We start from the raw sequence: 72089 nt of genomic DNA on the forward strand, positions 1-72089 counted from the left end.
CACTGGTAGAAGCGTTGTGCACAAGTGTGAGCGTTGTGCGAGCGAACCCAAACTTGTAATAAAAGTATTTGCAACCCATCTCTGATTCAGATTGAGGATCCTAATAAATGCTTTCACTGCTTGTCAAAATTAACCCCGGCATTTCATGTTAGTTCCTACATGAAATGGCTATCACAAGTACACTTAGCCTTTTTTCCTGGGCATAGAATTCCAGCAAATTAGTTTTGCAAAACAACAATGATGTGACGCTTCAGATTATGCAGAAATTTAATCACGGGTGAACACACACTTGGCAGGTTTTAGGTAGTTTTGGCAACAGGGTGCTAAACGCATCAAACTAATTTCTTTTTCTCTTCATGTACAATGTCTTTACTGCCGTGCTCCCTGTGAAGAAAGTATACTAGATCAGCAAGATTATACAGGTAGTTCTTGACTAGCAACAATTCATTTAGTGACGGTTCGGAGTTAGAGGTTTTAGGAAAAGATTGGACAATTATTTGTCTGAAATGGTATAGGGCACTGATAGCAATAGCAATAGCAGTTAGACTTATATACCGCTTCATAGGGCTTTCAGCCCTCTCTAAGTGGTTTACAGAGTCAGCATATTGCCCCCAACAACAATCCGGGTCCTCATTTTACCCACCTCGGAAGGATGGGAGGCTGAGTCAACCCTGAGCCGGTGAGATTTGAACAGCCGAACTGCAGAACTGCAGTCAGCTGAAGTAGCCTGCAGTGCTGCATTTAACCACTGCGCCACCTCGGCTCTTCTGGGCTAACCTTTTTGTCGTTGTGTGCTGAAAGCACACGCATGTGCATGTGACACCTGCCTGCGCCCCTCCCCCCTCTGCATGTAACCCCATGTGCTCCCCCGCGCATGTGTGCATGACCACCCCCGTGCCCCATTTTGGGCCTAGCAGGGCTCCCTGCAGCCTTCTGGGACCAAAAACGGAGTGCAGGGGGGCGTGACTCCCACACACCCCACACATGCACACATGACCACCTCCATGCACGCATGCGCATCTCCTGCATGTGCTCTGCCCCCCACGCAAAGACCATCTGGCTAGCGGGAGGTGCGCGGTGGAGCTGAACTGGGGTGACGGCTTGCGTGCCCACAGAGAGGGCACTGTGTGCCATCACTGGCACGCTTGCCATAGGTTCGCTCTCATGGGTATAGGGATTCCTGCTTGAGCAGGGGGTTGGACTAGAAGACCTCCAAGTCCCTTCCAACTCTGCTGTTCTTTCTCTTATACAACAGCACTGAAAAGAGTGATTTATGACCGCTTTTCACACTTATGACCATTGATGCATCCTCATGGTTACCTGATCAACATGCAGACGCTTGGCAACTGACTCATATTTATGATGGTTTCAGTGCCCAGGGGGAATTACACTATATTGCCAAAAGTATTCACTCACCCATCCCAATAATCAGAATCAGGTGTTCCAATCACTTCCATGGCCACAGGTGTATAAAATCAAGTACCTAGGCACGCAGGCTGTTTTTACAAACATTTGTGAAAGAATGGGTCGCTCTCAGGAGCTCAGTGAATTCCAGTGTGGAACTGTGCTAGGATGCCACTTGTGCAACAAAGTGAAGTCGTGAAATTTCCTCGCTCCTAAATATTCCACAGTCAACTGTCAGCTGTATTATACGAAGGTGGAAGCGTTTGGGAATGACAGCAACTCAGCCACGAAGGGGTAGGCCACGTAAACTCGTCCAACATCAGTGTGTGACCTCACAAATGCGCTTCTGGAAGAATGGTCAAAAATGCCCATTAAACATACTCCTAAACCTTGTGGACAGCCTTCCCAGAAGAGTTGAAGCTGTTATAGCTGCAAAGGGTGGACCGACGTCATATTGAACCCTATGGATTAGGAATGGGACGTCACTTACAGTAAGTTCATAGGCGAGTAAAGGCAGGGAGCGAATACTTTTGGCAATATAGTGTATTTTAACCTTTTTTGTGACCTTCTGACAACCGAAGTCACTTGGGAAACCAGACTCACTTATCAAACTTATTACCAACTTAACTGCAGTGATTCCCTTCAACAACTGTGGCAAGAAAGGCTGTGAAAGGGGGCAAAAAACCCACTTAACAAAGGTCAGCAACAAAAAAATGTTTGGGCTCAATTCTGGTCTACCTGAACTCTTATTACCAGTATAATCAGAGAAGTGATTCTTAATTTTTTTCTACGTGCCTGGTCTATCTGTGATGTCCTACTTCTCACAATTCCAGTTGCAATACCTGACAATTGCATCTGTAAATCTGTGTAACGTGGAAGGCCGTTTAACCTTAGCAACTAAAATGCCAAGAATTGTTTTTTGGGTCTGTTCTGTTGCAGGATTCCTGATCAAAGCCAGGAAAGTTTAACTGTAACTTAGGCTCCAAGCAGGTCCAAGTGAGAAGGTTTTTAAGCTTATGTCTCCACGTGTTCCTCGTGTCTGAAAGGAGGGCTGTGGTTGGGCATTTCCTTCGTGTCTTTTGGGCCGGGCAGGATGTGGGGGGCTGTATCACTCTCTCCTCCTGGAGCTGATTTCTTGTAGGCTGTGAAGAAGAAGAAAAAAACAGAATGAATGGAGCATTAGACAGAGTGCATTCTGGGAAATTACTTATCTACATAATCGGATTCCTCTACTTAAGGGCCATAATTGGGATCAGAAATCCAGTCATAGCAATAGCACTTGGATTTATATACCGCTTCATAGTGCTTTTTACAGCTCTCTCTTAGCGGTTGACAGAGTCAGCCCCCACAATTTGGGTCCACATTTTACCCATTTTGGAAGGATGGAAGGGTGAGTCAGGGAAGTCATTGGTGTTCCTGGAGGTTGGTTGTTTCCTTGCAGATGTTTCATTACCCAACTAGGTAACCTCATCAGTGCTAGAAGGGAGAGGAGTTTGCTCTGTTTATATACAGTGATTTGCCCTATCAAACGTTTGTGGGAAGTTGTCATCCAGCCCTCTCCCAGAAAAATGAAATATCCTAGGAAATATTGAAAAGGCAGAATATTTCTCTGGATGTGAGGAGAAAGAAACATGTTTTAAAAGACAGAGTAGTTGCCTGTAGCTTCCTGCCCATCCCCACTGTTAATGGGCCAGGCTAGCCCACTTTACATAATAAAGACTTCTCCACTGCAGCGCCGGGAGGGGGGGGGATTGGAGTAAAGGCATGATAATGTTGGAACTTTATTCAACTGACCACAAGGCATCTGAGAATTCAAAACACAGCCTAGAGAGTAGCCCCTGCATGGCCCCATGGGAGTCTGACAACCAATCAGAATACATTTCTTACACAGGAACAGGAAACAGAGAGGTGGGACTAAACAGGGTATAAAAAGCCTAGCAAGCCCCTCCCTCAGTCCTTCTCTCTTCTTCTCCACCAACATTGAAGCATGCGATCACCTTTTCTGTTCAGGGCTCAAGCCATGTGGTCCTGTCCACCATTAATACCATCTTTCCAAGCAGCCTCCTTGTCTCCAGTGTCTTCTTCCCCACTTGGAGCGGAACCCAGAAGGACATTTCTTTCAACACATTATTGGGAGTCTGCTTGTCTGCCAAGTTCCTTGTTTGGGTTATTATTTACTTTTTTCATCTAGTCGGCCTAGAATTAACTTAGAGCAAAACCCCACTCCCTTCTATCACTGATGAAGTTACCTAGTTGGGTAATGAAACATCTGCAAGAAAACACCCAAGCTCCGAGAACACCAATGACCCCGCAGTTGAACCCTGAGCAGCCAATATTCTCTTCTATATGTTCAGCAGGTCAGATGGCTTGCTCCACTTTCTTTCTTTTTTAAAATATATTTTTATTATTTACATATAAGAATATTGAACGCAGTGTGATTCCTAGCATTTCACTTGCCATTAAAAACCAAAGTGAAAACAGATAACATATATACTACTTAAACAGTGTTGTACAATTATTTTTGAGCATCATATTCATTCTAATGCCACGAGGCATATATAGCATCTCATTCCAGGTCCCCCTACCCCCCGTGAAGGTGAATCTATGGCACACAAGCCAGAGGTGGCATGCAGAGTCCCCTCTGTGGGTACGCGCGGCGTCGCCATCTGCTCTTCTGGTTGCTTGGCTGGTCTTCGCGGGTGCTGGAGTGCCAGAAAATGCTCAAAAAACAGCTCCAAAAATGCCCAAAAAACAGACAGATTTCCAGGCCATTTTCCAGGCCATTTTCTGGCCATTACTCGGCCAGGAAAACAGCCGAAAAATATCCAGAAACGGCCTCAAAAACAGCCAAAAAACAGGCATGCCTGCAATGGCCAGCTGGTCTTCAGGTATTTGGCGTGCGCGCACACACACACACGCATACGAGTTCCGGTTTGTGCATTCTGTGCCGAAAAGGTTCGCCATCACTGCCCAGGCCTAAATCTCATGCTTCTAACCACAGATAGAATCTGTTCCATGTGTCATAATATTCCGTCTCTCCTTTGTGTTTTATTTTTAATGTTAGTCTATCCCCATGATGGCGAATCTATGGCACACGTGCCACAAGTGGCACGTGGAGCCATTTGTCGGGACATGCAAGGCGTTGCCCTGTCAGCTGGCCAGTGCACATGCGTGTGCTGGTCAGCTGACTCCGGCCTTCTTTTGAGGCCATTTCATTCCTTGAAGCCTCCAGAGTGCGAACAACCGGCCCTACGGGCAAACCAGAAATTTAGCAACAAACTTCCAGTTTGTTCATAGGGCCGGTTTTAGCCATCCGGAGCCTTCAGGAGACTTCCCTGAAGGCTCCGGAGGGCAAAAAACGACCCTACAAGCAAACTGGAAGTACGTTCCTGAATGTCCGGTTTGCCCGTAGGGCCGGTTTTTCGCACTCCGGAGGCTTCAGGGAAGCTCCTGAAGCCTCCGGAGGGCTTCTGGGGGTGGGGAGGGGTGGGGGAGGCTGTTTTTGCCCTCCCCAGGCTCCTATAAAGCCTCTGGAGCCTAGGGAGGGTGAAAAAAACACCCCCCAAATGGGGGGGAGCACTGGACGTGCACGCATGCACGCTGGAGTCATGCGCCTTGCATTATAGGCGTGGCATGCCCGCGTATGACCCCCTTGCACTCTCCCCGCTTTTGGCACGTGAGCCACAAAAGGTTCGCCATCGTATCTTCCACTTGCTCCACTTTCTTCTTCTCCTCTGCTGCCTGTTTAAAATTTTCACGACCCCTGCTTTGCCAGGGCTAAACAAGAAAAAAGAACTATCAATATTTTCCATCTAGATACATCAGAGCTTGTCGGAAAGGCACGGTGGCAGCTTGTCAAACATGCCCCTTTTTTAAACCCTGGCGACCACCATATCTCTCTATTAGTGGGTCAACTCTGCTCTTTTCTATTTTTTTCAACTGGGCAAACAGAGCAAAGGGAAGCGTTTGGGACGCGAAGTGTTGAAATTGTTAGCAGGCCAGAGGGGTTTTGTGGCCAGCCTTATCAATGTTCTGCTCAGGTCACACCTGTAGGAAATACCTGTACAACATGGTCCATTGTCACTTCTGTAGGCCCTCGTTTGAAAAATAAACACCATTTGTGCGAAAATACTTTTTTTTTTTTTTTTTTTGCAAAGTCAATAATTCTTTCAGGAAACCTGGGTGCGTTTTGTCAATCAAGGTTTCTTAGAAAAGGCTAAACAAACAAGCTGGACTGTGTACATACCACACTTACTGAAGCTGAAGTTTTTCCTCTTTCTCTTTCTTTCTTTCTCCCAACTGGGGTTGGATCCCTATTTAGAGAAAATCCCACCCTGCTAAAACATTAGAGCAGTGTTTCTCAACCTTGGCAAAAAATTCTGGGATTCTGGGAGTTGAAGTCCACAGGACTTAAAGTCACCAAGGTTGAGAAACACTGCATTAGAGCCTCTTAACCGCATTTTATCGCAGGACAATTGTATTGTTGTTGTTGTTAGTCGTAAAGTCGTGTCCGACCCATTGCGACACCATGGACAATGTTCCACCAGGCCTTCCTGTCCTCTACCATCCTCTGGAGTCTATTTAAGCTCATGCCGAGTGCTTCAGTGACTCCATCCAGCCACCTCATTCTCTGTCGTCCCCTTCTTCTTTTGCCCTCAATCTTTCCCAGCATGAGGCTCTTCTCCAGTGAATCCTTCCTTCTCATTAGGTGGCCAAACTATTTGAGTTTCATCTTCAGGATCTAAAGAGCAGTCAGAGTTGATCTCCTCTAAGACTGACCGGTTTGATCGCCTTGCAGTCCAAGGGACTCAATGCAGGAGTCTTCTCCAGCACCAGAGTTCAAAGGCCTCCATTCTTTGGCGCTCAGCCTTCCTTATGGTCCAACTTTCACAGCCATGCATTGCAACTGGTAAAACCATAGCCTTGACTACACGCACTTTTATTGGCAGGGTGATGTCTCTGCTTCTTAGTATGCTTCCTAGATTTGCCATAGCTTGGTTAAATATTTATGCAGCATGGGATCCAGGATGGAAGGAACAACAGACTGCAACAGCGGTTTTCTTCTTGAACCAAAACTATCAGTAATTTCTCCGAATCCAGAGGACACAGTTAAAAAAGAGCCTCACAGGAACTAAACATAAAGGCATGGAAACCTGTACAGGTAGTCCTTGACTTAAGACATTTCTTTTATGCCAAAAGTGGGACTAGAATTCCCAGTCTCCTCTGATTGGCCCAAAGTCACCCAGCCAGTTTTCATGCCTAAGGCGGGACTAAAATTCCCAGTCTGCTGGTGATTGGCCAATGTCACCCAGCTGGTTTTCAGGCCTAAAGCAGGACTAGAATTCTTAATCTGCTGGTGATTGGCCCAAAGTCACTCAGCTGGTTTTCATGCCTAAGGCGGGACTAGAATTCCCAGTCAACTTGTGATTGGCCCAAATTCATCCAGCCAGCTTTCATGCCTGAGGCGGGACTAGAATTCCCAGTCTCCTCTGATTGGCCAAATGTCACCCAGTTAGTTTTCATGTCTAAGGCAGGACTAAAATTCACCGTCTATTTCCTAAACCAGCACCTTAATCTTTCATTATAATTATGGATTCTCTTATGTGCAAACCAGGGCAATGTGAGGAGCTGAGGTGGCGCAGTGGTTAAATGCAGCACTGCAGGCTACTTCAGCTGACTGCAGTTCTGCAGTTCGGCTGTTCAAATCTCACCGGCTCAGGGTTGACTCAGCCTTCCATCCTTCTGAGGTGGGTAAAATGAGGACCCGGATTGTTGTTGGGGGCAATATGCTGACTCTGTAAACCGCTTAGAGAGGGCTGAAAGCCCTATGAAGCGGTATATAAGTCTAGCTGCTATTGCTATTGCTAATGTATGACATTTTGGGGTGCAAAATCTGAACGAGTTGGAAAGGAAGCATTTCAAACCTTTTATTGACGAATCGTGTCCCCTTTTCCGTTTCTTCTGCAAATTCTGAATTTTCTTAGTTACATTGCAGTAGTCTTCTTTTATCGAACCTCCTGGGAAAACTTTCTCTTCATCAGCATCAACCATCTATATAAACGAAAGAAATTGATCCAGACAGGTTTAAGAGGCATGACGAAAAATGTCACGTAATTTAGGAGACCAGTCCTCTTTTCCATTTACACTGAAAATACTGCTCAACTTTTCACACTGTAAACTGGCCAAGACAGGCCTGGTTATATTCCCATGACCATAAGTAGATATGCTTTTTAGATGCAACCATAAGACAAGCGGTTCTTACTGTAGTTTAAATATGGGGCCACTTAGTGAAGACTTGTGGACTTCAATTCCCAGAAGTCCCCAGCCAACATGAGTTGAAGCCCACAAAATTTGCCAAATTTGGAGATCCCTGGTGTTATGGCCCGCCAGCAGAGCAGGCAACAAATTCGGACAGTGAGGAGGTTGGGGAGGAACACGGCCCAGCCCTGGAGTCTGGGGAAGGCTCTGATGAGGGCTCTGTGTCGGAGGAAGAGAGGGGGCCAGTGCCGTCTGACAATTATCAGCTGCCTTCGGAGTTGGACATCAGTGAGGCAGACAAACAGCTGGAGACTGTTCCCAGTGTGGGAACAGCTAAAGAACAGGGGTCGACTTGGGAGTAAGGCCAGATGATGAATGGCCCCTTCCAGAGGAAATAAAAGAGGAGCGAAAGGGAAGTGGAGTTTGCAGGAGACAATTAGTTCGCTTAATTGGTTTGTGACTCTCCGAGATTCCTTGCCAAATTTTGCAGATATCAGCCTGGCAGCTCTTCAAGCCAGATAAGGTCTGTGACTGTAAATCCTCCCTTGAAAGTCTTTGCTGGATGTGAATCAGCAGAATTCACAGTAACTTAATAAAAGGGGTTTTTGTTGAGACCCGAGTTTGCTTCATGCTCTTGGGAAGCCTCGGTCAGAACACCTGGCTTAAATAATAAACCTAATGAGACGGGTAGCAATTACAAAATTCTCAGACCCATTGTGAGGGAGTGGAAAATCTCTAGAAGATCTGGAACAACACAACTGGTAGTCCTTGACTTACAACCAAAATGTCCATTGCTAATTGACACGTTTGTTAAATGACTTTTGCCCCATTTTACGACCCTTCTTGCCACAGTTATTGAGCAAAAATACTGGAGATATTAAGTTAGCAACACGGTTGTTAAGTGAATCTTGCTTCCCCATTGATTTTGCTTGTCAGAAGGCCGCAAAAGGGGATCACAGAACTCTGGGGCAATGCAACTGTCATAAGTACATGCCAGTTGCCAAGCATCTGAATTTTGATGACATGAGCGTGGGGATTCTGCAGTGGTCGTGAGTATGAAACACAAACATAAGTTACTTTTTATAGTCCTATTGCAAATGTCTGTGGAGGCTCTCAGTCATCCAGGTCATGGTTGTCCCAAAGGTGCTTTTTTCAAGAGGCAACTGGACTTTCTGGTTTTTTCTTTGAAGACGTTTCGCTTCTCATCCAAGAAGCTTCTTCAGCTCTGACTGGATGGTGGGGAACGGAAGGATTTATACTCCTTGCAGACATCTGGTCACTTGCATCCTTTTTAGAGAGTCATTGAGGCCACCTGGAGGTTTATCTGTGTCCAAGTGGCCTTAATGACTCTCTAAAAGGATGTAAATGACTTCAAAGAAAAACCAGGAAGTCCAGTTGCCTCTTGAGAAAGCACCTTTGGGAGTGCTCTTGTACTTCAAGGGGTCACTAAGTGAATGATTGTAAGTCGAGGACCACCTGTCCTCTTCTCAGCCCCCCCCCTCCCAATGCCAGTAGGAAAGGTCGTTTGGAATTGTAAAATCCAGGAGAGCCAATTTCCCAATCTCGTTCGATGATTTCATACCCCATCATTAAAAAATGGTACACCGACAAATGTGCATACGGCAAAAGCGCGCCGAGAAAACCACGAGGTCAATATAACGCCCACAACAGCGCGCTGACAACAGCGCGCCGACAAAAGCGCGGCTTCAACAAACAACGCCAAAACAACGTAATAACCCTAACCCTAACCCTAAACCTAACCCTGAACCTAACCCTGAACCTAACCCTAACCCTAACCCTAAACCTAACCCTGAACCTAACCCTAACCCTAACCCTAACCCTAAACCTAACCCTGAACCTAACCCTGAACCTAACCCTAACCCTAACCCTAAACCTAACCCTGAACCTAACCCTAAACCTAACCCTGAACCTAACCCTAAACCTAACCCTGAACCTAACCCTAACCCTAACCCTAAACCTAACCCTGAACCTAACCCTGAACCTAACCCTAACCCTAACCCTAAACCTAACCCTGAACCTAACCCTGAACCTAACCCTAACCCTAACCCTAATCCTAACCCTAACCCTAACCCTGAACCTAACCCTAACCCTAACCCTAACCCTAACCCTAACCCTTACCTTAACCCTAATCGCACTTTTGTGGGCGCGGTTTTGTGGGCGCGCTGTTGTGGGAGCTATATTGACCTTGTGGTTTTGTCGGCGCGGTTTTGTCGTGCGTGCATTTGTCGTGTCACGTTAAAAAATAGGATTACTTCGACCCCTTCAAAACACGGAAACGGACCTCACTCTCGGATACAACTGTCTCATCAGAGTCATCGTTTAGGGAGTCAGAATCACCGTTACCTAAAAGAAACAAAGGCATATAGGAAATCAGCTTCTATCATAAGGTCTAGAAACACCATTTCCCGCTCTCTTTTTCTGAGTAGAGCAAAGTACGTAAGACAGGAAGAGTTTTTCCCCCTCAGAAAAGAGAGAAATGCATTCCTTTCTAATCACCAGGATCTGGGATAATTCATAGTATTCATAATATGGCACAAATGTTTGTGAGTCCATTGCTCAGTTGTGTGTTTGACTTCTGCTTTATTTGGAGAAGGCTCCATGTCCCAGTTTTAGAACATAGGTAAAGGTTCACCTCGCACATATGTACTAGTCGTTCCCGACTCTAGGGGGCAGTGCTGATCTCTGTTTTAAAGCCAAAGAACTAGCGCTGTCTGAATATGACTCCGTGGTCAAGTGGCCGGCATGACTAAACGCCGAAGGCGCACAGAATGCTGTTACCTTCTCACTAAAGGTGTTTCCTATTTTTCTACTTGCATTTTTTATGTGCTTTCAAACTGCTAGGTTGGCAGAAGCTGGGACAAGTAATGGGAGCTCACTCCATTATGTGGCGCTAGGGATTCGAACTACTGAACTGATGGCCTTTCTGATTGACAAACTCAGCGTCTTAGCCACTGAGCCACGGCATCCCTTTAGAACATAGAATAATAGAGTGGGAAGGAGCCTCGGAGGTCTTCTAGTCCAACCCCCGGCTCAAACAGGAGACCCTCTACCATTTCAGACAGTTGGTTGACCAGTCTCTTTTTTAAAAGCCTCTGCGATGGAGCACCCATAACTTCTGAAGGCAAGTTATTGCATTGGTTGATTTTGGAATTGAGGAAGGCAATGCTTGAGCTCTAGACTCTGGAGAGCTATTTCAAATCAAAATGTTGACCCTGGACTCAAAAATTGATAGGGTGGGGATCATTTAGGACCATATAAATTTGGACAAGTGCCAAAAATTTCTAGTCATTCTTGATGAAAGGCTCAAAGTTCCCCAGATTTCAGCAGAGCACAAAAGGCCAAGTGTCTAATAGACTCCACATTTACTTAAACTCCAAAGTGTTGTTTGTTCAACAAGATTTATGGTACACGTAATCCTGGAATGTAAGCCTTCCATTGTAAGAGAAATTGAAATCTCTGGTTGAGCAACTTTAAACATTTCCTGGGAATAGGACAAGGGGTCTTTTGGAAACTACACATGATTGCATGAAGGACCTCAAGTTTCATATTCTAGCGATTTGTCCATCATGAGAAATGTCTCTTGCTCAAGACTTGGTGTCGTGGCCCGCTAGGTGCCAGCAGAGCTGATGGTAGACTTGGACGATGAGGAGGTTGGGGGGAATTTGGGCCATCCTGGAGTCTGGGGAAGGCGCTGACGGATGCTCTGCATTGCAAACAGAGAGGAACCAGAGCCGTCTGGCATTATCCAGCTGCCTTCGGAGTCGGAGATAAATGGGGAAGAAGAACAGCTGGGGCCTGTTTCAGATGCGTGTATGCGCAGAGCTGTCAGGAGAGGAGAACAACTGAGGCACAGGGGCCGACTCAGGAAGAAAGGCCCACATGGACACTGAGTGGCCCCTCTCTGGCTGGGGAATAAATAGAAGCAAAAGGAGAGTGGTGGTTGCAGGAGACAACAGTTCGTATTTCTTTTGGAAGATTTGCTGCCTCAGAGTCTTCTTGCCAGGAATTAATTTATAGCTGTATGATTGGAAGCTCTCAGACTGGCAATTATCCAAGGACTGATAAGGTCTGTTATTGCAATTAACCCTTGGAAGGATTATTGCCTGGACTTTTCTGTGTGTGTGAATGCCATGAATTCACAGTAGTTAAATCAAGAGGGTTTTTTCGGTGACAAGGAGTTTCTTGGTTCTGCTAAGGCTGGGTCAGAACACTTGGTAATATATCTCACCCTTCTAGAACCTCAACATGCATTGAGATTATTGTTCTAGAACATGGTTGTCAAACTCGATTTATTTGATGACTGCATCAGGGTTGTGTTTGACCTTGGAGGGCTGGGGGGGGGGGCGATGGCCAGGGAGGGTGTGGCCATGACAGGCACAGCCAGCTCGACATCATTCATGTTGGGGGCAACTGTGATGGCCAAGTACTAAGGCAGGACTTCCTTGAGACCCTCCCTCACTCTCATTATAATCTCCTTCCTTCCTTCCTTCCTTCCTTCCTTCCTTCCTTCCTTCCTTCCTTCCTTCCTTCCTTCCCCCTTCCTTCCCTTCCCTTCTTTTTCCTTCCCTCTTCATTCTAATTTCTTCTTCCTTCCCCTCTTTCCTTCATGCTCCTTCCTTGCTCTCTTCCCATCTTCCCTTCTTTTTCTTTTTCTTTCCACTTTCCCCTTTCTCCTTTCCTGTCCCTTCTTGGATGCTCAAATGCAAAAGGGGAAACATTCCTCCTTTCGTTTTGTTTTGTTTTGACTTTGTTTTGCTAAACCCTCTGCTGGCACTTTGTGGGCTAAATGCAGCCCACGGGCCTCGAGTTTGACATCCCTGTTCTAGAACAAGTTGTTTGATCAGACTGTTTCAAATTTGGATAATTGATATCTAACGTATCTGGAAAGTAACCCTTGACTTATGACCACAGTTGAAACCAGCATTATTGTTGCTAAACAAGGCAGATATATACCGTATTTTTCGGAGTATATGACACGCCAGAATATAAGACGCACCAAGGTTTTGAAGAGGCAAATTTAAAACAAAACGTTTTCGCGAAAATGTAGCAGTTTTTTCAAAAAACCGAGCATGAATAGCTTTTAGGAGATTTGTAGAGTGCTCCTGGGGGTTGGGAGGGGTAATTGGGCAAAAAACGGCCCGTTTTTTCCTCATTTTTGCCCTCCTCAGCCTCCAAGAGCACTCTGGAAGCCTCCTAAAGGCTACACACAGCCATTTTTGGTGAAGGAAGTGGGGTTTCGGGAGGCAAAAAATGCTGTATTCAGTGTATAAGATGCACTCAGATTTTCACCCATTTTTTTGAGGGAAAAAGGTTTGTCTTACACTCCGAAAAATACGGTATATATTACAGAATAACAGAGTTGGAAGGGACCTTGGTGGTCTTCTACTGCAACCCCTGCTCAAGCAGGAGACCCTACACCGTTTCACTCAAATGGCTGTCTAGTTTCTCCCAGAAAAAAGTGCAAAATACGGTTCTCTTTTACCTGGCCTCTCCGGGTCTTGATTTTCCACTTGAAAAGGCATCTTGACTTCTGTGTCAGCAGTGGAATCCTGTGAAGATGTCTTGGTCGTGGCAGGTTCTCGCAGCAAAGATACCTGCAGAGGACCCGGAGTTTAGGAGAGACAAAAGTTACATCCTTAGAAAGTCCTGAAACATTCTTAATGACTACGTTAGAAGACAGAACATGGAATAATAGGTTTAGAAGGGACCTTGGGGGTCTGCTAGTCCAACCCCCTACTCAAGCAGGACACCCTATATCCGTGATGGCGAACCTGTGGCACGCGTGCCCGAAGTGGCACACAGAGCCATATCGCTCGGCATGCTATTAATAGGCAAGTATAATTGTAAGCAATTATAAGTGGCCTCAAAGTACAGGTACTCCTTGACTCATCAGCACAATTAAGGCCAAAGGTTCTGTCGCTAAATGAGTTGTGCCCTATTGTACAACCTTTTGCTACAGTTGTTAAGTGAATCACGTAGTTCGTAAGTGATTCTGGCTCTCCCCATTGGCTTTGCTTATCGGAAGCCCAGCTGGGAAGTTCACAAAAGAAGGTTACATGACCCCAGGACAGTACAACAGTCATAAATACATTAATTGTTAAGCACCCAAATTTTGATCATGGGACCATGGAGATACTGTAATCAGAGGTGGTATTCAGCTGATTTGGACCGGTTCTGGCGAACCAGTAGTGGCCCACCTGCCCGGGTGCAATCCCGTCCTATATCACTGTGTTTTTTGACATCGAATGCATCCTTGGACAGTATGCGCAAGCGAATTGCCATGTTTTGTGACACTGCACTCATATGCGGATGACACGTGCTCAAATTTCTGATGTTGGGTGAACCGATAGTAACAGGAAGTGAATCCCACCTCTGACTGCAATGGTTGTATGTGTGAAAATGATCAGAAGTCATTTTTTTCAATGCCATTTTTATTTTGAACGCTCATTAAACGAATGATTGCAAGTCAAGGACTACCAGTATGTGTGAAGTACCGTGTTTTTCGGAGTATAAGACGCACCAAGATTTTGAAGAGGTAAATTAAAAAAAAAAAAAAAGCTTTTGCAATCTGCAGGCTTCCCAAACCCTCTGCACGCCTCATTTTTTGTGAAAAACAGGGCATGCAGAGAGTTTGAGAGGCCTGCAAAGTGCTCCCGGGGGCTGGGGGGGGGGGCAAAAACAAGCAAAAATAGCCCATTTTTTGCAACAACATGCCCGTTTTTTGCAAAAAACAAGGCATGCATAGGCTTTGTGAGGCTTGTAGAGTGCTCCTGGGGGCTGGGGGGGGGGCAAAAATGAGCAAAAAGCGGCCCATTTTTTGTTCGCTTTTTCCCTCCCCAGCCCCCAGGAGCACTTCGCAGGCCTCCCAAAGCCTAGGCACATCCATTTTTGAGAAGAGTGGGGTTTCAGGAGGCCAAAAATGCTATATTCAGTGTATAAGACGCACCCTGATTTTCACCCTCTTTTTGTGTGTGTGTGTGTGGGGGGGGGGGGGAAATGTGCATTTTATATTCCGAAAAATGCAGTAGCTGAATATACAGAGGAAATTGATGGGACAGAAATAGCCAAAATTAGATAGATATATAGAAAACATATATTTCTTACCTGAGAAACTACTGTATTTTCTTTGGCTCCGGCCGTGAATTGTTCCCATTGTTGATTCCCGTAATGGTGTTTCTGGGTTCTACCGAGCCAACTGGACCAAGAGGTTTTCTGAGCAACGGAGTCCTCATTCTCATCTCCTCCTGGACTTCGCCTTTCGTGTTTCACTGAGGACCGATGGTGCCAGTTGGAGCCACTTTCTCTCCCCCTTCCGTAATCCGATAAATCCAGAGGTGCTTCCGTGGCATGGTCCTGCACAGATGTGGCTTCCTCTCCTCGGTCCGGGTTTTCTCTGTTGACCTGGAACCGCTGCTCTAGTGTATCATCCACCGAGTCTTCTGGACAGGGTCTTTCCTTCTTCCCGTCTTTGCCGACGCTCAGGGATAGGGAAAGGGTCTGACTCCAAGTCTGATCTGAACTCTCCTCGCTTCTTCCTTTCTCTTCCTGCTGCATCAAGAAACACCGGAGCTTCTCCGAGCTGTTCAGCAGCTGCAGCCTGTTCTCCAAATGATGGTCCTTCATGTACAAGACAGCCCCCGGAAGTTCCAAGATGGCTGCTTGGTTTTCCCACTCCTCTTGCGGCTTCATTCGACTGCCGACTTCCTTAGCCAGTAACAGGTGGTGAGGGAAATCACCACCTTCTTTGCTGGCAGGTTTATTCCGCAGGCCAAGATGGTGCAGGGCTAAGCTTTGGTTGAAGAGGTAGAGCTGTTCCTTTTTTGTGGCGAGCCTCAGGTTCTCGCAAGGTGATGGGGAGGCTCGGCAATCCGATTTGTTGGCTCTTAAAAATCTAAAAGAATCAACACCGTCACTTTGGGACACAAGCTACCAAGGTTTTATCGTTGTAAGCAACCTGTCAGATCTGGAAGCCATCTTTTACCTTGGGGCACTTCAGGCCTGTCATATTTTCCGTGACCCGACAAATGTGCGCCTGATGAAACTGCGGCGACAAAACCGCAATGTCGAGAGCGCGCCCACTAAAGCGCGCCAACAAAGCCGCGCCCACAAAAGCGCGATTAGGGTTTTTAGGTTAGGGTTAGGGTTAGGGTTAGGGTTAGAGTTGGGGTTAGGCTTATGGTTGTTAACATTGTTTTCGCGTTGTTTTCGCGTTGTTTCTGATGGCGCGCTTTTGTCAGCACGCATTTGTCGATGCGATTTAATTGGCGCGCTTTTGAAGTCGCGGTTTTGTCGTCATGGTTTTGTCGGCGTGCATTTGTCGGGTGCACATTTGTCGGTGAGCCACATTTTCTACTGTGGGAAAATGGGAGGGGGGATTTTACAGAGTGGGGGTGATATATAGTCAAAAGAACATTCCTTTCTCAGAAAGTCAAGGCCGTCTGGCCCAGCAGCTGTGATGGGGTGACAGGGAGGTACCTTAACTGGCTCTTACAGTTGAGATGTCTTGCCTACATCAAACACAATTCCCAAACAATTTGACCAAAAACTGCTGGCTGGGCCTGTGGGCTATCAGAGAATAATTCACAGGAGAACATTTTCAGGTTGATTTTAATCTAGTTTTAATCCTATTTATTCTACTTTTTTTTAAAACCATGCTATATTTCAATGTCCTGTTTTGTACCTACTTTATTTTCTCAATGTTGAATGTTATATGTCTATAATTTGTAGGTGCTTCTGACACGAATAAAGATCAACTTGGTAAAGATTGGCATAAGCAAAAGATCTAAGAACTCATACAGGTAGCCCTCGACTTACAACAGTTCATTTAGTGACCGTTCAATGTTACAACGGCACTGAAAAAAGAGACTTATGACCACTTTTCACACTTATGACCAGGGGTGGGCTTCAAAATTTTTAGAAACAGGTTCTCTGTCTGGTTGTTGGGTGGATGTAGCCATGGTAGATGTGGCCTAGTCAGCCTCCTGCACCATGGCGGGGGGGAGGCATTTTTGCCTTCCCCAGGCTCTGGAGGCTTCCCACAAGCCTCCGGGAGCGAAAACGGCTCCTCCAGGCTCAGCTGCCAAATTGCAGGCAGCTGGCAATCAGCAGAAGTAGTCTGCAGTACTGCATTCTAACCACTGCGCCACCAAGGTAGTGTTGGAGGGATAACCACTTACGCTTCAAGACTGAGACTTTGATCGCAATGAGGAGATGGTGGTGTTTTGCTTGTAAGGGGTGGGGAGCCACTGCCTGGGTAATCTCTTTCTTGTGAGGAGGTTCGGGATCCGGTTCTCATCAGCTCAATGGTTTCTTGAAATTGGTTGACCCTCTTCTGAGAGCTCTAAGAACAGAGACGGACGAGAGGAATAAGTGAGGACAAGAAAACTTCAAATTTTGGGACGTCAATGGACTGATAGAAGATAATATCTCTAGCTTAGGATTGAACTATGGGGTCCTTGGTGATAGATAGATAGATAGATAGATAGATAGATAGATAGATGGATGGATGGATGGATGGATGGATGGATGGATGGATGGACGGACAGACGGACACAGAGGGATGGGATATGGATGGATGGAAATAAATGGATGGATGATGATAGATAGACAGACAGACAGACAGACAGACACACAGACAGACACACAGACAGACACACACATAGAGAGAGATGGATAGGATATGGATGGATGGATAGATAGGTAGATAGACAGATAGACGGACACACACAGATGGATAAGATATGGATGGATGGAGATAGATGGATGGATAGAGATAGATAGATGGATAGATAGATAGATGGATAGATAGATATGGTAGATAGATATGGTAGATAGATATGGTAGATACGGCAGATAAATAAACAGATAGATAATAGGATGCTGACAAGCAGATAGACAGACAGATAGATAGACACATTATTAAAATAGATCTATAGAACTAAATAGATCAGAAAATAGATGATATAGATAAATGGATGGATGGATAAAGATATATAGATGATAGATGAGGTAGGTAAATGACAGCTAGATAACTAGAAAAAACTAGCTAGCTAAATAATCAATTCCTTCTTTCCAATTGGGCATAGACGCTGCAGCCAATCAGAATGCCGTGTTCTGTGGTACCAGTCCCTGGTGATGAGTTCTGGAATGGCAAGGGTTAATTTTTCATCCCCCCCTCCCCCCAGGTCTTCAAGAAAAAAAGGCTGAGAATGCAAAATGGGTCAGCTGGTTGGCAGGTCTCCCTTTTGGGGTGAGTGTAACCCTTGGGGTATGCCGGGGTCCACTATGGGTTAAAAATAACCCTCTGGGACTACAGTGGTTGACTGGGTCAGTTAATTAACCCAGTTTTGCTGTTCCTACAATACTTTCTCTCCCAAGTGACCCAATTAAGCAAGTCAGAACAGAGCCATTAAATTGGAAAGGTCCATGGAGATCTGCTCATGACAAACATAGATTATAAATAGATCACTTTGAAGGCTGCAGTTGAAAGAGTAATCCCGGAACACGTCAAGCCAGATTCTCCAGCTTGTATAAAATAGGAATATTAAACACAATTGCTTATTAAATATAGGATTAATAATTTGGGCAAAAAGTCAACATTTTTACAAGGAAGCTGTGACCTGATTATTTCTCTCACTTTATCTAGCCTTCAGGTTGTCCATCCTTGGTGACTTTAAATCCTGGGGAATTTGGGAGTTGAAGTCTTAAAGTTGCAAAGTTAGACAACTCTGATTCTATCATAATAGCAATAGTACTTAGACTTATATATTGCTTCAAGGTGCTCTTTAGCCGTCTCTGAGCGGTGTACAAAGTCAGCATCGTGCCCCCAACAATCTGGGCCCTCATTTTACTGATCTCAGAAGGATGGAAGGCTGAGTCAACCTTGAGCCGGTTAAAATTGAACTGTCGAATTGCTGGCAGACGGCAGTCAGCAGCCTGCAATATTGCATTCTAACCATGGCTATAATATAAGAATTGACATTTTCCAGCATCAGAAAGACTTGTTTCTGATACTATATAACTTAACCCCAACTTTCCTAATTTCAAGCCAATTGTGAAGTGCCCAATAGCAATAGCTGTAGCACTTAGACTTATATACTGCTTCACAGTGCTTTACAGTCCTCTCTAAGCGGTTTACAGAGTCAGCCTATTGCCCTCAATAATCTGGGTCCTCATTTTACTGACCTCGGAAGGATGGAAGGCTATATCAACCTTGAGCCGGTCAGGATGGAACTGCCAAACTGCTGGCAGTCAGCAGAATGAGCCCCAAGGTTGATACTGCATTCTAACCACTGCACCATCACAGCTCATAAATTGTTTCCAACTAACCATTTCTATTCTTATCTCCAGGGGATTTTTGATAGCCCAACGTCAAGAATCAAATGTGAGGAGGGAAGGCAAAAATCATTCATCATCATCATCATCATCATCATCATTCATTAAATTTCTATGCCGCCCAATCCCGGAGGACTCCATGCGGCTTAAAGAAATGAAAAAAGATTAAAAAGAATTATTAAAAACAATTGGACACAACAAGGTTAAAAAGGGAAACATAACAAACACCCAATCAGGAAGGGGCTGGACCTCAATCAAGGGGTCAACAGCCCCAAGCCTGCTGGAAAAGCCAGGTTTTAATGGCTTTGTGAAAGGCCATGAGAGTGGGTAGGGCCCAGATCTCAGGGGGCAGCTCATTCCACAGGGCCGGAGCGGCAACAGAGAAGGCCCTACTCCTAGGCGTCGCCAGTCGGCATTGTCCTGCTAACGGCACCCGGAGAAGGTCCATCCTGTGCGATCTTATTGGTCTGAGGGAGGTATATGGCAGAAGACGCTCTCGTAGGCTTGGAGAGTGGCCAGGCCGATATCTTTCAGACGCTGCAATACTTGGCCAGAATGCAGGAATGAATTGTCTCCTGCAAATTCCCTTCCCCTTTTGCTCCTCTTTTATTCCCTATGGGAGGGGCCATTCACCATCCACCTTACTCCCAAGTCGACCCTTGTTCCTTAGCTGTTCCTTTCATCTGGCATGCCCACATTGGGAACAGGCTCCAGCTGTTCTTCTGCCCCAATTGATGTTCGACTCCAAAGGCAGCTGATAACTGTCAGGCGGCCCTGGCCCCTTCTCTTCCTCCAGTGCAGAGCCCTCATCAGGACTAAACTCCAGGACTGGCCCATGTTCCTCCCCAACCTCCTCACTGTCTGAATCTGCTCTGCTGGCAGTCCACAACAAAAAAAGACTAAGCTTAGACAGGAAATAGTTTACCATATCCAGAGCATGGTCTCCGTGGAGGAGGATGTTAGGGGAGATTCTGCTTTCTGGAGAAAGCCTGTGTTCAGGAGACTCATCTGTAACAAGAAAAGAACATTTATTTCAGATGATGTAGTGCTTACAAGTGGAGACGTTTCTCTTCTTAAACTGCAGACTATCCTTTCCGACCTGGTTCTCTCTGGATCCACTGAGAATCCAGTCCCTAAAATTGCTAACCAACATGACCACCCGTAAGAAATGCTGGAAATGCTGGGAGTTTTAGTCCCCAATCCATTGGGAAGGCAATAGCAATAGCAATAGCAGTTCGACTTATATACCGCTTCATAGGGCTTTCAGCCCTCTCTAAACGGTTTAGAGTCAGCATATCGCCCCCAACAAGTCTGGGTCCTCATTTTACCCACCTCGGAAGGATGGAAGGCTGAGTCAACCTTGAGCCGGTGAGATTTGAACCGCCGAACTGCAGTTAGCAGTCAGCTGAAGTGGCCTGCAGTACTGCACTCTAACCACTGCGCCACCTCGGCTCATGTCACTAAGGCACTAAGTACAATGGAACCCTTTGGCTCAGGAGTGGTAGTCCTCGCCTTATGACCATCAGGATTCGAATTTCCATTGCAAAGCAGGATGGTCGTTGAGTGAGTCATGCCTGATTTTTATCTCTCTTTTTTTTGCCACGGTTGTTAAACGAATCGCTGCAGTTATTAAGCGAACCATGTGGTCGTTAAGAAAATCTGGCTTCTCCCTTTGACTTTGTCTGTGGGAAGTCAGCTGCAACCATCATAAATACCGGCCAGTTGCCAAACACCCAAATTTGGCATGTTGTAAGCTACCCAGAGTCACGGGACTGCCAGATGGGGGGGCATATACATTTAATTAGTAAAATAATAAAATAAAAATAAATGATAAATTTGAAGAAAATAAATACATTTTCATCACACGACCGTGGGAATTCTGCAATGGTTGTAAGTTTCGAAGGCCAACCATAAGTCACTTTTCCCAGTGCCCTATGTAACTTCAAATGGTCACTAAATGAATGGCTGTAAGTAGAGGACTACAAAGAGATGAGTTCCTACCAGTTCAGACCGGTTCGGCTAAGTAGGTAGTAACTTGGCTGGCCACGCACCCGAACCGGTTCTATCGGCGGCACCATAAACGCCGCCATCTTGGTTTTGTATTCTGCGCATGCGCAGAAGCAATTTTTTACTTCTGTGCATGTGTGCGTAGCGCGCATCAAGCGCTTGCAAATCAGGCATGTGCCCATAAGTCCATCCCTGTGCGATCCAGCAGTAAAAGAAGCCAGAACCCACCCTTGAGACTACATCTATCTCTCCAGTTGAGAACAACAGGGCATGGTTTCCCCCAGAATTTCCTGATGAAGAGACTTAAATCTGGGCTCCCTGACGTGCAAAACAGGGAACTAGATATCCTAAGGTAGCATCTCTCTGCTGCTGGAGGTTCTGCTAGGTTCCTGATCTAGAATGGATTGAAGAGCCAACTGGGCCCAGTTGCAGGAGAACGTGCCTCCTTCCAGCGGCTCTGGATACTCGTCTTCTGTTTCTGGGCTCACGTTTTTCCCGACACTTGGTTTCCTGCTTCGGCTGGAGAGGAGAGACAAAGACACGCCTGGGATGAAGTTTCCTTCTCTGGGCTGCCCTTTCAAAGTTTTCGGCCTGTCCCTGTTGCCACACAAAGGAAACAAACGAAAACAAAGATGAAACAAGAGAGGGTTTAAAGGCATCTGTCTGAATGGCTCGCATGGGCTTTTATAAAAAGCCCATGCGAGACATGGGGGGAAAAAAACAGAAGCCAGGCATCTTTGGCACTGGGCGATTTGAGAATAAAGAGGACGGGGTCAATGTATTTTCCAAAGCACCAGAAGGCAAGGCAACAATGGATGGGAACTAATCAAGGAGAGAAGCAATCTGGAATTAAGGAGAAACTTCCTAACAGTGAGGACCATGAACCAGTGGAAGAGTTTGTCATCCGAAGTTGTGGGTGCTCCATTGCTGGAGGTTTTAAGAAGAGGCTTTTATGAAATGGTATAGGGTCTCCTGCTTGAGCAGGAGAGGGTTGGACTAAAAGACCTCCCAGGCCCCTTCCAGCTCCATTCTGATTGATTGATTGATTGCATGCAGTAAAAAGTCAATGGGGAAAAGAGATTCACTTTAAAACAGTGTTACTGATTTCACAATTGCAGTGGTTCGCTTAACCATTGTGGCAAGACAAGTTGTAAAATAGGGCAAAAATCACTTAAAAACTGTCTTGCTCAGCAACATAAATTTTGGGTTCAACTACCTGTATGTACCTACAAATGCCTGTAATAGCTCAGGAGAACTCTAATATTAGTTCTATACTTGTGGGGTCCTTAATGCTCCCTGAATTTGGTTGTTTTCTTACAGACATTTCATTATCTAACTAGATAACATTGTAGTTCTCCTCCTCTTCCTCCTCCTCCTCGTCATCTATCAGCTGTATAAGTATTTATGAAGGAGCATAATAGGACATTTTTCAAGGTCTTGTCCAGTGATAAGGGATCTCTATTTTTCTGTGTTAAATGCTGAAGATCATGATATGGGATTGTTTTTAAAACAGGACAATCAGATACAGGTATGGGCACTCTTTATGCTCTAGAAAGGAGCCGGCATTTCCTCAAATTACAGATTTTTTTTTTTAAAAAAAACTAAACATTTAGCACGGTCCAAATAATGCATCGTCTTGTAAAGTTGCATTAAATTTTGGCCATGCATAATATCCCAAACCGGCAAATACCACCTCTGGTTGGCCACAGAGTGGGGTGGGAATGGAGATTTTGCAGTATCCTTCCCTCAGGAGTGTGGAGAGAATGTGGATTTTGCAATATCTTTCCCCTGGAGTGGGGAGGGAATGTGGATTTTGCAGTATCCTTCCCCTGGAGTAGGGAGGGGATGTGGATTTTGCAGTATCCTTCCCTCAGGAGTGTGGAGAGAATGTGGATTTTCCAATATCCTTCCCCTGGAGTGGGGAGGGAATGGAGATTTTGCAGTATCCTTCCCTCAGGAGTGTGGAGAGAATGTGGATTTTGCAATATCCTTCCCCTGGAGTGGGGAGGGAATGTGGATTTTGCAATATCCTTCCCCTGGAGTGGGGAGGGAATGTGGATTTTGACATATCCTTCCCCTGGAGTGGGGAGGGAATGGAGATTTTGCAGTATCCTTGCCCTGCCACGGCCACCAAGCGATGCCCATAGAACTGGTAGTAAAAAAAATTTTGAATTTCACCATTGTACGAAAGGCCTATGCAAGGTCCCTGCTTGAGTGATCCAATTTGTGCCCTTCCTCATTCATTCCAAAGGGATCAACTGCAACTCCCAATGAAGGAGGATCTTGTTTTGGTTTTATCCTTCAGAGGTCCTTGAAAAGTCAGCTGTTTTCTCACTAGCCTCACTTAGAGCGGAGGGGCCTGGGATCAAATTCAGTACAAAACAAGCTTGATAATCAGGAACACTTTATTTGGTCAGAGAGGAGGTGGCCAAGCTATTCTCCAAAGCACTTGAAGGCCAGACAAGGAACAATGGATGAAACCAACATAGAACTAAGGAAGAATTTCCTGACAGTGTTGGAACAGAAGTTGTGGGAGCTTCATCACTGGAGGTTTTCAAGAAGAGATTAGACTGCCATCTGTCAGAAATGGTGTAGGGTTTCCTGCTTGGGCAGGAGGGTTGGACTAGATGACCAATGGAGCTTCAGCCCCATTACAACTGAGTGCATGTTGTGTTTCTGTTTTTAAGTCGTTCTGTCTCGTGTTTTTAATCTTTTTAAATACTTTTTAAATTGCTTTTATGTAAGCCGCCCGGAGTCCTTTGGGATTGGGCTGCATACAAATCTATTAAAATTACAAATTAAATTACAAATTACTTGTAAAGTCCCTTCCAACTCTGTTAATCTGTTATCTGTTATTGGAACACTGCTATCCTGTCTCCCCTTGTCCATCTCGTCACTAGATTAGCCATGCCCAGTTTCTGCAACCCTTCTTCATATGTTTTAGCCTTCAGTCCCCTAATCATCTTTATTGCTCTTCTCTGCCCTTTTTCTAAAGTCTCAACATCTTTTTTTAATCAAGGAAAGAAGCAACCTGGAAATAAGGAGAAATTTTCTGATAGTGAGAGCAATCAACCAACGGAACAGAAATTGCCTTCAGAAGTTGTGGGAACTTCATCACTGCAAGCTTTCAAGAAGAGACTGGACTGCCATTTGTCAGAAATGGTGTAGGGTCTCCTGCTTGGGTGGGTTGGACTAGATGACCTACAAGGTCCCTCCCAACTCTTGTTAATCTGTGTAATCTGATAATCAGGAACACTTTCTTTAGTCCCAAATTTGCTTTTCAGACTTTCCGGTGCTATATGTAAATACAGCAATAGCGCCATCTGCTGATAGTCGAAGTTACTTTCTAGTACACAGAACATAGAATACAGGTAGCCCTTGACTTACGACCACAATCGAGCCCATCATTTCTGTTGTTAAGGGAGGGCATTTGTTAAGGGAGTTCTGCTCCATTTTATGACATTTCTTGCCCCAGCTGTTAAGCGAATCACTGCAGGCGATAAGTTAGTAACCCAGTTGTTAAGCGAATCTGGCTTTCCTGTTGACTTTGCTCGACGGAAGGTCACAAAAGGAGATCCCATGACCCCCCTGGGACACTGCAACCGTCATAAATCTGAACCAGTTGCCAAACATGCAAATTTTGATTATATGACCATGGGGATGCTGCAATGGCCATGAGTCCCTTTCTTCAGTGCCATTGTAACTTTGAACGGTCTTTGAACAGCTTCACTTGTAAGCCTCCAGAATCAGAAATACGGCCCAACACGCAAACCGGAAGTCGGAAAATGGGCCGATTCCAGCCTCTGGAGGGCGTGGGAGGCCGTTTTCGCTCTCCCCAGGCTCCTAGAAAGTCTCTGGAGCCTGGGGAGGTCGAGAAACGGGTCCACCATGCCATCGTGCGCCAAAAGCAAGGGGAGGGCGAGGTGAAGTCACGTGAGCATGCTGGCTGCGATGGGTGTTAGTGTGAGAACTGTCATTTTTTCAAGTCATTTGACTTGACATTTCAAGTCATTCTTCGAATGCTGTTGTAAATTCGAACAGTTGTTAATCAAGTGGTTGTAAGTAGAGAACCATCTATACTTAACCCATTTTCAAGACAGTTAAAGGAAAGCCAAATATGTGCTAAACGCTAATTCAAATACTTGCATTAGACAAACTTGCAACAGAGAATTAGAGATAGGTTGACCGACATCCACAATTAAGTCCCAAATTTCCGTCGCTAAGCAAGATAGGTGTTGAGTTTTGCCCCATTTTATGACTTTTCTTGACCAGTTGTTAGGTGAATCACGGCAGTTGTTAAGTTGGTAACTTGGTTGTTAAGTGAATCTGGCTTCCCCATTGACTTTGCTGATCAAACTATAGGACACTGCAACTGTGATACATGCGTGCCAGTTGCCGAGTGTCTGAATTTTGATTATGTGACCATGGGAATGTTGCAATGGTCATAAGTGTGAAAAAAAATCCCTTTTTTCAGTGCAGTTGTACCTTCTAGCGGTCACTAACCAAATGGTTGTAATTTGAGGACTATGTATACCAAGATGTAAAAACCTTTCTGATCTGCTAGATGTCTTTGTGGCTAAACTTTGATTTCTCTATTTTGGAAACTTTATGCAAGTTCTCACTTGCAGGCTAAAAATATATGGTCCTACCACAGGTTTTGCTACTTCTGTTAGGACTCAAACTCTTTTCAGAATAACCGGGACACATTCTTCTCCAGTAATGGAACACAACGCCTACCAAAAGCTCTTGAGATCTTTCAAATCCATCTCACTTTGAACTCCCTGTGTTCAGAGCTGAAACTGCACACCAATTTGTACCACTCAGGTGACCTGAGAACACAGATAAACCTCCAGGTGACCTTAACAACCCGCTAAAAGAATGCAACCAGCTGTCACAAGAAATGTAAATCCTTCCATTCCCCAGCTGGTCAGAGCTGAAGAAGCTTCTTGGAAGGAGAAGTGAAACGCCTTCAAAGAAAAACCAGAAAGTCCAGTTGCCTCTTGAAAAAAGCACTTTTGGGACAACCATGGCCCGAATGACTGAGAATCCCCATAGATAATTGGCCAAGTAGACCTAGAGGCTTCTCAGACCTTTCCCAAGATGTACCACCTTTCTAGGAGGAAGACATTTTGGAACAGCCCACCTTTGCAATGGAGAAGGCGGCCATATTGGTTTCACTTCCAAGTATCCCAAATACCAAACGATAAAGTTAGGAAAGCTTACTCTGGGCCATATAACCTCTTCAAATCTTCCTTCAGGCTCTTGTTTTCCTCTCTCAGCTTATTCAGTTCATTAGCTGGAATGGAAAGAAAGAGAAAAATGTTGGATTAGTTCAATTTTCCCCAGCCGTCCAGATCAAGGGTTACCAACCTTTCCATTAAATCACCATTCCACTAAATCCACCAACCAGGGACCACTAAATTCATAATTTTAAATCCTGTGGACCACTAATATGAATCAGTGACAGGATGGGGTCCTTCAGGCACTTAGCTTGACCTCCTGTTAGCGGAGAGAAGTGCCTGGGGTTAACCCTAGGTTTGCTGTTCATGGCCGCTAGGAATCTCAAATACAGCCAAGAATGAATCTTTCTCTTATAGCCAGTCCGGCCGCTAAATCTCCCCCCTGCAAACTCTGTCTTTTGAGGAGCCCGGCCGAAGTTTTGTGCACTGCTCACTAAAGCGCCTGGATTCGCAGGGAGGGGGGGAGGGGCTAGAGCTGCTAAACAGGCAGCCAAGCTAAGTGCCTGAAGGACCCCATCCCTTCAGCAAGCGGGAGTAATTGCTTCGGCGGGCTGTATTTGGCCCAGGGGCCATAGTTTGAGGGTCCCTGATTTAGTGCAATACAAAAAAATGGAAAGATTTTTCTGTGGCCCGCCAACATTTTCTCGCGGATCACCAGTGGTCCACGGACAACCAGTTCTTGACTGCCAGCCCAGATGTTCTGGGACTTAATGGCTGAGATGGGGGTCAAGATTATAGACAGAAAGAAGAGAACACGTATGTCACAGACCTAGGGTTACTAGGTATCTAAACAGCAAAAGGAGGACATGGACAATTAGAAAGGTGGGCACACCAACTACCTAACATTCTTTCATCCATCACAAAACTTACAATGAAAAACTACCAAACCACACCCCCAGGTCTCCATGTATAGCAATAGCAGTTAAGATTTATATACCGCTTTATAGTGCTTTACAGCCCTCTCTAAGCGGTTTACAGAGTCACCAACAATCTGGCTCCTCATTTTACCCACCTTGGAAGGATGGAAGGCCGAGTCAACCTTGAGCCGGTCAGAATCGAACTGCCGAATTGCTGGCAGATGGCAGTCAACAGAATGAGCCTGCAATACTGCATTCTAACCGCTGCGCCACCATGACTCCAATATAAGAAATGGCATTTTCCAGCATCAGAAAAAAAATTGGTTTCTGATACTAAATATATTGTATAAAGTTTGCAACTTTGAATTTTTTCAACCCGAGGATCTCCCATATTTTGACTCATTTGGCTTATTCTAGGAATCTCTTTCTTAGCGGAACTCACTTAGGATGAAGATGTGTTGAAGACCTTGAAAATGGGCCTTCATAAACTCATGTTGCTTCTTCTTTGCAACTTCTTGGGTCACTTGGCATCTGTCGCAGAGCCCAGCTCGCAACCTTCAAATAATTAAAAAAGCAGGGTGGTGTTTTTAGAGTAGCAAACCCAACTGGGAGGAGACGTACCGCACCAACACCAAGTGTCAGAACTTCAAGGTAGATCAGACTTGGAAACCAAAGTCATAATTTTTTTATTGTAAGCTTACCATAACAGAAATCTTGCAAATCTGAATGCCCTCCCTCCCTCCCTCCATTTGTCTTTGTGAAAACCAGGGAGACGCTTTTTCAAATTACATTTCTGCCTCAGACCCAAATTTCTGTTCTCTGACCATCTTGGCAGTGATTCTTCCTTCTTTTCCCCAAGGATATTTGAGGTAGTTGCTCTACCCGACTCCATTGTTACAGCATCAACCCACCCCCCCACACAGCTTCCATCTCAAACTGTCCACTGTGGACCTCCCCCCCACATTCTTAAGAGGTCCCTAAAGGGGGCAAGCATAAGCGCACCAACATGCCTACCGTCCCTGTCTTATTGTCTTACTTATCGTCCCTATCACCCATCTCCTCCCACTTATGACTGCAGGACTGTAACTTTGTCCCTTGTATCCTTACGATTCATATTGATATTGATTGTTTCCTGATTGCTTATTTGTACCCCATGACTATCATTAAGTGTTGTACTTTATGATTCTTGACGGATGTATCTTGTCTTTTTATGTATACTGAGAGCTTATGCACCAAAGACAAATTCCTTGTGTGTCCAATCACACTTGGCCAATAAAGAATTCCATTCCATTCCATTCCATTCCATTAATTTCTATTCTATTCTATTCTATTCTATTCTAGTCTAGTCTAGTCTAGTCTAGTCTAGTGTCCTCATTTATCTGTATTTACTTCCTTTGTTCATATTTATGTTAACACCTATACTTGTTATCTTGTACATGTTTGATAAATAAATAAATAGATAGATAGATAGATAGATAGATAGATAGATAGATAGATAGATGATAGATAGATAGATAGATAGATAGATAGATAGATAGATAGATAGATAGATAGATGATAGATATTTCATCAGCCCATTTTTAGACTCAGGATTTTCAGAATCATTATTTATTTGGCCCAAAGCTTCAAGATTGGTTACGGGGGCTGGGAGCTAAACTTTATGATGAATTAAATATATCTATTCTAATGAAGAGAAGGACTTCGGGTGACATGACAGCAGTCTTCCAATATTTGAGGGACTGTCACAGAGAAGAGGGGGGGGGGTGTTAACCTGTTCTCCAAAGCACCTGAGGGCAGGAGAAGAAGTAACAGATAGAAGCTTGTCAAAGAGAAATCTGATGTAGAATTAAAGAGAAATTTCCTGTCGCAATTAATCAGTGGAATCAGTGGACATTATCTATCTCCAGTGTACAACATAGTCATTTCAACAGTTCCAAAAAAGCTCCACATCCATTTACAGCACTCAGGTGATCCTGAAAATACAGATAAACCTCCAAGTGACCTCAATTACTCTATAAAAGAAGGTAAATGACCAGCTGTCTGCAAGGAGTATAAATCCTTCCATTCCACACCATCTGGTCAAAGCTAAAGAAGCTTCTTGGTTGAGAAGCAAAACGACTTCAAATAAAAAGCAAAGAAAGTGTGATTGTTTCTTGAAAAAGAACCTTTGGGATAACTACGACCTGGATTATTGAGAATCATAGTTAATCAGTGGAACGGCTTGCTTCCAGAAGTTGTGAGTGTTCCATCAATGGCGGTTTTTAAGAAGAGGTTTGTCAACCATTTGTCCAGAAGATGTAGGGTCTTCTGCTCGAGTAGCGGGTTGGTCTAGAAGACCTTCAAGGTCCCTTCCAACTCTGTCATTCTGTATTCCCCTTTTCTAACCCTGATGCACATTTTTCTCATCAGGATGGAGTGCTTGAAAACCAAGTTCCGCTAGAACAGAAATCATATCAAACAGGGACAGATCTCAATAACTAGCTCATGTCTCCAGTCAGCAGTGGAGATTTTTTTTTAAGTACATGTGTGCGTGCGTTATTATGTTCATTGTACAGTATGAATTGTGATGCTCTTATATTGATTATTACCCTGTTTCCCCCAAAATAAGACTTCCTTGGATAATAAGCCAAATTGGGCTTTTGAGCGCGTGCCCTAAAATAAGCCCTCCCAGAAAATATTGCAACACAGCAGCAGCCATGAGGTGACCACGCTCGCCGCCTCCTGCACCTCAAAAATAATAAGACCTCCCCGAAAATAAGGCCAAGTGCTTATTTTGCAAAAGGAAGGGTGTCAAAAGAAAAGTAAGCAAGCTAAACTTCCCAGTAATGGATCATGGACCTGGTCACAATTACATGAAGAAAGAAAGCATATCTAACTCTAGAGGAGGAAAAATTGTTGGAAAGTAGAGCAATAAACATTGTACAAGTACTGGGATTTTGCTACTACAACAACATGTTTTTCCAGTTGGGGAACCCAGAGCAGGATGGAGCCCATTAAATGGCTTGTGTGATCTGCTGTCGCCAGGAGTGGGAGGTTGGGGGGTGATTTTTGTTATATTGTACTATATTAATTTATTTGATTCTTTTTGTTAGTTTTTATTGTTTTAAATGTGGTCTTTTATTCTGTAAGCCGCCTTGAGTCACCATTGGTGAATAGGCGGCAATATAAATTCAATAAATAAATAAATAAATAAATAAATAAGGCCTTCTCTTATTTTCAGGGAAACATGGTATACATATACAGTACTGTGTTATGCGATGTGATTAACTGGGTTTACACAATTTGCCAAATCTGGATTACCGTATTTATTTAACCTTGCCCAATGTTTATGGGAGAAAAGTTTAGTTGTGCAGTTGTGGCCAATATCTTGACACTTTTCATTTTCCCCTCCTGTGCAGATGTCCCCTGTGACAGGATGAAGCCATTTACCTGTTTTCCAAGACTTTCACATTTTCTTTAAGTCCCTTTTGTTGTTCACGCAGTTGGTGGTTTTTGGTAAAGAGCTCTTCAATTCTTTGGTTGTCCCTAATCCAAGGGAGAAGAACAAGGAGGAAGAGAAGAAAAGTACAGGTTGTCCTCGACTTATGACAGTTCACTTAGTGACCGTTTGAAGTTACAACAGCACTGAAAAAAGGTGACCATTTTTCACACTTATGGCCATTGCAGCCACTGTAATGCTGCATTGCTGAGGCACGTGCAGGTTGCCAAGCAACCAAATTTTTAACATGTGTCTGTGAGGATAATGTGATGGTCACTAGTGTGAGGATCAGTAATAAATTATTTTTTCAGTGCCACTGTAACTTCAGTCACTAAACAAATGGTTGTAAATCAAGGACTGTATGTATTCAGGGAACAGAAATTGTTTGCCCATCATGCTAAACAAAATGTGGCTTGACATACACAGCCCCTGGCTTTGTGAGCAGTAATTTATGGCTTATTTATGGCTTACCAGGCAATTGTAGTTTATTTAACAAACTATTAGTCAAAAAGCAGTTGGTCCAGATTTATCCCTCTGAAGATACCAGACAAAATTTTAATTTTGATTATGTATGTATGTATGTATGTATGTATGTATGTATGCATGCATGCATGCATGCATGCATGCATATATATATATATGTATGTATGTATGTATGTATGTATGTATGTATGTATGTATGTATGTGTGTATGTGTGTGTATGTATGTATGTATATATGTATATATACATACATACATACATATATATATTGTGTCACAACCCCTGGTATGCCCAAATATGGGAGGGAGCATATTGCTTCCCTTTTCTGTCTATTGGCTCATCTGGGAGCCATCCAGGCAGAAAGGCATTTTTTTAATGTTGCCTTATTACATTTGTGTTGCATTTGTGCTGATAAATAAATAAAGGGACACTAGTATAGATAGTCTCTATATAGTTTCTATATATTTATTTATCAGCACAAATGCAACACACACACACATATGTGTGTGTGTCTGTGTGTGTGTATGGATGGATGGATAGATAGATAGATAATAGAAAGATAGATTATAGTTAGATAAATAAAGATAGATAGATGGATGGATAATAGATGATAGATAGATGATAGAAAGATAATAGATAGATAGATAGATAGATAGATAGATAGATAGATGATAGATGATAGATGATAGATAGATAGATAGATAATAGATATAGATGGATGGATGGATGGATAGATTACAGATAGATTAAATAAATAAATAAATAAAGATAGATAGATGATAGATAGATAGATAGATAGATAGATAGATAGATAGATAGATAGATAGATAGATAGATAGATAGGTGATAGATGATAGAGATAGATGGATGGATGGATAGATGGATGGATGGATGATCAGTAAGTAGGTAGGTAGGTAGATAGATAGATATGAATTTTAAAGTTTATTTTATATTTTAATCGATTCTGAATTATCCTAAAGAAATTAGGTCCAAGAACCCATGGCTAATAGATGGCATTTGTTTTACTCACCGACATTTCTCATTGGTTAGTTCATTCAGTTTGGTTTGCAGGCCTGGAAGAGTTCAGAAATAATCTGTGACCTTTTGAGTGAAGCCGCAGTCACAAAAGATCAAACTCTACAAAAATCAGCAGTCGTTCTGCTTCTCATCCACTTTTAAACATCTCTGCCTCAAATCTGTTCATCCAATCAATCATCAGGTGCGCGCACAAACACACACAAACACACATCCCTTTTCTTACCTTGGACTTCTTTCTCATGTGTTTCCTTGAGTCTGTTCAAGATTTCCGCAAAATTTTCAGTGGCCATGTTCCTTCTGTTGTCACATGGATGGGTCAAAGGTAGGTTTCAGATCACTTTTCTCCCTCTGCCAGCATTCAGATTCTGACCTAAGAGGGAAAAAAATAGAGATGAAAAAAGAAAAAAAACCCTTTCTGATGGGGGAAGACCCATCCCCCTTCTAGAAGAATGAAATATTTTGAGAAATATTAAAAAAGCAGAATATTACATTTCCCTAAAGCAGTGTTTCTCAACCTTGGCGACTTTAAGTCCTGTGGACTTCAACTCCCAGAATCCCCCAGCCAGCTGGCTGGGGGATTCTGGGAGTTGAAGTCCACAGGACTTAAAGTCGCCAAGGTTGAGAAACACTGCCCTAAAGGAAGAGTGAACATGCTCTTGGAGACAGAAAGAGATAGCCCCCACTTTTCTTAATAGCCCCCCACAGATATTTTTTGGCCCTTAAGAAAGTCTGGGCCAGCTACAAAACAAAAGGCCTTTAGTTCCAGGATGATAGGATTAAGACATGGCCCTCCAGGACATAGTAGGATTAACCCAATGCCATTTAGCAACAAAGCTCACTACATTGCACAATCTTCTAAGGACATTGCATCAGCCAAGCTTCAACCAAACCTGGGAACTCAGACAACCTCAGCTTTGACCCCTGGATAGCCCCACAGCAGCCAATAGAATACATGTTCTTGCACAGGAGCAGGAAGCTCACGTGCGAAGCCCAAGAGAAGGTATAAAAACCACGCACTCTCAACTTCATGTGGTCAGCTGCACCAGAACTACCCATCATGTACTCTGTTTCCCTGAAAATAAGACCTCCCTGCATAATAACCCCAATCGGGCTTTTGAGCACATGCACTAAAATAAGCCTAAGCTAAAACATATGAGGAACAGTTGCAGGAACTGGGTATGTCTAGTTGAATGAAAAGAAGGACTAGGGGGAGACATGATAGCAGCGTTTCAATATCTCAGGGGTTGCCACAAAGAAGAGGGAGTCAAACTATTCTCCAAGGGACCTGAGAGTAGAACAAGAAGCAATGGGTGGAAACTAATCAAGGAGAGAAGCAACTTAGAACTAAAGAGAAATTTCCTGACAGTGAGAACAATTAATCAGTGGGACAGAAATTGCCTCCAGAAGTTGTGAATGCCCCAACACTGGAAGTCTTTAAGAAGATGTTGGATAGCCATTTGTCTGAAACGGTATAGGGTTTCCTGCCTAGGCAGGGGGTTGGACTAGAAGACCTCCAAGACCTCCAATATAATTAATGTAATGTAATGTAATGTAATACAATACAATACAATACAATACAATACAATACAATATAATAATGTTTCAATTTTGCTTGGTTTATAGAATATTTTTTGTCCAGCTTTATGTTTTAAAGGAAATAAGTTAATTAAATTTTATTTATAGGAAATAAAAAGTAACACCCCTGATCCGCAGAGCTAAATGTTTAATATACCTATAAAGCGTATTGCCTAGTTCCCCTGGAGAATTGCTGTTATTCCCCATAGGGGAGTACCTTATAGCATTTTTCATAGCCCCAAATCAATGGTAGGAAGCTGCAGGAAGAAAATAGATTATATTCTAAATTACCTAACGTCACGGGTGATTACTGCATTTGCACAGATGTCCTTTAGCTATCAGTCTTAATTTATCGTGACCACCGCATAGTGTCTCATTTCCGTAAGGAGTTTCCAGAAGTTTTATTATACTACTCTGAAGCTTAGCCAACTCTGCTCAGGACCCGTGACAGAATCTGACGGGAAAAGCTTTCAGGAGAGTAAATCTTTCCAGGAAGCTCAAATTGCATTAATACCTGTGGTTGGCATGCAGGCTTAGTAACTCCACTTGTAAAGGAAGTTAAAAAGAAAGCTGTGGGTTTATTAAATTGGGAAAGTTTCTTTGGCTGCTAATTTGCCCAAGCAGATTTCCCTGACTTTAGAAAGAGATGACGTGCAATTTTATGAAGAGAATTGCTGGATAAAATATACAGACACACAGAGAAAAGCAAGAAAGACGATTAGGGCACTGGAAGCTAAAACATATAAAGAACAGTTGCAGGAATTGGGTATGTCTAGTTTTGTAGACATACAAAACTTTAAAACTTTAAAACCCACCCCTCTTCTAGAAAAATGGAATATCCTGGGAAATATTGAAAAGGAAGAATGTTATATTTCCGTGGATCAGAAATGGAGAAACTTGTTTTTAGATAGGAAATAGACTCACTCTTAATAGCCTCCACCTTTGTCAATGGGCCATTAAAAGGCCTGAGACTGTCTATTCTACATAACAAAGACCTCCCCCTTCAGCTCCAGGGTGATGGGATTAAGGCATGATAGTATTAGCCCTTTCCCCATCTCACCACAGGGCACTTGGGAAGAAGTGATGCTCAATCAAACCTGGACTCAAAACACAGCCCAGAGAGTTGCCCCTGCATGGCCCCCATGGGAGTCTGACAACCAATCAGAATACAAGATCAAAGGCCAGAGAGGGCATAAAACCAGGGACTTCCAGCATCTGGGTCTTTTTTTCTTCTTCACCCAACATCTGGAAGCATGTGATCCCCCTTTTCTGTTCAGGAGCTCAAGCCATTTGATCCTGTCCATCATTAAACCATCTTTCCAAGCAGCCTCCATGTTTCCAGTGTCTTTTTCCCCACTTGGAACTGAACCCAGAAGAACGTTTCTTCCAACAGTTTAATGAAAAGAAGGTCTAAGGGTGACAAGATAGTTTTCTAGTATTTGACGGGCTGCCACAAAGAAGAGGAAGTCAACCCATTTTCCAAAGCACCTGAAGCAAAGCTGGGTTGCCGGTTTGGCACGGATCAGCCGAACCAGTAGTGGCGGTGGCGGGAGGCTCCACTCACCCGCCTGGACGCTTCTGCGCATGCGCAGAAGTGTTGTGCACGCACGAGAGCGATCACATGAGCAAGAGCAAAACGGTAGCACCAGATTTTGAAACCCACCTCTGACCTGAAGACAGGACAAGAAGCAACTGATCTAATTAAATAAGGTGGAAACTATTCAAGGAGAAATTCAGCCTAGAACTAAGGAGAAATTTGAATGAATGAGTGAGTGAGCTGGAAGGGACCTTGGAGATCTTCTAGTCCAGCCCTCTGCTCAAGCAGGAGAGTCTACACCATCTCAGACAAGTGACTGTCCAATCTCTTCTTAAAAACTTTCAGTGATGGAGCACCCACAATGTCCGGAGGTAAGCCATGCCACTGGTTAATTGTTCTCACTGTTTGGAAGTTTCTCCTTAATTCCACGTTGTTTCTCTCCTTGATTAGTTTCCTTTCCATCCATAGTTTCTTGTCCTGCCCTCTGGTGCTTTGGAGAATAATTCGACCCCCTCTTCTTTGTGGCAGCCCATCAAATATCAAAAGACTGCTATCATGTCCCCCTTAGTCTTTCTTTTCTCTAGACTAGTCAAACCCAAATCCTGCTCCCCTTCTTCGTATGTTTTAGGCCTTTGATCATCTTAGTTGCTCTTCTTCGAACTTTTTCCAAAGTCTCAACATCTTTTTTGTAATGGGGTGACCACAATCGGTTGCAGTATTCCAAATGTGGTCATACTGGGGTTTTATAAAGCGGCACTCATACTTCTTGTGATTTTTGATTCTATGCCTCTGTTTATACAACCCAGGACTGTGTTATCTCTGGAAGTTTACAGGAGGATCCCCTGCCAAGCTCAATTGAACAATGCAAGGAAGCAGCCTTGTCTGTCTCTAATCATAGCACAGCTGGAATAGTGTCTAACATCAGCTTCTAATAAAACATACACACCGGTACTTCTTCCCTGCAATCCATGGATTGCCGCCAGATGTTTCACAAAGTATCTCCACACTGTAAGGCCTGAATACTAAATCGGAATTTCCAAGCAATGTCAAATCTATTTCTTCAACCTGAGTGAAAGCTAAAACATATGAAAAACAGTTGCAGAAACTGGATAAGTCTAGTTTAATGAAAAGAAGGACTAGGGGAGACATGATAGCAGTCTTCCAATATCTCAGGGGCTGCCACAAAGAAGAGGGAGTCAAACTATTCTCCAAGGCACCTGAGGGTAGAACAAGAAGCAATGGGTGGAAACTAATCAAGGAGAGAAGCAACTTAGAACTGAGGAGAAATTTCCTGACAGTTAGAACAATTAATCAGTGGAACAGCTTGCCTCCAGAAGTTGGGAATGCCCCAACACTGGAAGTCTTTAAAGAGTTGTTAGATAGCCATATATCTGAAACAGTATAGGGTTTCCTGCCTAGGCAGGGGGTTGGACTAGAAGACCTCCAAGGTCCCTTCCAACTCTCCTATTGTAGTGTATTGTATTGTATTGTATTGTATTGTATATTATAATGTCTATTGACATGGGCATGGGGTTGGACTGGACGTCCTCCAAGATCCCTTTCAACTCTATTATTCTATGTTCTAAGGCAGCGTTTCTCAACCTTGGCCCCTTCAAGGTAGGAGGATTTCAACTCCCAGCTTTCAGGTCTTGTGTTCATTGGCCAACGATGACCAGGCAGAGCTCTCCGAGAAGATGACAAACAGTAATAATACGAAACATTTGTGTATTGTCATAGAGCTATGATGGTGAACCTATGGCACGTGTGCCATAGGTGGCACGCAGAGCCCTCTCTGCGAGCACATCAGCCATCACCCCAACTCAGCTCCATTGCGCATGCGCACCCACCGCCCACTAGCCAGCTGGTTTTCGGGTCTCTCTTTCTCACGCGTGCATGCGCTTTCAGCACACGATGAAAAAAAGGTTAGCCATCACTGTTATAGAGCATGGGAGGCCAACCTTAGCCACTTTAAGACTTGTGAACGTCAACTCCCAGAATTCCCCAGCCAGCCATGTTGGCTGGGGAATTCTGGGAGTTGAAGTCCACCTACCTTAAAGGAGCCAAAGTTGAGAAACACCATCCTAAGGAATGAAGTGAAAACAACTCCATTTCCCAGGAGAAAATGAGGTTTTCCAGATTCATTCCCAGAGGTAGGAGACCGGGGGAACAAGGGCGGTGAAACTGGCTGGATTTTTCTCCAACCGGGAAAGAAAAGACACAGAACAACATCTGCCCCGAACAATCCAGTTCTCCAACAACGCAAGTAGAGATTCTACCAACTCCAGTGTTTCTGGTTCAGCAGGACTCAGTCCTGGGATGGTGTATCCCAACTCACAAGACAATAACACAGTGGTTGAGTCAATCTGGCCTCCCCATTGTCTTCGCTCGCCAGGAGGCTGCAAAAGGTGATCTCGTGACCCTGGGACGCCGTCACCGTCATAAATATGAACCAGCTGATATTTATGATCCAAATTTTGATCACGTGGCCATGGGGATGCTGCAACATAAGTCACTTTTTCCAGTGCCGGTGCAACTTCGAGCTGTCACTTAACAAATGGTTGTAAGTCAAGGAACTATCTGCATGCTGAATGCCGACTGCCACTCTCCCGTCTCTGGTCCGCTCAAACAGATACATATTTTACCAAGGCAGGATATAGGAGCCCTGATGGCGCAGTGGTTGGAATGCAGTATTGCAGGCTAACTCTGCCGACTGCCAGCGGTTCGATCCTGATGGGCTCAAGGTTGACTCAGCCTTCCATCCTTCCGAGGTCGGTAAGATGAGCCATATTGAAGGCTAGAATGTTGTATTAGACGTTACCTAGTGGAACGGGTCTCCTCCAAAGGAATAGTGGGACAAACAGTTGCACTCTTATTTGTAAATTTCAGAAAGGAAGGGGAAATGATGGAAGCTAGGAAAGAAAATGATGCATGAGCCGTGGTGGCACAGTGGTTAGAATGCAGTATCGCAAGCTAACTGTGCCAACTGCCAGGAGTTCATGACTGGTTGACTCAGCCTTCCATCCTCCCAACGTCAGTAAAATGAGGACACTCTAAGTAAAATGCTTATTCTGTAAACTGTTTAGAGAGGGCTGTAAAAGCACTATCAAGTTGTATATAAATCTAAATGCCTATTCTATTCTATTCTATTCCTATTCTATTCCATTCTATTCTTCATTCTTCTATTTCTATTCTATTCTATTCTACTCTCCACTCCTCTATTCTATGCTACTCTCCACTCCTCTATTCTATTCTATTCTATCCTATTCCTATTCCTATTCCTTATTCTATTCTATTTTATTCTATTCTATTCTATTCTATTCTTCATTCTTCTATTTCTATTCTATTCTATTCTTCATTCTTCTATTTCTATTTCTATTCTATTCTACTCTACTCTCCACTATTCTATTCTATTCTATTCTTCATTCCTCCATTCCCTTCCCTTCCCTTCCCTCCCATCCCATCCCATCCCATCCCATCCTGGCACAGTGGTTAGAATGCCCTATCGCAGGCTAACTCTGCCCACTGCCCGGAGTTTGATTCTGACCGACTCAAGGTTCACCCATCCTTCTATCCTTCTGAGGTTTGTAGCATGAGGACTCACATTGTTGGGGGCAATAGGCTGACTTTGTAAACTGCTTAGAGAGGGCCGTAAAGCCCTGTGAAGCGGCGTATAAGTCTAAGCTATTGCTAAAGGCATCTTTTAGCATCAACTCACCAAGCAAGTAAAACAGAGACTAACAGATTCTGGCTCCCCACCCCTCCGTTGCTATTGCTCTGCACTGCCTCTAGCACTCGAACGATGTTGGCCTTCGTGTTATCTGAGAACGTCTGCTGGAGCAAAGTTGCATGGCGAGTCTTAAATTCAAAGTAAACACATTTCAACAAAACCCAATACCTCTTCCTCTCTCAAGCATTCATCCTGTGCTAACACAACGCTGGTGGAATAACCGGTTGCGTCTGAGTCTGAAATTAAGGTCCAATAAACACCAAGAGATTGGCACGAGAGAGGTTGCCTTAGAATTGCAGGTATTCCTTGACTTACGACAATTCATTTAGTGACAGTTAAAACGACATGGAAGACTGTTTTTCACACTTACGACTGTTGCAGCGTCCCCATGGTCACGTGGTCAAAATCTGAACCCTTGGCAACATATTTATGAGGGTTGTGGTATTATTACTTAAAATAATAACAAAGCAATCCAAAAGTATTATGAAATATTCAGGCTTGCAGATTGAAGTTAAATGCTTAGGGGGGAAAAACCCCCACTGTTATAGCAATCATGTTTGGGCCCTGGAAGCAATATCTAAAAATGATATTTATCTATGGAGATTCTCAGTCATCCAGGTCACGGTTGTCCCAAAAGTGCTTTTTCTTTTCTTATTTTTTTTTCTGCATAATTTTTTTTATTTTCAATTTTCATAGCATATAATCACATGTATACTATTACATAGTCAATATCATGTTGCATTATTAAGTAATTACATCAATTCATCTTGCCATCAACTACCAAAGGGAAAAAAACACCCAGTTGTTGGCTCTTCTGCTCTCCATACACCATATTTATACCTTATCCGACACTTTCTTCCCCCTTTCTCCTCCCCCTTTCTACATCCCTTCTTCCCTCCATCAGTGCTTTTTCAAGAAGCAACTGGGATTTCTTGGTTTTTTCCTTGAAGGTGTTTCACTCCTAAGAAGCTTCTTCAGTTCGGAAGTGAAGAAGCTTCTTGGATGACAAGTGAAATGTCTGCGGGGGAAAACAGAGGGCACTTTGCTTTTTGAAAAAGCACCTTTGGGGTCCCTTGATATTTGAAAAATTTAAATTTATTAGACCTGGATCCCCTAATTTAACAGGGGGAAAAAAATCCTGCTTGGAATTGCCTATATCCTCATATGCAATTTACATAGTTCCTTAAATCCTTGGTTAGGACTTGAGTTATTACATTTTCAACAGTCTTTGAATTTAATTATAAAGGTAAACAAATGCCCCACTAAGCAACAGAAATTTTGGACTCAATTCCAGTCGTAAATCAAGGACTACTGTATTAATTTAAGATTAATAATGATTATTTAAGATTAAAGGTAAAGGTTCCCCTCGCACATATGTGCTAGTCGTTTCCAACTCTAGAGGGCGGTGCTCATCTCCATTTCAAAGCCGAAGAGCCAGCGCTGTCCAAAGACGTCTCCGTGGTCATGTGGCCGGCATGATTAAACCCCAAAGGTGCATGGAATGCTATTACCTTCCCACCAAAGGTAGTTCCTATTTTTCTACTTGCATTTTTACATGCTTTCGAACTCCTAGGTTGGCAGAAGCTGGGAAAAGAAATGGGAACTCACTCATTTCGCGACACTAGGGATTCGAACCACCGAAGTATCGACCTTTCTGATCGACAAGCTCAGCATCTTAGCCACTGAGCCACCGCAGCCCTTTGGAATTTAATTATAGATGACCTATATAATACTACTTGGATTGTTCCATATATTACACCAATACATTACGACAGCCTAGCTTCTTGGGAAAAACTATGAAGCATATGAAGGCCAATGTTAGCTAAAGGACTGGTAGCTGTGACTTTACACTGTGCACAGATGATCATAATAATAGAGAAAGTCATAGGCAATGAAGAAGCTAAAGTGCGCTGGGACTTTAGAATTCAAACAGACAGGCCCCTGTCACGTAACACCCCGGACTTAACAACTGTTGATAAGAAAGACAATAAACTCTGAATAGTGGACGTGGCAGTACCTGGAGGCAGCAGAGCACTGCAGAAGGGAAAGAACTGGAGAAGATAACAAAATATAAAGGTCTGCATTTGAAATAGAAATATTTATAGAGAGAGAAATAACAAGACAGGGGCAAAAGAAAGCAACGATAGTAACAACAATAGTAATAGGCGTCTTCGGTGCAATTCCAAAACACTTGGAGAACCACTTAAACACTATTGACATTGATTAAAAAAAAGATGATTAGGGTACTGGAGGCTAAAAGATATAAAAACAATTGCTGGAACTGGATGTGTCTAATAGAAAGAAGAACTAGGGGAGAAATGATAGCAGTCTTCCAATATCTCAGGGGTTGCCACAAAGAAGAGGGAGTCAGACTATTCCCCAAGGCACCTGAGGGTAGAACAAGAAGCAATGGGTGGAAACTAATCAAGGAGAGAAGCAATTTAGAACAAAGGAGAAATTTCCTGACAGTTAGAACAGAACCTGCCTCCAGAAGTTGTGAATGCTCCAACACAAGTTTTAAAGAAGAGATTGGACCACCATTTGTCTGATATGGTATAGGGCAGTGATGGCTAACCTTTTTGTTGTCATGTGCTGAAAACCCGTGTGTGCACCCATAAGGCAATATGTGTGTGACCCCCCCCCCTGTGCCCTGGCCCCTGCGCATGCATGTGTAACCCCCGTATGCGCCCCACTCTTGTGCATGTACAGCAGAGACCTGAAAACCAGCGGGGAGGTGCGCGTGCATGCATGGTGGAGCTGAGCTGGGGCAACGACTCATGTGCCCACAGAGAGGGCTCTGTATGCCACCTGCGGCACATGTGCCATAAGTTTGCCATCCCGGGTATAGGGGATTGGACTAGAAGACCTCCAAGGTCCCTTCCAACTCTGTTAATCTATTATATTCCAAATCCCGATTTGTCAATTGCAAAAGGCAGCTTTGCTGGGAACAACTTATATCTTGGTGTGAACCTTTCAACACCGTCAAACTTCCCCATCTGCCTATCCAAGATCCAGTCTGAGCATCTGGCTGACTGTGAGACTAACCATAACAGCACTTTATTGAATAAATACCCTACCTGACTTCCAGCAACTCTGGGCAGTTTACAATGAAGTGAGATAAGAAAGATTTGACTTCCAGTGGTATCCCCATCCCCACCCCAAATTCTTTCCTCCTAGGCTTTTGAATATATTGTCATCACCTTCTCAATTACCCGCTCTTACACTAATGTGTCTTCCATGATTTCATGGAGGGGTGTGTTGTTGTCATTGTTGCTGCTGCTGCTGTTGTTGTTGTCCTGCAGTTTTTAGGACTGCATTTGTCTCGCCTGTCATCCAGGCATAAGCTTCTCTGGAACTGGGTTGGCTTTTGATGAGGTCATGGAAACGCTTCCTTAGTGATGGTGCCAACAATGTGGACGTGGCTCGCCACTGATCCCTTCTGGAATGTGGTTCTTCACTTCTCAGTCTAGCCAGTAGTCCGGGAATTTTGTGGTAGTCTCCAATCCATGTACTGATCATAAGGAACTCTGCTTTTTGAGATTGAGCCAGGTTTGACTAGGCATCCCAGCTGGGACAATTTGCATTATAAAAAGGTAAGGTAAAGGTTCGAACATATGTTCCCGAGTCTAGGGGGGCGTGCTCATCTCTGTTTCAAAGCCGGAGAGCCAGCGCTGTCCGAAGATGTCTCTGTGGTCATGTGGACGGCATGATTAAACGCCGAAGGTGCACGGAACGCCGTTACCTTCCCACGAAAGGTGGCCCCTGTTTTTCTACTCGCATTTTTTATATGCTTTCGAACCACTGGGTTGGCAGAAGCTGGGATAAATAACGGGAGCTCACTCTGTTATGCGGCGTTAGGGATTCGAATTGCTGAACTGCCGATCTTTCTGATCGACAAGCTCAGTGTCTTAGCCACTAAGCCACCACAATTTGCATTATACCAATGTACAAAGTTAGCACCTACTCCTCTCCTAGAAGAATGGAATATTTTGAGAAATATTTAAAAAGGCAGAATATTATATCTCCTGTAAAAGAGAAATGGAAATCTTAAGGAAGACAGAAACTCAGCCCCAGCTCTCTGCCCCCAGCAGATATTTGGTGCCCATTAAGAAAGACTGGGCCATTCTATTTACAAGACAAAAGTCCTTCAGCTCCAAGGTGATGGGATTAAGACATGACCCACCAGGAAATAATAGGATTATCTAGCAGCAGGGTTCATTGCATTGCAAAATCTCCTAAGGACATTGCATCAGCCCAAGCTTCAACCACACTTATCTCAGACAAACTGCTAGGATTTGCACAAGGCCCCATGGGAGTCTGACAACAGCCAATAGAATGCATGTTCTTGCAACAGGAACAGGAGGCTCAAGTGCAAAGCCCAAGAGAAGGTATAAATATCCCAGACTCTCTACTCCATGTATTCAGCTGCACTAGAGAACCATTTGCTTGGTGGTTCTGTTCACCATTAACCCATCTTTCCAATCAGGCTCCATGTTTCCAGTGTCTTTCTCCCAGCTTGGAACTGAACCAGTTGGATATTTTTCCCAACACCAATAAAGGAGAATATTTGTAGCTCAGAGCTAAACTGTGGGGTCCTTGGTGCTCTCTGAGCTTAGTGGTTTTCTCGGAGACGTTTCTTTACCAAACTAGGTAACATCATCAGTGTATAATTTGATAATGAAACATCTGCAAGAAAACCACCAAGCTCAGAGAGCATCAAGGACCCCTGATTTGCATTTTGGATGACTGTCTATGGATGGTCATTGAACAAATAAAAATGGCAAAAGTCAGCACATCAACAAGATTTTTCCTATTAATCTTGTACTCTTGTCTTCCATGGAGATGAAAATATAGCAAGCTATTTTGCTTTTTAGCTATTAGGGTTATCATCAGTCAAAGGAAATTTTTTTTTGAGTCTCACTGATTTCCCCATCTGGATAAGTTCAGATGGATGTCAAGGTTTTGCAGCAGTCATCCAAGAAGTGGTATCCAGAGAATGTGGTAAAGGATATGGGATTTGTAGATCATCTAGTCCAACCCCGTGCCCAAGCAGGAAATTCTACACCATTTCTGTCAGATGGCAGTCCAGTCTCTTCTTGAAAGCCTCCAGTGATGAAGCTCCCACAACTTCTGAAGGCAACTCCTCTTCCATTGGTTGATTGTTCTCACTGTCAGGAAAATTCTCCTTATTTTTAGGTTGAATCTCTCCTTGTTCGGTTTCCATCCATTATTCCTTGTCTGGCCTTCGGGTGCTTTGGAAAATAGGTTATTCCCCTCCTCTCTGTGGCAGCCCCTCAAATATTGGAACACTGCTATCATGTCTCCCCTGGTCCTTCTCTTCACTAGACTATGATCAAACCTCTGCCTGGTTTGGTTTAGGCATCACACCAAGGGTGAAATTCAGCAGGTTCTGACCAGTTCTGGAGAACCAGTAGTGGAAATTTTGAGTAGTTCAGAGAACCGGCAAATACCACCTCTGGCTGGCCCCACCCCCATCTATTCTCTGCCTCCCGAGTCCCAGCTGATTAGGAGGGAGTGTGGATTTTGCAGTATCCTTCCCCCTGGAGTGGGGTGGGAATGGAGATTTTGCAGTATCCTTCCCCTGCCACGCCCACCAAGCCACGCCCACAGAACTAGTAGTAAAAAAAAATGAATTTCATCACTGCATCACACCCATGATGTACGTAAAATTGGGCAGAGTTTCGGAGATAGCTTCATGGCCAACATCATGAGCTTTTTGACAGAAGACACTCCTACATCTCGATTTCCCTTAATCTGACATCTGCCAAATGTAGTTAGATTGGCGTTCCCATGCCACCCTGGTGAAGAAACTGGTTGAAGGTACAATGCAGATACCTGCTCTGGAAATGCATTGGACGGAAACTAATCACGGTGAGAACCAACCCAAGGAGACATTTCCTGACAGTGAGAACAATGAATCAGTGGAATGCCTTGCCTCCAGAAGTTGTGGATGCACCATTTGTCTGAAACGGTATGGGGGTTCCCGCTTCATCAGGGGGTCAGACTAGAAGACCTCTAAGGACCCTTCCAACTCTGTTATTCTTTTCGCCTCCAACCTAAAGGACAGAAGTTGGTTCCATTGGTTCACCCAAGTACAAAGATTACACGTAATCCTTGACTTACAACAGTTCAAAGTTTCAACGGCACTGGAAAAAGTGAGTTATGACCAATTTTCAAACTTATGACCATTGCAGCATCCCTATCAAATTTCAGATGCTTGGCAAATGATTTGTATTTATAATGGTTGGAGGATCCCGGGATCATATAACCCCCTTCTTGGGAAGTCCAGATTCACTTAACGACCGTGTCACTAACTTGTGACTTGTGACCGTTTTTCACCTTTATAACCCCTGTGGCAACCCCATGGTCACGAGTTCAAAATTCATATGCCTAGTGACTGACTCCTATTTATGACCATCGCTGTGTACCGAAGGTCATTGATCCCCTTTGGCGACCTTTTGGCAAGCAAAATCAACGAGGAATCCAGATTCACTTAACAACCGTGTCACTTACTTAACAACGGCAGCGATTCACTTAACAAATGTGGCAAGCAAGGTCGTAAAATGGGGTGAAACTCACTTAACAAGTTGCTCACTTAGCGACATCAATGTTGTGCTCTTTTGCAGTCGTAAATCGACGACTACCTGCATCACACTTACGCAACGCAATCTGACTGCTGAATTCGTTCCCTCCCCGGGTGTTTGAAATGCAAACCCATAAAATGGGTAGAAGTCACAAGATGGCCTGATCAAACTTAAGAGGGATCTTAGAACGTGGCCCAAATACCAAGCCTAAAAACTCCAATCTGTTTGCATACAAGCCTAGACTCCATGATGCTATGTCAATTTTAACCCCGGCTTGTATTGTTCTGAGAATCAACTTATTATTTAAAGCCAGGTGCTTTTATTTCCCCTAATCTGTTTCCTAAGAGAATAGAAAGCCAAGCTGTTCTCCAGCACGCATGGGGATTGGGTTGGTAGAAAGTGATAAAAGGATGCTTTAATTTGAGGTTCGTAGGGGGTCATTCACGAAAGATGTCGACCTTCCAGATATGCTGAGAAGACAACCCTAGTTAGGTGGCTGCTTAGATCACCCTATGCACAGCTTTTATCAATGGGAATAGAACAGGAAGAGACCTTCCAGTTCAACCCCCTGCTCAAGCAGGAGACCCTATACCAGTTCAGACAAGTGGCTGCCCAGTCTCTTCTGATAAACCTCCAATGATGAAGCACCCACAACTTCTGAAGGCAACTTCTGTTCTACTGGTTAATTGTTCTCACTGTTAGGAAGTTTCTCCTTAATCCCAATTTGCTTCTCTCCTGGATTAGTTTCCATCCATTGTTTCTTATCTTTGGAAAATAAGTTGAACTCCCTTCTCTTTGTCGCAGCCCCTTAGATAGTGGGACACTGCTATCATGTCCCCCATAGTCCTTCTTTTCTCTAGACTAGCCAAACCCAAATCCTGCATTATGTGTATTACGCATTATGTGCATTAGTGCATTATGACACTGCACACATTTATTTTAGTGAAATGTACGAAAGCCTATTGAACTTTTCTTTTCTATTTTGGAAGAGCAAATCTAAATGAAACACGTCCCTTCCTTAAACTGCTAAATTTGCAACGTGTACTTCTAGTTCAACCCCCTGCTCAAGCAGGAGATCGTATATACCATTTCAGACAGATGGCTGTCCAGTCTCTTCTTAAACACCTCCAGTGATGGAGCCCCCACAATTTCATTTCAGCTGTTCCTTTAGGTTAATCAATCTCACTGATAGGAAGTTTCTCCTTAGCTCCTTAGGTTGCTTCTCTCCTGGATTAGTTCCCATCCATTGTTTTCAGCTAGACCGTCGATAACCATTCCTGATTCCAGCCAACGCTTACTACTAGCGAAAATGGACACGGCTCAAATATTTCTGGACAGCTCCTATAAAACCGTTCTCAAGTTATGGCATACAGATATCTCCCCAAATTCCGGAATAGGGGGGAAAAAAAAGAGAGAAGTTCCCATTTCAAAGAACTGCTTCCCAAGATACACACATATCACACGTATTTTTCCCAGTTTACATTTTCACAATAAGGCTCCCAAAACTCCTTCTCTCCCAACCATATGCTAAATACGATCCCTGTTCAATTCCAGAAGCGATTGGGGTAAAAATTCATCCCTAAACCGGTAGCAAGACTCACATCAAATGAGCTGCATCTTTTTTCCCAATCTTCTCTCTTCTCTCTTTTTTCCCCCACTCAGTTTTCCTCGGTTTCTTTTTCTTCTCCCTCCTGGATACCTGCAGCTTTCTCCCTCTTGGAAGTCATGCTAGGAAAGGCAGCAGAGATAGTAAGAAGTGTGGGTAAATCTGCGCAGACAATAAGCCATTTTTTTTCCTTTTTTTTTTCTTTCCGCATTTCGGTCCAACCTGCTCTTCCAGTTTGCATTTCTTTAACCCAGGAGCTGAAAGGATGTTCATTGGAGCTGAAGCTGCCAAACCAGTCTCACTATAATACAAAGAAGTGGTCAGACCAGTCCTTCATAAAGTCCACATAGAGATTTGATTGTTTTCCCATAATTACAGCTCAGTGTTGTTGATCAAAGACACTTGTATTAACAAAACAATTGCCACTTCCTCCCCCACCCCCCAGGCTCCAGGCTCCCCTTCAATCACTAAACATCAGGAGTACATGGTTTCCTTTGAGAATTTCAATTTTTATATATCAAGCATAACGTTATCCTATCCAGTTGAGCTACCTCCTCAATTTTTTCATATTTAGGGAATAATAGAATAGAGCGGGAAGGGACCTTGGAGGTCTTCTAGTCCAGCCCCTTGCTCAAGCAAGAGAACGTATACCATTTCAGATAAGTGCCTTTCTAGTTTCTTCTTAAAAACATCCAGTGATGGAACACCCACGATTTCTGGAGGCAGGCAGTTCCACTGGTTAATTTGTCCTGTTAGGAAAGTTCTCCTTAGTTCTAGGTTGCTTCTCTCCTTGATTCCTTTCCAACGATTGAGCGTTGCAGGAAGGCTGTTTAATGCTTAGCGCACCAATATTGTCAGTTTTTCTTTCATTATTCTGTGCCCCAGCCACAAATTTGGAGAAGAAAAGTTCTCAAGCAAAAAAAAAAAAAAAAGATCGCTGAAGCATCCCCATGGTCACGTAATCAAAAGGTGGAAACTTGGCAACTGGCTCATATTTATGAAGTTGCGGTGCCCCCCCTTGGGTGGGTGGGTGGGTCATGTGATCACCTTTGGAGACCTTCTGAGAAGCAAAGTTAATGGGGTATCCAGATTCACTTCACAACCAGGTTGCTGATTTAAGAACTGCAACGATTCACCTAACAAATGTGGCAAGAAAGATTTTAAAATGGGGCAGATCTCACTTAACAAATGCCTTATTTGGCAAGAGAAATGTTAGGCTCCCTCTCATCTCCTCCCTCCCTCCCTCCTTTCCTCCCTCCCTCTTTTCCTTCCTTATTCCTTTCTTCCCATCTCCCTCCCTCCTTACATCCTCCCTTCTTCCCATCTCCTCCCTCCCTCCCATCTTCTTTCCTTCCCTCCCTCTCATCTCTTTCCTCCCTCCCATCTTTCCTTCCTCCCTCCATCTCTCTTTCCCTTTCTTATTCCTTTCTTCCCATTTCCCTCCCTCCGTACCTCCTCCCTTCTTTCCATCTCCTCCCTCCCATTTTCTTTCCTTCCCTCCCTCCCTCGTTCCCTTTCTTATTCCTTTCTTCCCATCTCCCTCTCTCCTTACCTCCTCCCTTCTTCCCATCTCCTCCCTCCCATCTTCTTTCCTTCCCTCCCTCCCTCCCTCTTTCCCTTTCTTATTCCTTTCTTCCCATCTCCCTCCCTCACCTCCTCCCTTCTTCCCATCTCCACCCTCCCATCTTATTACCTTGCCTCCCTCCCATCTTTCCTTCCTCCCATTTCTTTCCTCCCTCCCTCCCAACTCTTTCCTCCCTCCCTCCCTTCCATTTCTTTCCTCCCTCCGTCCCATCTTTCCTCCCTCCCAACTCTTTCCTCCCTCCCTCTCTCTCATTTCTTTCCTCCCTCCCATCTCCTCCCTCCATCCTTCCCATTTCTTTCCATTGTCCCTCCCTCCCCCTCCTTCTTTCCTCCCTCCTTCCCTCCCTCCCTCCTTCTTCCCACCCTCCCTGTCATGAAGCAGTATTAATTTTTTCTGTAACTTACATAGCAACCCCATCAACGAGAAGACTTTCCCTAACATAACTTTATCTTCCACCCTCAGGGCCTTTCTGAAGACCTTTGGCCAAGGGGGTTGGTTGGGGTGGTCTGAATGGCCTCTATTGTCTTTTGTTGGTGAAGTAAATGGTAAATAGGAGACTGTGGGAAACCCCCAGTTAGTTTCACTCCCTTGAAGGGAAAGTATTGATTTCTTTGAGGGCTCCAAATCGCGAGACCGACTTTGGATCAGGCCCTCGGGGCAATGGCTTTCCATTCTTTCACCTCAGACAAATCTGGTTCATAAACGGTCTAAAAATAATAATAAAAAAATAAAAGAATGGCCGTATTCTTCTCTTCAGGAAGAAAAGCTAGTCAAGAGTCTTGGCAGTCTGACCTTCCCTCACAGCTGCCTTTGTTTGTTTTGAAAAATGTCAGCAATAAAGTCAAACCGGAGTCTCTGAGGCATTGGGCCCCGTAGCCCATGCGGACTCTACTCGGTTCGTGTTTGGTTGGGATCGTTGTGAAAAGGAGTGCCAGCTCTACCAGATAGGCCAAACCAGAAAATCAACTCCCTAGGACAGTGGTTCCCAAACTTGGCAACTTTAAGACTTGTGGACTTCAACTCCCAGAATTCCTCCTCTCGCTCTTCATCTTGATGATGTGCGGACAGGCGGGGGGGGGAAGGGAGCTGGAACCGGTTCTGAACGGCACTATAGATTTGTGGAACCTCTTCTATAGAAGAGGTTAGAACTGGCAGGAACCCACCCCTGCTCCCCAGCTACAGAATTTTGAATTTGTGACAGCTGCAGTCCCAAACCTTTGGGGCACCAGGGACCGGCTCCATTGAGAGGGGTTTTTCCATGGACCAGAGGGGGCCTGGTTTCGTGTTGGAAGAAATGTCCTTCTGGGTTCAGTTCCAAGTGTGGAGCAGAGCTGGCTGGAGAATTCTGGGAGTTGAAGTCCAAAAGTCTTAAAGTTGCCAAGTTTGGGAACCACTGTCCTGAGAACTCGTATTTGAGGGAAGTAGGCTGGCCAAGGTATTTGAGGGAAGTAGGTTGCCAAGTTTGGGAACCACTGTCCCGAGAACTCGTAATTGAGGGAAGTAGGCTGGCTATATTAATAGAATCTTACAAAATGGAGGGGGCTGAATCTCCCATCCTTCTTATACCCCACTGAACCAGGGAGGTTTTTAATCTGTATCACCTCCAAACATAATGTCTATGGAGATAGCAGTGTTCCTGTATTGGAGGAGCGGCCGCAAAGAACTTAGAATAACTTTATTGTCACTTTGAATGTACATTAATTGGCCTACATTAAAATGACATTTCGTTGCATACAGCTCTCGAAGGATCACCATCTCCAATCTACATATATACCCTTTGGGCAAACGTATGGAAATATTAGAATTGTCTGTAACAAGTACTCATGACTTAAACATGAGCCGGCAGTGTGCGACAGCAGTCAAAAAGGCTAGCACAATCCTTGGTTTTATAACTGGCATAGAATCAAATGAAGCATTAATACCATTTTATAAAACCTTAGTAAGGCCACACTTGTAATACTGCATCCAGTTTTGGTCACCACATTACAAAAAAGAGGTTGAGGCTTTGGAAAAAGTGCAAAGAAGAGCAACTAAAAGGATTAAAGGCCCAGAAACAAATACACACACACACACACACACACACACACACAGAGAGAGAGAGAGAGAGAGAGAGAGAGAGAGAGAGAGAGAGAGAGAGACATAGATAGATATATAGCGTGATCAGACAAATGCGCGCCCGACAAATGCACACCGACAAAACCGGCGTGACAAAACGGCGACGTTGAAAGCGCACCCACTAAAGCGCACCGACAAAATTGTGCCCACAAAAGCGCAATTAGGGTTTTTAGGTTAGGATTAGGGTTAGGGTTAGGGTTAGGGTTAGGGTTAGGGTTAGGGTTAGGGTAAGGGTTGTTAACGTTGTTACCATTGCTTTTGCGTTGTTTTTGATGGTGCGCTTTTGTCGGTCGCGCATTTGTCGGTGAACCGATATATAGAACAGTTGCAGGAATTGGGTATGGCCAGTCTAGAGAAAATAAGTTTAGAGGTGACATGATAGCAATATTCCAATATTTGAGAGGCTGCCTCAAAGAAGAGTGAGGGTCAATTTATTTTCCAAAACACCAGAGAAGGCAAGAGAAGAAACAATGGATGGAAACTCAGCAAGGAGAAAAACAACTTGGAATTAAGGAGAAATTTCCTAACAGTGAGGACAATGAACCAGTGGAACAGCTTGCCTCCAGAAATTTGGCTGCTTCATCACTGGAGCTTTTTAAGAAAAACAGCTATCCACCTGAAATGGTATAGGGTTTCCTGCTTGAGCATGGGGTTGGACTAGAAGACCTCCAAGGTCCCTTTCAGCTCTATTCTGATTATTGAGACTCTCAGTCATCCAAATCATAGTTGTCCCAAAGGTGTGTTTTTCAAAAGGCAACTGGACTTTGTTTTTCCTTGAAGATGTTTTGTTTCTCACCCAAGAAACTTCTTAGGAACTGAAGAAGCTTCTTAGATGAGAAACGAAACATCTTCAAGGAAAAGCAAAGTCCAGTTGCCTTTTGAAAAAGGTCCTTTGGGATCCCCAAACATCATCTTGCTTCCTGCTCTTAAAGAACGTTTCAGCTCTCTTTGTCCGGGGAATGGTTCCTGCATACATTTCTGTATTTCTGTCAAGATCATCTCCCTTACTGTCTACAAGGAGTAGAGAGATATGGGGTCCTTGGTGCTGAGTTTGGAGGTTTTTTTGCAGACGTTTCATTGCCAAAGTAGGGAACATCATCAGTGCTACACTGATGATACCTACTTTGGTAATGAAACATCTAAATTGATGATGTTCCCTAGTTTGGAAATGAAATGTCTGTAAGAAAACCTCCAAGCTCAAAGAACACCAAGGACTCCATAGTTCAACCCTGAGCTATAAATATTTTCTTCTGAGTAGAGTTCTCACAAAGGGGAGAAATAGAGAGATAATTGACAGATGGAGAAAAGAATCAATGACTGGATATTGGTCATGGATGAAATATCAACCAATACTGTAACAGCTGTCCCCACCCCACTCTCTCTTTCTGATTCTCTCTCTCTCTGATTCTGTTTCTCTCTCCCTCTCATTCACACATATGTATCATGTTCCTTTGATTATTTAATATATGGAGTGCATTCTCCCAGATACTTGCTTGGCTTGCAGAATCAGTGATCAAAGTGGATTACACGTTAACTCCCATAATATTTGGCTGGCATTTTGAGACTTGCCTGTCCTTGCCCTCTTTCATCACTGGGTAATTTTTTTAAAATTTCCACTTGGTACCATACTATAAATGTGGCACTTGTTTTAGAGTTCTGAACACTGTAGGAAGTTAGCACTCACCCCTCTCCTAGAAAAATGAAATATTTTAGGAAATATTAAAAGGGCAGAATATTTCAGAATACAAGCTCAAATTCAAAGCCCAACAGAGGGTATAAATCTATATCTCTCTCTCACCCATGTGCCTTTTTGCCCAGGACCTCAAACCATGTAGTCTTGTCCACCATTGAACCATCTTTCCAAAAAGCCACCATTGTTTCCAGTGTTTTTCTCCCCACTTGGAATTGAACCCAAATGGACGTTTCTTCCAACAACACAATCACAGAATAGATATGTGACATGTGGCCAAAGGAGACTTGGGGTATTATAAATGGTTTTGTAAATGGTAATGGCAGAAAGTGAAGAGGAAGTAAAGAGCCATTTGATGCGGGTGAAGAAGGAGAGTGCAAAAGTTGGCTTGAAACTCAACATTAAGTAAACTAAGATCATTGCAGTTCCACCTATGGAACTGCTTCCGGATTCAAGGCGGTGAGAATGATATTTCCTTATGTGTTTCAATCACTGAGCACCACTTAGTCAATGGATTGAACCAGATTTCTCCTGTATTGACCGATCGCATAGTTTCATCGTGAAGCACGGGTATCGGGTCAATTTACTTATCCATAGTAATTGTAGTATTGATATTATTATTTATTTATACAAATCAATAATCTTTTAACTTCTAAGTTCTAACACTATTATCTAACCATTGATAGAACAAATCACATCTTAAAAGATAGTCTGTATCTTCTTTGTCTTTTATCTTTAGTGTTAACCTATCCATTTCTGCACATTCTAAGATTTTTTAAAATTGTATTTTCATCTGTAGGAATTTCCTCATTCTTCCAGTGCTGTGCAAATACGATTCTCGCTGCTGTCAACACTTGCAATATTAAATATACGTATATTCCCTTTGTCATATTTTTCTGGTAGCATACCTAACAAAAATATTTCTGGCTTTAAATCTATAAGTTACTTTAACATTTTCTCTAACCATGTTTGAATTTTCATCCAATTTTATTTAATTATTTATTAATACTTTTATATGTTATTAATTTTATTTTTATTTTTCATTGCTGTCAGATGATAGACACATGATTATTCCCTAGGATGTTTAATCTCACTTACTGATGATTTGCTTAACAACAACGTGTTTCATTTAACAACTGCAGCGATTTGCTTTTAACACCCTTGGCAAAACAACAATATCTATCTATCTATCTATCTATCTATCTATCTATCTATCTATCTATCTATCTATCTATCTACCTACCTACCTACCTACCTACCTACCTACCTATCTATCTATCTATCATCTACCTACCTACCTACCTACCTACCTACCTATCATCCCTATCTGTTGTCTGTCTGTCTGTCTGTGTCTATCTGTCTGTCTATCTATCTGTCTATCTGTCTGTCTATCTATCTATCATCTATCTATCTATCTACCTACCTACCTACCTACCTACCTATCTATCATCTACCTACCTACCTACCTACCTACCTATCTATCATCTACCTACCTACCTACCTATCATCCCTATCTGTTGTCTGTCTGTCTGTCTGTGTCTATCTGTCTATCTATCTATCTGTCTATCTGTCTGTCTATCTATCTATCATCTATCTATCTATCTACCTACCTACCTACCTACCTACCTATCTATCATCTACCTACCTACCTACCTACCTACCTATCTATCATCTACCTACCTACCTACCTATCATCCCTATCTGTTGTCTGTCTGTCTGTCTGTGTCTATCTGTCTATCTATCTATCTGTCTATCTGTCTGTCTATCTATCTATCATCTATCTATCTATCTACCTACCTACCTACCTACCTACCTACCTACCTATCTATCATCTACCTACCTACCTACCTACCTATCTATCATCTACCTACCTACCTACCTATCATCCCTATCTGTTGTCTGTCTGTCTGTGTCTATCTGTCTATCTATCTATCTGTCTATCTGTCTGTCTATCTATCTATCATCTATCTATCTATCTATCTATCTATCTATCTATCTATCTATCTATCTATCTACCTACCTACCTACCTACCTACCTACCTACCTACCTACCTACCTACACACACACACACACACACACACACACACACATATATATATTCTTGTTCTAGCTGCTGACAAGTTATGCTGCTCTCCTACAACAATTGTTCTCTCCAGCAGTCCAAACAAACAGGCAAAGTAATATTTTGCAACTGGGTTCTTCTGCGATGCTGGTTTAACTGGAACAACCAGAGTTCTCCAGCCAGCATGCCAGCATGTTGAAGCCAGTATGTTGGAGTCCACCCACCTTAAAGTTGCTAAGGTTAAGAAACCCTTTCCGTGAAAATTGTTTAGGATTCCTAGATCTAGAGCGCCAGAAATCCAGCTGAGTGTTGGATAGCAGCAAAACAACAACAACAACAAAAACCCATGTATCCATTTAGAGGTCATCTGGATTTTTCCACCTTAGATATGGTACCCTTAAAGCGCTTGTAAGTGAGCACATTATAAAATATTGGGACTCACTTTTTTCTTTTATCAGAATCAATTGGGTGTGGTGGTTGAAGGCTCTAGACAAGAAGCCAGGATTGTGAACTACATGGGTAGTCCTCGACTTACAACCACAATTACGATCCCAAAATTTTATGTTGCCAGGCGAGAAATTTGTTAAGTGAGTTTTGCCCCATTTGACAACTTTTCTTGTTCGCATTTGTTAAGTGAATCATGTCCGTTCTTAAATCAGTAGCGCCGTTGTTCAGTGAATCTGGTTTCCCCATTAACGTTTGCTTGTCAGAAAGTGGCAAAAGGGGATCACATCACAGCTGTCATAAATATGAGTCAGTTTCCAAGCGTCTGAATTTTGATAGCATGACTATGGTTAAGCTGCAATGGTTGTAAGTGTGAAGAAAATGGTCATAAGTCACTTTGTTCAGTGCTGTTGTAACTTTGAATGATCACTAAGTGAACTGTTATAAGTCAAGGACTACCTATAGTCCTACCAGCTGGGTGTCTTCTCTGCGTAGTGCCTACTTTGGGGAACAGCCTTCCACTTCTCGAGATCTACGGTTGTCCTTTTGGAAGAATGCAAAAACCTGGTTTTCCCCACCTGCATTAAGTCTGGGTTAGACATACATTAGACATACATTAGATTAACAGAATTTGAAGGGACCTTGTAGATCATCTAGTCCAACCCCCCACCCAGGAGGAGACCCTACATCATTTCTGACAAATGGCAGTCCAGTCTCTTCTTGAAGGTTTCCACTGATGAAGCCCCCACAACTTCTGAAGGCAACTTCTGTTCCATCGGTTGATTGTTCTCACTGTCAGAAAATTCCTCCTTATTTCCTGGTTGAATCTCTCCTTGGTCAGTTTCCATCCATTATTCCTTGTCTGGCCTTCAGGTCCTTTGGAGAATAGCTTGACCCCCCTCTTCTCTGTGGCAGCCTCTAAAATCTGAAGACCGCTCTCATATCTCCCCTGGTCCTTCACTTCACTAGACTAGCCATGCCCAGGTCATTTTTATGGTTCCACCACAAAACCGCGTTCGACTAAAGGGCGCTCAATGAAACCGCGTAGCTGACATCATCACAGCGCGACAACAGTGGGGAGAAAAAAGCACGCTGTAAACGCTAAACCTAAAATTAACCCCTAAACCTAAACCTAACCCCCCTAAACCTAATCCTAAACCTAACCCTAAACCTAACCCTTAACCTAACCCTAAACCTAACCCTAAACCTAACCCTTAACCTAACCCTAACCCTAACCCTAACCCTAACCCTAACCCTAAACCTAACCCTAAACCTAACCCTAACCCTTAACCTAACCCTAAACCCAACCCTAACCCTTAACCTAACCCTAAACCTAACCCTTACCTTAACTTGAATCGGCTTGCTTTCAAAGCCCTATTTAAAGCGCCCTTCTTTCTCCGCGCTCGCTGTTGTCGCCCTGTTGATGACGTCAGCGACGCGGTTTAATCGGGCGCGCTTTAGTCGAGCACGGTTTTGTCATGCCACACATTTTTATCCCCCTATCAGGCCCTTCCTAATTACCCGGAATAGGCAGATGTTGTTGTTTGGCAGGGTTAAATGTATTGCAGGATGTAAACCATACCAAGTCAAGCCACCGTTTGCAATTGACTGATGGTGAAATTGTCAACGCCGATGATCTTCAAATGGTACTTCAGACATTATGGGACCACACCCATGGTGCCTATTAATATTAGGAGGACTAATATTGCTTCCTTTTGGCACAGTTGCTCTATTTCTATTTGCAAGATCTTTGTACTTTGTGACTTACTCCAATTCTTTCACTTTTTGGTCTCCAGGTCCTGTCTTGTCACATTCATAGCACTATTCATTGAAGCAATATTAAATTATGTTCATTTAATAAATGTTTCCGCATCGACAAACATTCTGAAACTTCACGGAAGGGACAATGAGTTGAAGAGTTTGGTGAACCTCTGAATTAAAATAATTGGTGGAGCCCTTGTGAAGTGCTTGATTTATTGACATGTATTTATTGATACCAACCTCAGATATGCAGATGGCACCACTCTAATGGCAGAAAGTGAAGAGGAACTAAAGAGCCTCTTGAGAAGGAGAGTGCAAAAGTTAGCTTGAAACTCAACATTAAGAAAACTAAGATCGTGGCATCCGGCCCTCTCAATTCCTGCCAAATAGATGGGGAAGAAATGGAGGTAGTGAACGCTTTTATTTTCCTGGGCTCCAAGATCACCACAGATGGGGACTGCAGCCAAGAAATTAAAAGACGCTTGCTCCTGGGGAGGAAAGCGATGGCGAATCTAGACAGCATACTAAAAAGCAGAGGCATCTCTCTGCCAACAAAAGTGCGTATAGTCAAGGCTATGGTTTTCCCAGTTGCAATGGATGGCTGTGAAAGTTGGACCATAAGAAAGGCTGAACGCCAAGGAATTGAGGCTTTTGAACTATGGTGCTGGAGAAGACTCCTGCGAGTCCCTTGGACTGAGATCCAAAGCTTGGAAAGATTGAGCGCAAAAGAAGTGGATGGCAGAGAATGAGGTGGCTGGATGGAGTCACTGACGCAGTCGGTGTGAGTTTAAATGGACTCCAGAGGATGGTAGAAGACAGGAAGGCCTGGAGGAACGTTATCCATGGGGTCGCGATGGGTTGGACAGAACTTCGCAACTAATAACATCAAAATTTATTTATCCATTTATATGGCTGCTCGTCTCAGGATGGTGGCGCTGAGAGGCTAACAACAGTTTTAGATCTGTGGATTTCCTTCTTTGGGGTGTTTACTTTGTATGAAAATTACATAATGTACATGTTCTATGCTGCCCAGAAACCGGATAGAGTTGGATGAACTATAAATCAATTAAATAACAAAATAAATCCTTCTTCCCAATAGAAGGAAGCTTTTTACTATGCCACTCCTGGCTACAGACTACCCTTTTTCAGGGATTATGTTTAAAGATGAATTTCCTCTGTCTGTCTTTGCGTCAATCAGCTTGAATACTTACACTCTGCTTTCAACTTCTTGTCCAGGTTGTCCTCGAATTACAACAACAATAGAGCCTCAGCCAGACAGTTGTTAAGTGCGTTTTGCCCCCATTTTACAACCTTGCTGGTCATGGTTGTTAAGCGAATCATTGCAGTTGTTAAGTTAGTAACATGGTTGTTAAGTAAATCTGGCTTCCACGTTGACTTTTCTTGTCAGAAAATCGCAAAAGGAGATTCACAGGACCCCCGGGACATTGCAACTGTTATAAGTATATGCCAGTTGCCAAGGGTCCAAATTTTGATCACGTGACTTTGGAAATGTTTCAGGGGTAGTAAATGTGAAAAACTCTCCTAAGCACTTTTTTCAGTGTCATTATAACTTTGAACAGTCACTAAATGAACGATTGCAAGCTGAGGACTACCTGTACTTTCTATTGTTGCTAGATAGGCTATAAATCACAAAGTATATGTATATAAAAATAAGATTTATAGTCTCCTGGTAAGCAGGACAAAAAGAAGCATAATTATGAATATTAATTTTATTGTAAAGTTACTTTAACAGAATCTGGCAAGGCTGATAACCTTTCTCCCTTTCCCTTCTTTTACTTTTTGGAAAACTAGGGAGGGACATTTTTTTCAAACGTTTCTCATGCTCCCTCCTTTTCTGTGGAATGAGATATCTTTTGTATGCTGGTTGTGCTTTTTGTGACTCTCACTCCTATTTCCCAAGGTCTGTCGGGCCTGCAGTCATATTCCTTTCTGGATCTTTGGCCTGCCACATTCTCTCTTATTTAACTCTGCTGTTTTATTAGTGGGAGGGGGAATAATAAAGAGTAGAATGTGATGTTGTCAAAATAAAATTCCTTTCTAGAAGCTCAAGGTCATTCTTTGTCTTTCCACCTCTGCACCTGACCAGAACTGGATGGGTGGAACTGCCAGCATGGCAGTGGGAGGAGATTGGACCATGTGATGGACTTGTGGGTGCGGGGGCAAGATCTTGAACTTTCAACTGGGTGGGAAAACCTGGGAAGCTTTCAGATTCGGATTTCCACAGATGTGCCAACAGGGCTCTCTTAATAAATTGGAACTTTGAGCAATACTTTGCCTTGGACTCTGATTTAATTTTGAATGTTATTTGGAACGCTGACATTATCCCATTACACAATCTGGGCTTAAAAGTACCTTAAAGTTTTAACATTGACAAACTACCATTTCCCTGAAAATAAGACCTCCCCCGGGTAATAAGCCCACTCAGGCTTCTGAGTGCATGCGCTAAAATAAGCCCTCCCGAAAATATTGCAAAATAGCAGCAGCCATGAGGGGGACCACACTCGCCGGACTCCTGCACAGTGGTGGGATTCAAAATCTTTTACTACTGGTTCTGTGGATGTGCCTTGGTAGGCATTGCATGGCTTAGTGGGCGTGGCTGGGTGGGCATGGCAGGCGAAGAATACTGTAAAATCTCCATTCCCTCCCCACTCCAGGAGAAGGATACTGCAAAATCCCCATTTCCTCCCAATCAGCTGGGACTCAGGAGGCAGAGAATAGATGGGGGCAGGGCCAGTCAGAGGTGGTATTTACCGGTTCTCCGAACTTCTCAAAATTTCCGCTACCAGTTCTCCTGGTCAGAACCTGCTGAATATCACTTCTGATCCTGTACCTCAAAAATAATAAGACCTCCCTGAAAATAAGGCCAAGCGCTTATTTCTGGGGTCAAAAGAAAATAAGACCCTGCCTTATTTTGGGGAAACACAGGTACACCAGGGTTGTCAAACTCGATTTCATTGAGGGCTGCATCAGGGTTGTGTTTGACCTCAGGACAGGGGGGGGGGGCGCGAGGTGGGCATGGCCAGCTTGACTTCACTCATGTTGGGGGGTTGCTGTGGTAGCCCAAGCGCTCTGCCATGAAAATGGACTCCTGAGCTCCATTTTCGGTCGCGATGGCCTCCCACAACCCTTTGCCAGCAAAAATTGAGCTGGGGCGGGGTGCGGGTGCACACGGCCCTCATGAGCTCCATTTTCTCTGGCAGAAGTACTGTGGGTCGATCCTTTTTTTTTTCTAGGGTGGCCCCACGGGCCAGATCTAAGCGCAGGCCGGATGCGGCTCGCGGGCTTTGAGTTTGACATCCCTGAACTACATCCTGTAGTTGATATGTTTGTAGGCATCTGTAAGATCATGACTTTAATGTAAAGGAATAAACAACATCCTGCACAAACATACAAGACAGAGATCTCTCATACACTGCCCTGGGTTGCTTGTTGAGATGGGGTGGGTGAGTACAGAAATCAAATCAAATCAAAGGATTCCTTGCTCTTCCTGCGGGTTATGCTCCTTTTATATTTGATTGACAAGTTGAACATGTGATTTGACTGGTGCCAGTCATCCAGAAGATCAAGGAGATATTCAGAGAACTCGAAATACTAGTTCATTGGTGCCGGTCAGAGTTTGTCAGGAGTATATAATCCAAAAGGTGGAAAGATTTGTAAGTTTAACAGATTAACAGAGTTGGAAGGTACATTGCAGGTCATCTAGTTCAACCCCCTGCCCAATCAGGAGACCCTACATCTACTTCTACCTAGGATCGAACTCACGAGCTATGGCCATTGCTGAAGATGTAAGTCAGTAAGTAGACATTATGAACCTGTTCCTGTTGCTTAAAAATTGCGGTAACAGGAACAACTGGAAAGAGAATATATGTTATTATTATTCTTTTGGATTGTTTAATCCTACCTTTATTATTTTTATTAGTTATTCAAGTTGGCACGCATACCTAACACTTCTTCCATCTCCGATTTCTGCACAACAGTGCTGTGAGGTGGGCTGGACTGATTGAGAATGACGGGCTGAAAGTCACTCAGCCGACTTTCGTGCCTAAGATGTGATTAGAACACGCCGTCTCCTATTGATCAACCCAAAGTCACCCAGCCGGCTTTCCTGCCAAGGTGGGACTAGAACTCACAGTCTCCTGGCTTCCTAACCTGACGCCTTAACCAAATTGATCAACCACTGATAAAACGGATAAGCCAAATGTCTTGATAAATATTAGAGGAAAAGATAAGCTGTTGTTAGACAAAATGGACTTGGAGTTAAGGTCTGGTTGTCCCAAGGAATAAAAAAGTGTGGTAATTTAGAAGAAGACGAAGGAGGAGGAGGAGGTATAAAAGGAGGTGAGATATGGATGTGAAGGAGTGAAGGATTGACAGCAGAGGTTGGTTCCTCCAGTTTTGGACCAGTTTGGCCAAATAGGTAGTAACTTGGCCATGCACGTGCCCGAACTGGTTCTATCAGCAGCGCCGTGGGCACTGCCATTTTTGTTTTTTGCTTCTGCGCATGGGCATGTAGCGCGTCCCTGACCGAACCAGCAGTAAAAGAATCCGGAACCCACCCCTGATTAACAGGGATGGTTGCAGCTATGCAACTGACCCCTTAATCCTTCTAAACATCCATCATAGGTTGTCAGTCTCATGTTGCAATCGCTACCTTGACTTTTTTTTGGGGGGGGGGGCTCTGCAAATGCCTCTTGCGGGACAGAGAGGGATGAAGAAGGGGCCCAGTTTGAAAATGATGCCTTGGCAAAGGAAAAAGAAAGGGGGAAGAGAGCAGGGTAACAGTAACAGTAGAGTTGGAAGGGACCTTGGAGGTTATCTAGTCCCACTCCCTGCTCTCATAGGAAACCTATACTGTTTCTGATAAATGGCAGTCCAGTCTCTTCTTAAAAACTTCCAGTGATGGAGCGCCCACAATTTTTTTTTCTAAAAAAAAAACTTTTTATTTTGTTTGTACAAACTTCACATCTGCAACACATTACATTTTTTTTTTACCATTTTTCCAGACAATGAGCAACCACAACTTTTGAAGGCAACTTCAGTTCCACGGATTAATTGTTCTCACTCTCAGGAAATTTCTCCTGAATTGCTTCTCTCCTTGTCTCCAACGAGCCGCAATGAATGACACCAAAATGCAAACTCAAGGTAAACTCAAAACGATACAAATTCAAGGTAAACCGCTCCAGACTCCATTGCAGAAAATACGACTTCAGCAACAGAGTGGTCAACGCCTGGAATGCTCTCTGTTGTTACAGCCTCAAACCCCCAAAACTTTAACCTTAAACTGTCTACCGTGGACCTCACCCCATTCCTAAGAGCTCTGTAAGGGGGGGCGTGCATAAGCGCACCAGCATGCCTTCCATCCCTGTCCTACCGTCCCCATTTATTTGTATTCATTTCTTTCATTTATATCCATGTTTACATTTATACCTGCTCTCTTGTACACGTTTCACAAACTAATAAATTCAAATACAATGCAAAATGATGACGTGCGGATTGTGACATCGCCGCAAAATGCTTTCTGCAGCTTTGTACCTCAGTAGGTGAAGGAGGGAGCTTGCATTGAGCTGAGGTGGCGCAGTGGTTAGAGTGCTGTACTGCAGCCACTTCAGCTGACTGTTATCTGCAGTTCGGCTGTTCAAATCTCACCGGCTCAGGGTTGACTCAGCCTTCCATCCTTCCGAGGTGGGTGAAATGAGGACCCGGATTGTTGTTGGGGGCAATATGCTGACTCTGTAAACCGCTTAGAGAGGGCTGAAAGCCCTATGAAGTGGTATATAAGTCTAACTGCTATTGCTATTGCGATATTATGATACATTTGTCCTGGCTGGCTGATAATTTCCCCCAGATGCTAGGGAAATATCCTGAAACAGGGGACTGCCCCATAGAGGAGAGGCCCATGTACGAAAGGTGCAGAGGCTTCCAGCTCATGGTTGTGGCCACCATCTTGATGCTTTTGACCTGCCTAGGCTTCAGCTTTAAGACAGGAGCTGAAGAGGAGGGGGTGGGGGGGTCAAGCTATTCTCCAAAGCACCTGAAGGCAGGACATAAAGCAATGGATGGAAACTAATCAAGGAGCGATCAAACATAGAAACAAGGAGATGTTTCCTCCTTGCTACAGTGAGGGAACAGCTTGCACCTAAATCCTCCAGTATTGGAACACCCACCACTTCTAGATGCAAGCTGTTCCTCACTGTAATTGTTTCCAATTAAATTCCAATACTGGAGGTTTTAAAGAAAAGATTGGACAACCATTTGTCGGAAATAGTGATGGCTAGCTTTTTTGGCGCCGCGCGCTGAAAGCACAGGAGCACATATAATGCAATGTATGTATGACACACACACCGTGCCCCTGCGCATGCATGTGCGATCCCCCATGCGACTCCCACCCTCTCGCATGTACACACGACCCATCCCTGCTCCCCTTGCAACCCGCCCCCCGGACAAAAACCAGGCCTTTTGGGGCCTAGTAGGCCTCTCTGAAGCCTTCTGGGAGCACAAAAACCCCCGGGACAAAAACCGGGCCTTTTTGGGCCCAGTAGGCCTCTCTGAAGCCTCCTGGGAGCAACCCCCCCCCCCGGACAAAAACCGGGCCTTTTTGGGCCCAGTAGGCCTCGCTGAAGCGTCATGGGAGCAACCCCCCCCCCGGACAAAAACCGGACCTTTTGGGGCCTAGTAGGCCTCTCTGAAGCCTTCTGGGAGCACACACACCCCGGACAAAAACCGAGCCTTTTTGGGCCCAGTAGGCCTCTCTGAAGCCTCCTGGGAGCAACTCCACCCCTGGACAAAAACTGGACCTTTTGGGGCCTAGTAGGCCTCTCTGAAGCCTTCTGGGAGCACATACACCCCCGGACAAAAACCGGGCCTTTTTGGGCCCAGTAGGCCTCTCTGAAGCCTCCTGGGAGCAACCCCACCCCTGGACAAAAACCGGACCTTTTGGGGCCTAGTAGGCCTCTCTGAAGCCTCCTGGGAGCAAACAAACACACCCCCCGGACAAAAACCGGGCCTTTTGGGGCCTAGTAGGCCCCTCTGAAGCCTCCTGGGACCAAAAACGGGGCACAGGGGTGGGGATGCTGCACCCTCCCATGCTCCCCCTGACCCTGTGCATTCCCGTGTGACACCCCCCCCTTGTACATGCCTGCACGTCTCCTGCATGCGCCCCTCCCCCTGCACATGCGCAGCAGAGTCCTGAAAACCAGCTGGCCTGCGGGAGGCGTGTGCGCATGAGTGATGGAGATGAGCTGGGGTGATGGCTCATGTGTCCACAGAGAGGGCGCTGCATGCCACCTCTGGCAGGCATATGCCATAGGTTCGCCATCACAGGTATAGGGCTTTATGCTTGACCAGGGGGTTGGACTAGAAGACCCCCCAAGGTCCCTTCCAATTCTGTTCTTCTGCTCCTCACCTGTGTTTCTTGGCTCTTAAAATTGCACCAGACAGTATTGTGCAACTTTAAAATATGCCACAGGGGTTAAGATCTCTTTTTATTTTTGCATTTCATTTCTCATCACTTGCTCTTCTCAAGCCTCTTGCCCTAAATTTTGTTCAAATCTCACAGATCCGGGGCTCCAAGCTGTTTATTTTAAATCAAGCAGATTCTGAGTCTCTTCCAGGCAGTTTCAACTCTGCCTTTCTTGCATACATGCTAATAATAATAATTTTTAAAAAAATCCATGGGATGAATTTCTGCAGCATTTTTTGATGTCAGTGCTGGGAGTTGGGTCCGTGTTTGTTCACGCTAGCCACAGGCTGCGTTTCTATACATCCTGGATGAATTATGGAAGAGGAATTCCCAGCTGCTTTCGCAATGGGCCGATATAAATCTTTTGGCTGGATATCTTTCATTGTCTTCGCATCAGCCAGTTATACAGGATGGGGCAGCCATCTTTCTGGCTGCTTCCTTATTTAAGTAGCAGGTTGGTAAACAGTCATGTTCCTACCTTGGTTGCTAGTTCTCTTGTGAATGGTTTGCAGCCTGGCCTAGAAAAAGTTTCTAGAAAAGGAGGAGATGTAGATTGCTTGGCTGTTTCCAGAGCAAAAGGCTACTCTTGATTTTCATTCATTCACTGTTTTCTCCTGTTGGGAGAAATGTCCATCTGGGTTCAGTTCCAAGTGGGGAAAAAGACACTGGAAACACTTGGAAAGATGGTTTAATGGTGGTCAGGACCATATGATTTGAGGTCCTGGGGGAAAAAGGGAAGACATGCTGGGTTTTTGTCTGAAACGGTATAGGGTTTCCTGCCTAGGCAGGGGGTTGGACTAGAAGACCTCCAAGGTCCCTTCCAACTCTGCTATTGTATTGTATTGTATTTGTATTTGTATTTATATTTGTATTGAATCTTGTTGTATGTATTACTGTATTGTATTGTATTGTATTGTATTGTATTGTATTGTATTGTATTGTATTGTATTGTATTGTATTGTATTGTATTGTATTGTATTGTATTGTATTGTATTCCCTCTCTGGGCTTTTGAATTTGAGCTTGTATTCTGATTGGTTGTCAGACTCCCATGGGGCCATGCAGGGACAACTCTGTAGGCTGTCCTGAGTCCCAGGCTTGGTTGACCCTTGCTGGGTGATGATGTAATGAAGGTGCCTTGGGCAATTCCTCCTATGGCTCTGCCTGAAGGAGGTAGATCTTTGTTGTGTAGAATAGGCTGGCTCAGGCCTTAATGGCCCATTGACAAAGGGGGTGTGTGAGTTTCTGCCTCCCTTTTGGGGGAAATATTCTGCCCTTTTAATGCTTTCTAAAATATTTAATTTTTCTAGGAGAGGGATGGATGCTAACTTCCTACACCCCAAATAAAGCTTCTTCTCGTATTATTCTTTTCCTGGGCTGAAATCTACCCTGATTTGATGTTCTGATCTACGAAAGTGGCTTTCCTTTCGTTATCTTGGGAATTTCTTTCAAATATCTCTCACGTTTTTTGAGCGGCTCTCCTGGTAGAGAAAATGGACAGAATAAAGGCTGATTTTTTGGGGGGAGAGGGGGCAGACCTTGCCTCCCTAGTTGTCTCTACAGGTAGTCCTCAAAGCTACAACAGCACCGATAAAAGTACTTATGACTGGTCCTCGCACTTACAACTGATGCAGCATCTCCACAGTCATGGTTCTACTCATAAATCCATTTTTTCAGTGCAGTTGTATCTTTAAACTGTTGCTAAAAATAAATGGTTATAAGAAAACAACTTCCTGTAGCTTAAATTCACGCTCCTCCCTGCCTACCTTCATACAATTTGGCAGAGACTGTGAAATGCACACAAACACACACACACACACACACACACACACACACACACACACTGGTCGTAAGTTATATATATCTGCCTGCCTCTCTGTCTGTCTGTCTGTCTGTCTGTCTGTCTGTCTGTCTATCTATCTATCTATCTATCTATCTATCTATCTATCTATCTATCTATCTATCTATCTATCTATCTCTACATCTCTCTCTCTCTCTATCTATCCATCCATCCATCCATCCATCCATCCATCTATCTATCTCTACATCTCTCTCTCTCTTAGTCCTTGACTTACGACCATAATTGAGCCCAAAATACCTGTTGCTAAGTGAAACATTTGTTAAGTGAAACCCCCACAGCCCTCCCCCCCCCCATTTTACCACCTATCTTGTCACAGTTGTGAATCATTGCACTTGTTACGTTAGTCACATGGTTGTTAAGTGAATCTGGCTTCCCCATCGACTTTGCTTGTGAGGAGGTTGCAAAAGGGGATCACGTGACCCTGGCACACTGCAACCGTCATAAGTACATGTCAGTTGCCAAGCATCTGAATTTTGATCACATGACCATGAGATTGCTGCAACGGTCGTAAGTGTGAAAGAGAGTCATAATTCACTTTTTCCAGTGCTGCTGTGACTGTTTAGTGAACAGTCGCTAAGCAAATGGTTGTAAATCTAGGAATACCTACCTCTGTTTCTGTTATAACTCTGTTTCAGAGGCCTACTGTTGATCGGAATGTTAAAAACGCAACACCCATAACAATTTGGGTGACTGTGCATTTGTGTCCACTAGAGGGCGCCCTTTTGCTTTGGAGACAGAGGGAACCGCGCATGTTGACTGATAGAGCCTGCACAGTAAGGAGAAGTATAGCACAGGGGTCACCCCAACCCCTGGTCCGTGGATTGGTACTGGGCCATGGGATGCCAAAACCCGGGCCACGCAAAGAAACGAAGCCCCATTCGCGGGATGCAGGCAGCACACAATTGGAGGAAATATCCTTCTGGGTTCAATTCCAAGTGGGGCAAAATAGGAATCCCAAAGCCCTTTCATTACATCATCATCACCCAACAAAAGTCAACCAAGCCTGGGGCTCAGGACAGCCTACAGAGTTACCCCTGCATGGCCCCATGGGAGTCTGACAACCAATCCGAATACTGGCCTAAATTCAAAAGCCCAGAGAGCAGTGGTGAAATTCATTTTTTTTACTACCAGTTCTGTGGGCGTGGCTTGGTGGGCGTGGTGTGGCTTGGTGGGCGTGGCAGGGAAAGGATACTGCAAAATCTCCATTCTCACCTCACTTTAGGGCCGGCCAGAGGTGGCATTTGCCGGTTCTCTGAACTACTCAAAATTTCCGCTACCGGTTCTCCAGAACCTGCTAGATTTCACCCCTGCCAGAGTGGGTATTAAACAGGCACTCTCAGCATTCTCTTCCCTTTTTTCTTCTTCTTCACCCAACATCTTCAAGGCATGTGATCCTGTCCACCATTAAAACCATCTTTCCAAACAGCCTCCATGTTTCCAGTGTCTTTCTCCACACTTGGAACTGAACCCAGAAGGACATTTCTTCCAACACGAAACCAGGCCCCCTCTGGTCCATGGAAAAACCCCTCTCAATGGAGCCGGTCCCTGGTGCCCCTAAGGTTTGGGACTCCAGCTTTCACAAATTCAAAATTCTGTACCAGCTACAGAAGCAGGGGTGGGTTCCTGCCAGTTCTAACCTCTTCTATAGAAGAGGTTGCACAAATCTATAGTGCCGTTCAGAACCGGTTCCAGCTCTCCCCCCCGCCCGTCCGCACATCATCAAGATGAAGAGCGAGAGGAGGAATTCTGGGAGTTGAAGTCCACAAGTCTTAAAGCTGTCAAGTTTGAACACCCCTGGGTTTTTTTTTTCTAAAGGGTTAGGGGTGCGAGGGTCTTGTAACTTGACAGCTTTAAGACTTGCGTGCTTCAAATGCCAGAGTTTCTGAGCCAACATTTTGGTTGCTAAGCAAGAGCGTTGTTAAGTGAGTTTCACCACATTTTACAAGTTGGCCATGCCCACCCAGTCACATGACTGCCAAGCCACTCCCACTTGGTCACATGGCTGGCAAGCCACTCCCACCCAATCACATGGCCAGCAAGCCACTCCCACAAAAGCAGGCCATGCCTACAGAAGAGATTCTATAAAAAAAATTGAAACCCACCACTGCTGGGGAGGGTTCAAAAATAAAAAAAGAGAACAATGTCTGCCTGTGAATTCTCCCTAACACCCCCCCCCCCCGCAAAACGGTTGAGAGTGAGAAGGTTGTAGGATGTGTGTCAGGGTTCCAAATAGCATCCAAAAGTAAATCAGAGTCCAAGGCAAAGTATTGCTCCAAGTTCCAATTTATTAAGAGAGCCACATTGGCACATCTGTGGAAATCCGAATCTGAAAGCTTCCCAGTTTTCCCCACCCAGTTGAAAGTTCAAGATCCTGCCCCCACACCCATCACATGGTCCAATCTCCCACTGCCACACTGGCAGCTTCCACCCATCCAGTTCCGGTCAGGTGCAGAGGTCCAGAGACAAAGGATGACCTTGGCTTTCTAGAAAGAATGTTGTTATGGCTACATAGCATCTAACTCTGTGCAATCCCCCCTCCCATTTTCCCACAATAGAAAAAGGCATAGTAGAATAATAGAAAATGGGGCAGGCCAAAGATCCAAGAGGAATATGGCTGCAGGCCCGACAATGTGATCCTTTAAGAAATGCAAAGCATTTGTTTGGCTCAAAACATACCAGTTGGGAAGCCGAAAGGAACACAATGCTGCTCCACCCTTTGTGTCAATTGCCGAAGTAGTAAGACCTGCTCGGTCAGCAAATACAGGTACTAAACTTGTATTTGCCCAGCCCAGAACACAGGAAACTGGCTGCTGATACCAAAATCAGCCCACCTGATCTAATTTTAGGATTTTCTGCAATCCAGGTCCAGCATCTCTGGCCTTTCTCACTTGCACGGAGAGTGTGAGCAACACAACGTCCTTCTCCTGAAACGAGACACAGGATCGGCTGAAGGACAGATGACGATTGATAGAGAGAACTTCCCAACATTGTGCTCATTGAAACATTTATATTATCTTCCTTCTGTCCCATCTCCCTCCCCTCCTCTTCCTCTCACCCCTCCCCTCCGCTTCCTTCTTCTTCCTCTTCTCCTCCTCCCTCTTCTTCCTCTCCTCCTCCCTCTCTCCTCTCCCTTCTCCTCTTTTGCTCCTCCTCTTTCTTCACCTCCTCAACCTTTTCCTCCTCTTCCTCCCCCTTCCCCTCCCCTCTAGTTCCCCCTAGGCCTTCTCTTCCACTCCTCCTCCCCTCCCTTCCTCCTTTACCCTTCCTCCCCCTCCTCTTCCTCTCTCTCCTCCCCTCTCCTTCCTCCTCATTTCCCTTCTCCTCCCCCTCTTCATCCTCTCCTCCTCCCTCTGCCTTCTCGTCCCCCCTTCCCCTCTCCCTCTCCCTTCTTCTCTTTTCCCCTCCTCTTCCTCCTTCTTCCCCTTCCCTTCTCCTTCTCCCCTCACTTCTGGTTCCCCCTTCCCCTCACCCTCTTCCTTCTCCTCTTTCCCCACTCCCCCCTGTTCTTTCCTGCCTCTCCCCTACTCTTGCCTCCTTCCCTCCCCCTTCTTATCCTCCCTCCTCCTCTTCTTCCTCTCCTCCCCCTCTCTTCTCCCTTCTCATCCATTCTTCCCCTCGCCCTCCCCCTTCTCCTCTTTCCCCCTTCTTATTCCTCCTTCTCTCCCTTCACCTCCTCCTCCTTTTCCTTCTCTTCCTCCCCTTTCCCCTCCCCCTTGTTCCTCCTCCCCTCCTCCTCCCTTCTCCCTTCCCCTTTACTCCCCCCTCCTGCTTCTTCCCATTTTTACTCATTTGCCAGCAAAGAGACATACATTAGAGAATGGCTTCTCTACACACAAGACTGTTTCTCACTCATGCTATGATTAAAAAGCTTTGCCTTGAAGCATTGACTATGTTTAACTCCCCCCCCATTTGAAACTCAGTGAACTGAAAAAGGATCTGTTCCATACCAGAAAGTCCGTTTAAAGCAGGTTTAAAGAAACTAAAACACGCATTTAGTATCTCCCTTGCCTCCTACAGGGAGGGGGGGAAACATCTCCCCCCCAACATTTTTTTTTATTTTTTATTCTCTTACATACCATTGTAAGTATGCTTTCACATAATTGTTATTCTTCTTTACATTTGTCATTCTTATACATTTGTTATTTCATTTAATAGATTATAGTGTATAGTTTGGATTGCTTTATTTACCATCCCTTCTGCCTGTTGTAATGCCCCCTTATTTTCCCTTTCTTTTCTCCTTCCCTCCATTCTCTCCTTCCTTCCTCCTCTCCTTCCCCTTCCTTCTTCCCGTATCTTTCTCCTACTCCTACTCTTCCTTTTCCCCTTCCTACCCTCTCTCCTTCTCTTCCTCTCCCTTCCATCCTCCTCTCCTTACCTCTTTCTTCTTTCCCCCGTCTTCTCCTCTCTCCCTTTCTTTTTCTATTGTTGTAGGTGTCTCTTTCAAATCTCAGCTTATGTTTCCTTGGGATGGTATTTCCACAAACCCAAATATAAATTAGTATCGTTTCTTATTCCCTTACCTTCGCTAATATACCCTATGTTTTTTTAAGGGAGGGGGGAAATCTTGATGTACCACCAGGCACATTGCAGTAAAATATAGACTGAAGGGCTGGCCCAAGGACTAAACCAAGTGCCTTGAATGCTTTTTTAAAATTATTTTTAATTTTATAGGTTTTCATCCTCAAATCAGAGACACTGTCTGTAAGGCAAAATGGTTGAACAGAGCCACCTACAGGCAGATGCTTGTAACAAGTGACTGAAGAGGTGGCGGAACAAGACAATTCTGAAGGTTTACCTTGAATGGAAAGAAGAATTAAGCTCTTTTGTTTGTTAAAACAAAATTAAAATATGGCTCTTTGATTAGAGGCCACAGCAGCTTCAAAAGCCAAACTCGACAAATGCTGAGCGATTTTTGTCTTGCATCTATTCTCAGAAAATTATGCAATTTCTTGACCTGATCCAGAATGACTAAGCATATATAAAGACTAGCCGTGTGCATGTCCTTTGTTGACCCATGGGTGTGAATGGGAAGTATCTCATTGAAGGTGACTAAGTTCATTGTCTTTTTGCTTATCCATCCATATATCAATCAATCCATCCATCCATCGATCCATCCATCCATCCATCCATCCATCCATCCATCCATCCATCCATCCATCCATTAGAGGGAAAGTAGATAGAGCGGCTACCAGTCAAAACAAAAAAGTTTTCTTATGGGAACCAAGGTCATCTCAACAGGTGGCTGTGGAAGGAGGAGAGGAGTCACCAAGCAGCCTGCCAGCAACTTATATTGGACAGAAGATAGAGAATATTGGGAAGGGAGTTTGCCTAGACCAAATCCTAGAGCTGAGGTGGTGCAGTGGTTAGGGTGCAGTACTGCAGGCCACTTCAGCTGACTGTTATCTGCAGTTCGGCGGTTCAAATCTCACCGGCTCAAGGTTGACTCAGCCTTCCATCCTTCCGAGGTGGGTGAAATGAGGACCCACACTGTGGGGGCGATATGCTGACTCTGTAAACCGCTTAGAGATGGCTGAAAGCCCTATGAAGCGGTATATAAGTCTAACTGCTATTGCTATTGCTATTGCTAAATCCAATGTGTCCCATAGGAGATGGACTAATCCCATCTCCTCAGAGACCACCGACTGCAATAGTGATTGAAGATTCAGATTGTATCCAGAGGAAAACCTGCGTTGAAATAAGAGGAGAAACCCTATTGTAACACTGCTACAAGTAAGGATGAATTAAGGCTACCTCAGGGTATGGGCTTGAGTGCAGGGGAAGGCAATGCCATGAGGATGCAGCAGGAATAAATAGTCAAAGCTCACTGCAGTGTTTATTGGACAGTAGCAATAGCAATAGCAATAGCAGTTAGACTTATATACCGCTTCATAGGGCTTTCAGCCCTCTCTAAGCGGTTTACAGA

The 72089-nt window shown here is 44.2% G+C and overlaps 1 protein-coding gene across 1 annotated transcript; it reads right to left on the reverse strand.

The window, feature by feature from the left end:
* Positions 1–2418: 2418 nt before the first annotated feature.
* On the reverse strand, positions 2419–32409 carry RBBP8NL (RBBP8 N-terminal like). Its single transcript, XM_032218619.1, has 13 exons — positions 32343–32409; positions 32112–32154; positions 30551–30646; positions 27564–27676; positions 26248–26320; positions 21486–21621; positions 19943–20026; positions 16860–17023; positions 14788–15574; positions 13166–13277; positions 9965–10026; positions 7329–7455; positions 2419–2546 (listed from the first exon to the last, which is right to left on the reverse strand). Exons 1-13 carry the CDS (start codon positions 32407–32409, stop codon positions 2419–2421), a joined length of 1992 nt encoding a protein of 663 aa, XP_032074510.1.
* Between the last annotated feature and the right edge of the window lie 39680 nt (positions 32410–72089).

This window comes from Thamnophis elegans, chromosome 5 (assembly GCF_009769535.1).
Source record: "Thamnophis elegans isolate rThaEle1 chromosome 5, rThaEle1.pri, whole genome shotgun sequence".
Classification (NCBI taxonomy): Eukaryota; Metazoa; Chordata; class Lepidosauria; order Squamata; family Colubridae; genus Thamnophis; species Thamnophis elegans.

Bases quoted from the DNA above. Each gene is read 5' to 3' on its own strand.
- RBBP8NL (XM_032218619.1), bottom strand. From the start codon at position 32,409: ATGGCCACTGAAAATTTTGCGGAAATCTTGAACAGACTCAAGGAAACA. The intron at 30,647-32,111 runs GTGAGTAAAACA...CCCTTGGATTAG, and splicing joins CTAACCAATGAGAAATGTCG to GGACAACCAAAGAATTGAAG. The intron at 26,321-27,563 runs GTGAGTTCCGCT...TTTCCATTCCAG, and splicing joins TCAACACATCTTCATCCTAA to CTAATGAACTGAATAAGCTG.